This window comes from Canis lupus, chromosome 20 (genome assembly GCF_003254725.2).
Source record: "Canis lupus dingo isolate Sandy chromosome 20, ASM325472v2, whole genome shotgun sequence".
NCBI classification, from domain to species: Eukaryota; Metazoa; Chordata; class Mammalia; order Carnivora; family Canidae; genus Canis; species Canis lupus.
In genome coordinates this window covers 9,629,222-9,700,178 of record NC_064262.1, presented here as the reverse complement: position 1 = coordinate 9,700,178, position 70,957 = coordinate 9,629,222, and the positions used below count along the sequence as shown (strand labels likewise).

Sequence of the window (70,957 nt, the reverse complement as noted above, 5' to 3'; positions counted from 1 at the left end):
GAAATCTGCTGACTTAACTTAATGAGGAATGGCATGGGCTGGCTCTATCATAGAATTCAGAGTTGGGAAATCCTAGTGACAATGTGCAACACTGGGACTCGGGAGGAAGGGGAAAGGGAGACAAATTCCAGGAGAGAAACGATCAACAGAGGAGGTTCAGTTTGACCTGCGGCGAGCTGGCTGCCGGGCTAGGCTGAGCCCTGTGAGCAGGTAACTGAGGACAGTAGGTGGCACGGAGAACATGGAATGCAGAGTTTGGACTTAAAAATGGGAGAGAGGAAGTGAAGGCCAGAAGAGCAGGAGGGATCTTCCCCACTTTGATGCTCCTGCACCCCATTCCCTAACCAGGACCCCAGGAGTAGTGAGTGGTAAAGCCTTGCGACGTCTCTCCTGGATGACCCCCTGCACACCACTGCTCTGTCCTGTTGTCCTAGCCGCACAAAGGTGCTTCCAATTCAGCAGCCTGAGGGCTCCCCAATTTACATCCCACCTCACTGCACAGATCAGGGCCTGCCTGGGCCCACCTGTCATTGTTCATCAGGACAGACCCTCCCTTGCTCTGTAGGGCCCAGCTGTCCCAAAGGCAAGCCCCGCATCTTTCTTTTGAAATGCAGCTGCATTTTTCCCTCTCAAAAAACTTTCTAACAAAACTTAACAGTGAAGAAAGACAAACTTACACAAAGTGACGTGTATGAGAGACATATATTAGAAATCATTCTGAAACCGTAATTCAAGCCGCCTATGGAATCTACATTATTCATAGTCTCCACTAGTTTGTTTTCCTTTTTAAAAGAGGGACAGATTTTTTAAAAAGAACTCAGCGCTGTTAGAGATGTAACAATGTCTGCTATTACCAAGTGTTGCACTAATTCAATGAATCTTCACAACTAACACTGCAAAGCGCTACCCCCATTTTACAGATGTGGAAAACTGAGGCTCAGAGGGTTAAGAGGCTCAACATCACTCATACAGTGAGAGGAAGAGCTACAATGCAAACCCAAGACCGATGTGAGAATCTATGCTCTTCCCAGAAAGTTCTAAAGAGCTCCTGGTTCCCCCCCACCCACCCACCCACCCACCCCCGGCTTCCAGCCCACAGGTGATCCCGGTTCCAGTAGATCACACTGACCGATGGTTAGCTGCTCCCTCTCAGGCTTTGTTCCCAAATTCAGAAGCGTCCTGAATCCCAAAATGACCTGGGCTAACTTGAAGATCACCTACTATAGGGAAACATTTTTCAAACCAAAAATAAGCCCAGTGTCCAACAGAGAAATTTTGCTCTCCTTCAGGTGTGAAAGTTAATCTGGAAGTCGTCATTTGGACCCCAAAGTGTCATGATTCCAGGCAGAGCTCAAGGGCTTATGAAGACCAGGGACCTCAAACATTGGGCTCACAAAGAAACCCAGCATCCATTAGGGCCCTGGAAAGGTTCCACAGGTGACACAGGCCAGGCGGAGGTGGAAGGCTGTCCTTGCCCTGCACCTGTCACCCAGGAGCCAGCCCTTCTTAATTGACCTCAGCCAAGATCCTAAAGCCTTCACCCCCTGCTGATCCGTCCCCAGGACCCCACACTGGTGGCTGCCACCCCCATGCTTGCTTCCCTCTGGCTCCCAGGGCAGCAAGAAGGGTTCCTCCAGGGTCCTCCAGATAGCAAAGAACACCAGGCGAGCGTGGGTTCACTGTGCACGAGACCCCGCTGGCCCACCCCATTGCCTTCAGCAGCACAAGCCAGACACAGCCTACCTGGACCGCACCCCGTCCTCCCCAGCCTGGGAATGGGAGGACCAACAGGAGCTGTTGGACCACACCCCCTGTAATGTGTTGACCGCCTGCCCCCGGGGGGCGCTGAAAAATGGCTTCGCAGGAGCCTGAAAGGGACACGCGTGCCTGTCCCCACAGGTCGCGCTTCCCAGTGACCCGGCGAGCACAAGCAGCACCCCAGTCAACTAAGGGGGCCCTACAGAGCTGAGAGGCGCTGCCAGTGGTGAATGTGGCTCGTAGGAGCCCGAGATACCCAGCCAGCCTGGAGCAGCAGCACGAACTCAACAAGGCGAAACTCTAATGAGGACAGGTGGTTGGAAGCCCCGTGCTTGGGCCTGGAGTCGCAGGGGCCCAAGTCCCAGGATGGGTGGCAGGGCTTGATGGCAGCCCGTGTGACAGAGACCTGGGGGGGTCTGTTGCGTGTAAAGAGGGTGGGTGCCTGCCAAGCAGAGCTGTGACAATAGATGTGCGAGGGTCGGAACAAAGTCACTGTCCGGCTCCTCGCTGCTAAAGGACAGTGAGAAGCTGGTGCCCGTCCAGCTGAGGGCAGTGGCATAGCGTGAAGCCATGTCATGTGAGCAATGGCTGGAAGAGCTATGTTTAGCTTGGAGAAGAAACCCAGGGAGGACGTGAGAGCTGATTTCAAACACCCGAAGGGTTGCCATACTTAAAGAGGAATTGACACGCGTGTTAGGTGGCTCCGCGGGCTGAAACCAGGGCAGCGGAGGGGGCCCCGAGGCGTGCTGGGCCCGGAGGAGTCAGGCTGGCACTGTCCGGCAGTGAGGGTTGTCCAAGAATGAAACGGGCTGTCTCCAGAGAAACTAAGCTCCCCATCATCGAAGTAATCAAGCCCAGGCAGAATGAGCACCCCTTAGAGGGGTTGGGAAGGGTGTTCTGGGGCCAAGAAGGTCTCTGGGGGCCCTTTCATCTCTCAGAACCGAGGGGCCTTGGGAGGGAAGACCTGTCTCGGGCTAGGGGTCCCAAACGGCCTTCTTCTTAAATTCTCTGGCTGAAGGCGTGAGTGAGCCAAGCACTTTCGACAGCTGCCATCCCCCTGATTCCTTTTCCTAAATTAGGCTCCCTGGAGCCTCCCACCGGCTGAGCCCAGAGACAAGGCCCTTCATGGTCCTGAAAGTAATTAGTCCGTGACATCATCACTCAGCTTGTCCCAAAGAACACCGAAGCCCCAGGGGCAGGGAGCCAAGGTTCCTCAAATTACCATTCTTGTAGCAGATTTTGGCCTTTTGTCCCTGAGGGCCCAGGCCTCTGTAAGGTGACACACGTCAAATGGCGACCAAAATAGAGCTGAGCGCTGGGACCCAGGCTGTCACCCAGGAGGGCGACGTTCAGTCAAGGACACCAAGGAAGCGGCCTCCAGATCCCTGACCACTTCTCCCCCACTGCTGTCGGCAGTGGTTTTCCTTCCAAGCCAAGCTGAGCGGGGACGGGAGATCACCCCACTGGCATGAGGACGGGAGACACCTCCACATGGGCAGGACCGGCCGGTCCGGGTGTCGTGGAACTGCGGGGCTGCAGAGGGGAAGGGTCCCCGAGAGCCCATCATCCACTCGCCCGGCAGACGAGTGAGCGCTCACGATGCACTAGGTATTTTGCTACAGCAACGAACAAGGCAGACTCAATCCCAATGATGGGGAGGGAAAGGCCTAACAACTGAACAAACATTCTCCCTAGTGGGGTACGAAGAAACTGAAGCCCAGAGAGGTTGAGTGATCGGGCCAGGGTCACAGAGCAGTGGCCAGGCATCCGTCAAATCTTAAACAGACATGCCAGCCCCACCGGACCCAGAAGCACCAAGGAGAGGCCCTTCTACCATCCAATTCACTGGCTCTCTCATCTCTAGAACCTCGGTTTTTAGGGAACCAGAATTTGTGGAGAATTAAAATTCCCAAATAGGTAGAAAATATGCAATCTCTGAGTGCCTGAAGGAGGTGGGTGGGAACCCCGCAAAGCAGACAACCCCCAGAAGAGCTCGGGCGTTCCAACCAACCCACCTCCCTTCCAAAACTCCCCCTTGGGATGACTACACACCTGAGGGACAGAAAAAGGCTGGAGGCTCGGGGAGGGAAGAGAAGCAGGAGCCTGAGGAAGCTGCCAGAATTGGTGGACCCCGCTTGAGTCTTCACTCAAATCCAAGTTCAGATAAATATGTTTGTCTATTAGCAACTGGGAAGGGTTCAACTGGACACGTTCTGAAATACTTGTGGATGGACTAACACAATTCTAGGACTCCTTCCAAATACCCCGGTGGGGTCATGGAGGAGGGAGAGGTGGTCTTAGGTGAAACAAGACCGGCCGTGAGTTGATAGGGCTGCAGCCCGGGGCTGGTACAGGGGGCTCGTTATCCATCTACTGTTATCCTCTACTGTCGTGGAGGTTTGAAATCTTCTGTAATTATAGATTTGAAAAGGAGATGTGGCCAATATTCTGAGCATCACTGCTAATGTTACAGCCAGGAAAGGGTATTTCAAAACGACGCAAATAGTTTGCAAAGGCCAACGTTGGTGTCCAGGCTGATGGGAGTGCTCATTACTCCTTCCGGAAGTCATTTGAGCAAATTGCTATTGAGCAGGGCAGGGAGTAAAGCGCACTCATTAACAGGGCAGAGTTGTTCATGCTCACTTTTCTTTTCTGGAAGACCAACTGCTGGCTTCAGCCTCCTTCCCGGGAAGGGGATACCTCTGGGGAAGTTTCTAGAAGATTTCTTGTCCCTTTATTTGATTCATGTCGGTCTCCGAGCTGGACTGTCGTGCCATGTCTCCAGTGATGTCACCAGGAAGCTTGCTTTGGAGATTTGAACGACCCCTCTGCAGAGCCTGGCCCATCCCAAACCCAGTTGCTCAGATGCCTTCTCTAAATAGCAGCCTTCTGTGATGGTGCCTTTTCTTTTGCCTGCTTGAGGAAGCCAGCCTGAAAGGCCAAGCTGATTAATCCTGAGCTAATTTTTACCTGTGTCCACCTGTCGATGTCAGTTTCTACAGGTCCTGGATAGCGCAGCCGTAGGACATGGTGATACGACAGCCTGTCTTTGGGGCAGACTGTCCGTGGGGTAGGGTGAGTTCCACTGGCAGCTCAGGAATGGCTTCAGTGGTTCACAGCCCAGGGCCCAGGCACTAATAAACGCTGACCCACACACCGAGAAACTGACCATGCTCTGCCATCAATTCTCTTCAAATCTTGCTGGTGTCCACAGGGAGAAAGGCTCACTTTTGGTGCCAGTATCTTTAATACCTTTCTAATGTGAGCTGATCCCCTTTTTAACAAACAGAGAGCAAGCCTCAGGTTTGGAGTCCTTGCCTGCAACAGTATCTAGCCAAGATGAACTAACTTTGATTTTCATCCTACTGAATCCTGTAGCCACTTTCTATTTATGGAAACGATGCTGGCTTCCCATGTACAACCAGAAGACAAGGTAAAGAAATGTTAAGTAAATATAATTCAGCTGTTCTGCAAATGGTGATAAAGCAGAGATTTAATGAAGCTTGCATAGGCTTCCTGAAGCTGCCCCAGCATTACGCAACACAAGAGCTAGTGTGCAGGAGGGCAAGTCGGAGTGGGCAGAGAAAGTAGTCACAGTTAAGATATCCAGTATCCAACTTTTCAAATTCTATAAAAGCATATAACCATATTAATATATTCTGGGTGGCTTTTTTTTTTCTTAAAAAGTGCTCAGTCACCTGGCCTAGAACTCCTGCAGCCATCCCTGACTTTTTCTTCCAATCCCATTTGTCATCTCCATCCCTGATAGTTGTCACCATAAAGTCATCATCGTCATTATCTTCACTATCACCATCATCACCACCACCACCATCAGCACCATCCTCCTCCTCACAATCACTATCATCTCTATCATCATCATCCTCATCACCACTATGCTCATCATCAATGGTTAGCAGCATTTATTGAATGCTTCCTATGAGCCAGGCAATGTACAGGCTCCACTTGAATTATTTCAGTGAATCCTCCCAACCCTCCACAAGCAGAGATACTCCAGCCTATCTGGATCGTGAAACAGACCTGGAGAGGTTGTGTGACTAGCCCATGTTTACACTTACAAGTAGGTGGCATAGTTAGGATTCAAACTCAGATTTTTTTTAAGACTTACTTACTTACTTACTTATTTATTTATTTATTTATTCATTTATTTATTTATGATAGACAGAGAGAGAGAGAGAGGGAGAGAGAGAGAGAGAAAGAGAGGCAGAGACACAGGAGGAGGGAGAAGCAGGCTCCATGCTGGGAGCCCAACACAGGACTCGATCCCGGGACTCCAGGATCATGCCCCAGGCCAAAGGCAGGTGCTAAACCACTGAGCCACCCAGGGATCCCCTCAAACTCAGATCTATCATTAGAGTCCAAGCTCTTAATCACTACATTTTTCTGCCTTTGGTGCAAGCACTCACCTAACTCACACCTTTAGTATTTCTTCCCTCTTCTTCATCACTACTTAACCAATCCTCTTACCTCTATCACCCCCCAGGCCCCACAAGAACCAAGCCATACATTGTTCAGTCACCAGCATTAAAATCTGTCCCAGAGATTCCCCTAGTTAAAATCCCTAGTTAAAATCTTCCAAAGCAGCTCCACCACCTAGATAATATAACCTCCTTGTATCTATTAGAGCTCATTAATGAAAAGCAACATAAACAACTCTGAATAATTTATGAAGGAAAAAAGGCAAGAGCAGAGAGTGTATTGGAAGGAAAAGAGGTAGCTCACTTAAGCACAGAGCCTAAGATATTAAGTACTCATCACGAGTTTGTTAGATGGACAGATGAATGAGAGACTAAATAAATGAATGGGGGAGGTTGCTTGGCTTCTAAGTAGAGCTGTAAGGATCCATGGAATTATTTCAAACACCCCTGGTGGTTGAGGCTCTGGGCCACACATAGCCCCCTTCCCACTACTTCTATGTATCTAAAGTTGAGAAGACTCACATAAGACATCTTTGAGGGGTTCTATTTTTACAAAACCACAAGTAAAATAAGTAAAGCACCAGCCTGGAATCTGGAGATTGATCTTCTAACCCGGGCTCCAGCATTCAGTGGGTGGGCATTCTTGCTAGATGTGACCCCTCTCTCAGCTTTGATTCCTATAGCTACAAGACCAGCAAATCCAGCAACTTTAAGTTACCTGCACTCAGGAAGAAAGAGATGCAGCGTGACTGCATACACTTGGATAAGACCACGCACAAGCTCTGCAGATGAACTTTCTTAATCACATTTCTTTTTTGCATTAATAGTATAATGAAAACTACCCAGCCACAGGGCATGTTGGGGGCACAAGGGTAGTGACAGGAAGAGGGCCTTATCAGGGTAAGGCAGCCCGGAGTTTTAATAGCCACTACTAGTAATCTACTAAATGCATTTCCAGCATTAGGGTAAGTTGGAGGAAACTGAAATTAAAGATGGATGATTTGTGATTTTCCTATCCACCAGGCAGATTATGCAATTAAATGTAAATTTTGGATGTGTGTGTGTGTGCGCACACGTGAGTGTGTATGAGCATATGTGAACTCATTGGGAAGACCCTAGAAATCTACTCAACACTAACCCACATGATGAAGAAGCTGAAATCCAGAGAAGCTAAATACCTGCTTCTTGTACAACCATTGATTTTGTTCCGATGGTCTCTCAAGTCCCATGTCTCCTCATTCCACACCTAGGGCATGCCTACCCCTCCACCAACTCCTCATACATAAATCCTTTCTAAAATGCCTCCTGCCTGCTTCCCTCCAGGGGATCCAGCTGCTCAGGCAGTGTCCCAGAGGAGCCTGGGGTGGCCCCTGAGTCCACAGGAGCCCAACACACAGTGTTTTTGTTCTAAGTGGGTTGGCACCAAACCACCATCAACCTGCCAAAAATTTCCTGTACTCTTTGGGTTTAAGCCCAAGGTCATCATATCACCTTCCAGGGAGCTCTGGAATTGGTCCCAGAGAGAAAAAACATCTGGAAAGCAGAATGTAGATATGTATTACTCTTGGAACCACTACATGTGCTCCCTACCAGCGGGCTCACCTTTGATACTAATGGAGGTGGAGGTGGGAACTGGGGCAGGCAGGGCCTTGAAATGAGGTTCTACCCAACTCCATAAGGCAGAGCTGTGTTGACACCTGCACTCTCATAGGTGACTAGTTGGACAAATGGGACTTTTCAGCTTCTCTGGAAAGCAAATAATCCGCATAGAACAGGAGTCTTAAAAATATGTGTGTGTGTGTGTGTGTGTGTGTGTGTGTGTATATTTAAAGATTTTATTTATTATTCATGAGAGACACAGAGAGAGAGGCAAAGACACTGGCAGAGGGAGAAGCAGGCTCCATGCAGGGAGCTAGACGTGGGACTTGATCCTGGGTCTCCAGGATCATGCCCTGGGCCGAAGGCGGCACTAAACCGCTGAGCCACCAGGGCTGCCCCCCTTCATTCAGAATTTTAAAAGTGGATCATGGCCTGAAAGGAAACATTTATATGTATGTATGAACTACACATATTATATATTGAATATACATTATATATGTATCTGTACAATAGCAAAAAAAATACAAAAGAAAAATATTAAATGCCCACTATCATAAGAATAGTTACAAAAACAAATGGCAATCTCTATGATATAAAAAAACAAAGTTTTATTATATATATATATTTTTTTTTTTTTTTTTAATTCATGAGAGACACACAGAGAGAGGCAGAGACACGGGCAGAGGGAGAAGCAGGCTCCATGCAGGGAGCCCAATGTGGGACTCGATCCCGGGTCTCCAGGATCACGCCTGGGCTGAAGGCGGCACTAAACTGCTGAGCCACCCAGGGATCCCCTATTTTTTATATTTTTGAAGATTTTATTTATTCATGAGAGATACAGAGAGAGGCAGAGACACAGGCAGAGGGAGAAGCAGGCTCCATGCAGGGAACCTGAAGCAGGACTCAATCCCAGACTGTGGGACCACGACCTGAGCCAAAGGCAGATGCTCAACCACTGAGCCACCCAGGCACCCCAAAAAAACAAAGTTTTAAAAATCATGTTTATCTGCTATGTTTTTTTAAAATATTTTATTTATTTATTAATGAGAGACACAGAGAGAGAGAGGCAGAGACACAGGCAGAGGGAGAAGCAGGCTCCATGCAGGGAGCCCGGTGTGGGACTTGATCCCAGGATTCCAGGAGGTACCAAACCGCCAGGGACATCCTGGGTGGAAACATCCTGGAAGGAAACATACTTAAATAACAACTGAGTTCTAAGTGGCAAGATCCTGGGTATTTCTAGTTTATGCCATGGCTTTCAAATGTCCCATAGGAAACCTGAATTGCAGCAAAACGGAGGAGCATCTTTTCTATCTCCATACCGCAGAACTGGCCTGGCTGCCTTGCTTGAACCATTGTGTAAATGCTCCAGCTCTGCACCCTCCTCAGTCTGGCCAGCTCCACTCTGTATTTACTAGTCTGACACCTCCTCTCGTTGACATTGTAAACTGATCTTGAACCAAACCCCATTTTTGCCTCCGTACAGCTCTCATCCCAAGTGGGCTGGTCAGAGTCCTGGCAGGAAACAGCCAGCACCCTCAAATTAGGACAAATTTGGGAGTGTCTCATAGAGAAAAATTTTACAAAGGTGTGGGCAGGGTGTGGTTCCCTGGAACTGACAACAGCCAACTCAAGGCAATCTATAAGTGGGAAACAGGGGAACAAACAGCCCCCCACATCACTCTCCTCATTCTGAGGCCCTAATCAGATGTAAATGGAAGCTCCTCATTGGCCAACCCCAAATGAAGCTTCCATTGGCCCAAACCAAATGAAATTGCTCATTGGCCAACTCCAAATGAAGCCAGAGGGCAAGAGAGCCTCTCCAGCATTGCCTCTCAGAGCTAGAGAAGTGAAGAGATTCAGCCCACAAGCATTTGGGGATTTCTTAATAATTTTCACTGACACTGTGTATGTGCACAGGGAAGGCCCATAAAACCCAGCACCCTGGATGTCTCTTGAAAAGCTCCCCACCTGACACTTCAACCTTTCTCAGGCCCTTCTCAGCAGCACTACTCTCCCTGTCTGCCATCCTCCCTCACACCTTGGTCAGTTTTTAAAACCAATCACTCCCTCCTCAACTGCAAACTTCTCCCTCAATTATGCAGAGCAGTTTAGGAGGCATCCTGCTCTGTGTTCCAAGAGCTCATCACAGCACTTCTTCCTGGCCACACAGTGCCCTCCCCCAGAGGCAGTTTGGCAAACCACTTTCTCAGGTCACATTTCTGTCGTTCGTGTTGCACACGCCTGCTCATTACTAACTGCAAAGCCTTGTTGGAGGAGTATTGCAAAAAAAAAAAAAAAAAAGAATAATTCTCCCTAATTGATCTGGATAAACATGTGCCTGTCAATACAAATCCCCATCCCTTCACGGATCATTTGCTGCATCTCCAGCTCTAGGCTCCAGGGCAAAGCTAAGAAGGCTTTTCTGAAGCTGTACGGGGCAGCCACTGAGTGGATCTTTCTTTGAGAAAACTCTCCCAGAGGCAAGCTGGAGGGATGAGAAAAAATAGGCAGATGCCAGGAGAATTTTCATGTTTTCATAATGGGAGCTGGTCTGTTCCCTTGCAAGAGTCTACACTCCCTCGTGCCTACCAACCGCAGGCCCAAAGCCACCTGCCCAGGCTGCCTGTCACTGCCCAGGGCCAGACCACACTGGCTTCTGCTGCCCAGCCTGTGCCCATTCACTGTCATTCTAGGGAAGAGGCTGTATTCTGCACCACCTGAAGACAGTGTATGTCCCTTAGAAGCAAGTGGCTTCTTGTCTTCCTGGACCATCTCCCCACTATGAGATAGGGTGATCCTCAAAGGGCCGAGCACCACAGGAAGGAAGGAGAATGAGGAATCTGACTTTGCTGCCCAGCTTCAGACTGAACTCAGGCTGGTGTAGACAGAGAGGTTCAGCCCAGCCCCTGCATCCTCAAAGGAAACTGTGCACCTGGGTTCCTATCATGTGTGACACTGAACAGGTTCAAGCTCACCTTTTCGGAATGAAAGAGGTTGGCTGGGGAATGCCCCATGTCTAGAGTGTGTACAAATGCTGTCCCAGTAATTATTTGGCTGCGTGGAGTCTCCTCCCCTCCTGGGAGCAGCACCCAGATTATCCTAAGGGAACCAGCCTCCTCTCCTTCCAAATCCAGGTGGTTTTCATGGGGCTGGTCCCATCCCCAGACCAAGGCTTGGCTAATCAGCTCATTTCATCACCTGGGCCACAGTTATTGGCACAAAGATGGCCCAAACCAGGCCATTTGGCCCAATGAGTCTCAGTACTGGAACCTTTTCTGGAGCAACCAGGAAAGCCATGTGCTCTTGGCTGCAAGAGTTGCTGAGAGAGTCTGCATAAGCCTGGAACCAAGGTGGACAGCATGCCACCCAACTGGATGAGAGATGGAGAGAAACACAGTTCCTAATAGCACCGTTTGAACCTCTGGGTACACCCGGCCCCAGGCCAGAAAACCCCTGAAGCTTTCCGGTTCTGCAAGCCAACAGACTACATCAGCCAGGGTGAGCCAGGCTTCCGGTACCCACAACTCAGGGTCCCGGTGCCCATGTATACATCCATATTTTCTTTTGCTATACCTGAGTCACTCCGCTGGTGGTGTCAGCAACATCTACCTTCTGCACACCTTTCTCTGTCTTTGAGTGTCCCACCTTGGTCTGGAGGAGGCAGCATGTGGTGGGTCAGAGTCCTAGCTCAGCTGCGTGGTGGACAGGTGGTAATGTGTTGGCAGATCTGGGGTAAGACCTTGGAAGCTGAACCTAGGGATGGCCAGGGATCGGATGCTGGGAGAGGAGGCCCAGGATATCCAAACATGCTCTGTGCAGTGAGAAGTGGGGCGGGTTTGGACTCTAGGACGCTGCTCAACAGGAGTCATCAGTTACAAGCCAGAATCGGGGGCGGGGGTGGGGCCTCACAGACGGTTGGAGCCACAAGGGTGATCAGGAAAGACAGGACAGGGAAGGAAGAACCATGCTCTGTGTTAGTATGTGCTTCCTGGGACGCCCGAGCCTCTTCTGGGCTTAAAGGAACTCTCTTCAATCCCATGCTGGAGATTGAGGAGCCAGGAGGTCCTGAGTCTGGTCCAACCTACCAATGTGACTTTGGGCAGGAAGCGCAACCTCTCTGAGCTTCAGTTTTCTCATCTTTGAAGTGGGTCTTAAAATAAATAGGCCTCAAAGGACAAGAAGTGCATCAGATTGAGACAGTAGGTGATGGATGGGTGTTTTGTAAGTAAGTAATTAGGAGCTGGTGTGGTTTGCAACGTGGTTTCCTATATAACCAGAGGACAGTTTAAAGGAGTCTTTGATGCCTAAGAACGTAGGGTTTTGAGCCCAAATATGTTGAATTTTAGGCACAACTTTGAACTCCTACTCTTTAGGAAACCTGGAACCAGACATTTTGCTTTTTTACTCATCTGTTGGAATATTGTTCAAATGAGAAAAGGAATTCCAGCTTTCCCTCCGAACCAGAGTGAGGACCAAAGGAGGGTACAAGAACTTAGTAAAATAAATAATCATCATCATCATCATCATCATCATCATCATCATCATGAGAACCCTTTAATGAGAACTTACTGTGTGCCACACATGAATTCATTTAAGTCCCCAATGACCTCCAAGGCAGAAGTAACAGGAATAACAATCATCGTCACCAACATCAGATTAATAATAGTAAACGTTTCGGAGGGCTTAGCGTGTGCCAGGCCCCATTCTCAGGGCTTTCCAGACCTGAGCACTCAAACAGCTCCCAGAGGAGGAGCTACTATTAAGATCCCATTTTGCAGATGGGCGGACGGAGCTCACAGAGGTTGATGAGCCAGGGTCTCAAGGCCAGAAAGAGCATAGTTGGGATTTATGCAAACGCAGGGGTGATTTTACAATTCCTCATCTATCCGTCGTGTGTGTGCTCTACATATACCACATATCGTATGATGCATGAGTAACTCTAGCCCGGTGGATTATTGGCTGGGAGAAGGACCACAAAGGGGTCGATTAGTCCCCTTCCCCAGGACAGTGGCACAAATAGGAAGCTGTGGACAGGACTGTCACTTGCACTCCAAAATGAAGCTCCTGCTCTTGGGTACGGCTAAAGGGGTGACCTGGGACAAACCCACCTTGAGAAGAGGCCAAGTCAGCCCGGGCCACAGAGAAAGCTGGGCCCCAAATATCTATCCAAGAAGAACAACGCATTTCCTTTCAGCAGCTGCCAGGCTGGGGCCTCCCCAAAGCTGCAGCTGTTCCAGCTGCCCACAGGCAGGCACGCTGCTCAGCTCACCCGGCCTCCGCCTGCGGGGGGGGGGGGGGGGGGCCTGCTGTTGCTGGCTGCTCAGAGGCACACATCTCCCCTGCAGACCTGGGGGGTCGCCTCTTCTTACACGCATAGAAGCACACCATCTGAACTGGCGCACCGCATTCACAGCCGAGATTGAAGGCCAGACAGGATGGCTCTGCACTTCTCTGCTCTGTGACTTTGCACAAGTGATTTAAACTCTCTGGGCCTCAATCTGCTTATCTGTAAAATGGGGATAAGACCCATCCTTCCTTCACGAGATTGTTAAGAAGATTTAGGGCCAAACACCCGTAAAGTGGTAAAAGACAGTGCCTGGCACTTAGTAAAAGCTTAATAAATGTTCCCCATGATGATTATGTATTTCAATCAGTGGAAACGGGAAACAGGAATTGGGAGGAATCACAATGCCTTCCCCAGGCCAGGTTAGATGAATCCCACAGAGCTCTGTCTGGTACGAGGGTGGGAGGCGGCGAGGGTTCTATTAGCATAATAAGGTCCAGATGTTGGGCTGGGTCTCCTGGATGGAGTCAAGAGGACTGCTTCTTTGGCCATGTGCCCCTAATGTGAGATGCTTGGATTTCTACCGAGTGCGGGGGGCGTCCAAAAGAAACAAGCAAGAAATAGAGCATCTCTCCTTTTGGTTTCTTCCAGGAACCCAGAACATCATGAAAGAGGGCAAAGACCAGACTGAAAGATTGCCTGACACCCAGGGAGGGAGGCAAAGATAAGCAGCTAGTGACTGAGCTACCTTCATTCACAAGATTACAGCGCGTGCGGGGTCTTCCCAGGGGAGCTCTTGAGCTGAGAGCCTGTTCCCACCTTATTACACTGAGACTCATAAGTGCCTGGTGAGGGAGCATTACCATCCCCATTTTACAGATATGGCAACTGAGGCCCCAACAGGTGATCTGTGGCTTGAGATGGCTAAAGAGAGCTAAGCAGAAGCAATTAATTGGTTAACGGTGCTGATACATTCGTGGGAAGAAAATCCTTTGAGGGTGTGAGTGCAGGGCTCAGCAGGCACTGGAGAATCCTGGGTGTCTGGAGTATGACTCTCTGAGACCTCAGGGAAGCTTGTGGGTGCCAGAGGCCAGGAGGAAATCAATGAGGGAGAATGCACCTTAACAGCAAGGTCAGGCAGGGACGGGGATCCAGATTCAGCAGCTCAAATGCCATCTCTTCCGAGCGGCCTTCGCTGCTCCCCATGGGGCCAAATCAATGCCCCCCCAAACCTCTGCAGCCTCCAGCTCCACTCCATTCAGCCCTGGCATGTTCTGGGCTAGGCTATAGCTCTGAACTGGATGCAGCTCTTTGCTCCTTAAAGGATACACACTTCAGAGAGATGGGCGTCCCAGGCAGGGCTCCCCCCAGAGCAGGTCCTGAACCAAGGGCTGCAACGGAAATAGTTTAGTTGGAAGGCTCCACTGGGGAGCACCAGACAACGATACCTCAGAGTCATCCGCCCCAGGGGGCTGGGGCATTTATCCTCCAGGGGCACCATCGCCCCAGCAGTGCCCCACTGCCCAGCTCGGTAAGACATCATCAGCGCGCCTGGGAACATGGAGTGACTAAGGCACGCGTCTCGTACGGCTCTTCCTGCTAAGTCATTATCACGCCTGCTCCCCACTAACGCAGCTGGATCATGGGCTCTGGAGTCAGCCGGCCCACCTTCAGATCCTCGCTTCTCCCTTCCAAGTGGGACCTTGATTTAACTTCTCCGGACCCGAGTTCCCTCCTCTGTCAGTTACAGGTAATAATAATACCCACCTGGCAGGGCTCACATGAGTTAACGCATATGAAGAACCAAGAACAGCACCTGACACACGGGGGATGCTCTGAAAACGTTCACCATCGTCTTGAGAACAGTCCTCAAGGCTAGCTCAGCGCCTGATTCACCTTCGTTTTCCCCATGCCTGGCTGAGTCAGTGCCCACCCCAGCGAAGGTGTCAGCTCCCGTCTGCTGAGTGAGTGAACAAATGAGTTGGATTCAAGAGCCAATGTGTTGACCTGGACCGTTAACTTCCAGTTTGGCATCTCAAGCCTGGCTTTCTAAATGTCAGTCATATGTCCTTCTGGAAGGATAAAACATTTCAAGTGGGGCCCCTGGATGGCTCAGCAGTTGAGCATCTGCCTTTGGCTCAGGTCATGATCCCGGTTCGGGGATCAAGTCCCACATCGGGCTCCCCACAAGGAGCCTGTTTCTCCCTTTGCCTGTGTCTCTGCCTCTCCCTGTGTGTCTCATGAATAAATAAACAAAATCTTTAAAAACAGTAACAACAAAAATCACACAAAAAAATTTTAACTGGAGCCTCTGAATAATATCTACTATAAATATACTACAGGCATCTCTGAAGAACTTTCTGGAGACACCTCAATTATTTATTTCCCTGAGGCCTGAACCTTGCAAGGGTCTTCATGGCCCAGGAACAGCCGAGAACAGTCTTGCAGAAGTTCTGATTTCACCAGGCAGGGAACCAGCCCGTGGGAGGAGCTGCTCCAAGGTTTCGTCCACGTGCCCCTGCTGCCCCCGGGTGGACAGGATCAAAGCGGCAGGAAGCCCTGGAAAGCCTCGAGCTGGTCTTTCCAGCTGGTAACAAGGAAGATAAAAACGTGGGGTGCCAGTCCACAAAGTGCCGTCACATTCCGTGTCTTATGTGAGCCCTCAAGCAACCCTGGAAGGTCGGTAGCGCAAGGACTGTCCCCCTGTCACAGCGGAAACTGAGGTTTAGAGAAGGTAAGTCCACGGTGAGCTAACAGCTGAAATTTAAGGTGGAGAAATTTGATTCCAGAGCCCAAACATTTTGACTCCAAATGTCCATTTCCTGTTCTGACTAGGCACAAGAATCATCTCGGGGCATGGGTGAAGGCTGCAGAATCTCAGCCTCCAACAGCCCAAATATCCAGGGGTGAGACTGGGATCCTGGATCTTTGGCAAGCTTTCTAGGGGAGGCAGGTGCCATCAGGCCCCGACACTCAGCCCGGCTTTTGGAAACCACTGCCTGGTACCGCAAAGCCTCAGATTCTGTACTCAGACACCCTCTGCCTTAGTCTGGGACGCTATCACAGAGCACCATAGATGGGGTGGCTAAATGCTAATGTCTCGCATTTCTGGAGGCTGGAATCCAAGATCAAGGGGCCAGAAGACCAGTGGGTGGTGAAGGCCTGCTCCTCTGTTCACACACAGCTGTCTTCTCACTATACGCTCACATGGCAAAGGAGCTCCCTGCCTCTTCTAGAAGGGCACTAATCCATCACTGATGAGGGCTCTACCCTGATGACCTAATTACCTCCCAAAGGCCACATCTCCAAATACCATCACATTCAGGGGTTAGGATGTCAACATATGAATTTTGAGGAGTCAAAAATGCCCAGTCTCTAGCACCCTCCTTCTGCCCTACCCCCAATGCTAAGGATCTGATCTCTTCCTCCCAATAGTTGCCTCTTCCTGTATACGCTCATACTACTAACCTCTCACACCGTTAAGGACCTGTGCCATGCAAACCATATACACTATTCATTTTGTCTCCCACTATCCTAGTGTCAGTGCACAGTGTGTCTGTCTTAAGATAGGCCCTCTGGGCAAGCAAAGGAACACTCGTCCACATGGGTGCATTGCAGCTGAGATTCCCAGGATCGGAATCCCAGGCTGTGACCACAGAGGCCAGGCCATGTGGCTTTGTCCATGCTGTGCTATCTCCCCTACAGAAAGCCTGACTCTCTGACCATGGGACAGAAACTAATTATTACTAAAATGACAGTGACTAATTTTGGCCTAAAATATTAGCTCCCTCTGTCTGGGTCACATCTTTCTTTGAACTGGAAATCTCAATTGGCTGATGGACAGAGCATAGAATGCCCCAGACTTGGAAGACATAAAGACAGATAGCAACATTTGCTTCCAGCTTGGGGACCGAAGTAGAAAGAGGGGATCCCAAATCTGGATGTCCTAGGGCCCTTCTGCTCCAGACACAATACAGGAGAATTATCAACCGGCGAGAGCACCAGTAGACAGACCTTTAGGGTGCTTCTTCTCTATATACATCTTTCACTCTGAGAAAGAATCAGAAAATAAGCTCACATCAAGGGTTTAACTCTCTTTAAAAAAAAAAATGACAAAGTTTTCAAGAGTGTCCTGTGGTCCATTAGAGATGCAGACTATCACCCAGAGAGACTCTGGGCTGGCCACGTTCAAGTGGGTGTCATGAGGTGAGAAGGGGGCAGACATCAGGGGACGGCTCTGGACCCCACCCATACCTCAGCCACAGCGGCACCACTTGGTCTATGAGCCGTGTTTAAATATCTGGGCCCCACATGAGATCTTATTTGAGGAGAAGGAAAGGGTACCATTAGAAAGAAAAGGAAAAAGTGATCCAACCAACTATTCATGGTACAAAAAGCAAATGGAAGCCCAAGAGGTAAAAGGGCTTATAGAGCATCACGCAGCTGGTGGAGACTGGGGTTAAAATGCAATGTTGGTTGTGTTACACCAGTATCCTGCTCCTTCATTCAGTCGATGAGTCACACTTGGTAGTATTTACTAAGGGCACCTAGATAACCCTGCAATGAGCAAGGATACAAGTCAAATCACGGGAAAAATACACCTGTAATTTCTGCTGAGATCCTAGCTCTGAGCAGGGGCAGCAGGGCTGGCCTGACCTGAAGGTGAGGAGAAACACTCTTGGGAAGGGGTGGTTGAGCTGAAGGATGAAGAAAGGGAGAGCTGGCAGGGAAGGGAGCTGCAGCCGTCACTGGGGTGCATGAGGCATGGCTCATCGTCACCAGGGGAGACCCTGTGACAACCTTCAAGTGCTGCTCATCCGCCCCGTCCCCAAGGGGAGTTTCCTTCAGGGAGGACACAGTCTTTCCCTGTAATGAACACCCACTGCCACCGAGCTCTGCACACCTCATCCCTTGCCAAGCCACCCTGCAGAGCAAGTCATCCCCGTCACACAGCGAAGGTAGAGGGCTCGGCAAGGCTAAGTTGAATTGCCATGTCACACGGCAAGAGGCAGGGCCAGAGTTTCAACCAGAATGTATATGACCCCAGACCCCTGCCCTCTCCACGATCCCTGACCACTTGATGTGCGCAGAGGGAGACCAGACCTCCGATGTACCCACTGGAGCCAGAGGGTCTCTCCTGCTGAAAAACATTAACTCCACTTGGGTCGTTTGTCCTGACTGTGAAGAAAGCAGTTCTCTCATCATTCTCCGTACCAATGGCTGCACATGTCCTAGAAACTGAAGTTGGCCGTGGGCTCAACAAGCTAACCAAGTGACGAAGGCCGGGAACTACAGAGAAATGACAGGGGCCTGGAGCAAAGGGACGAAAAATAGGTCAGAGGAGGAAGCCCCTCCTGCCTTCTAAGCAGTATCCTCATCTGGCAAATACACACACACACACACACACACACACACACACACGCATGGGCACACATCCCCCATGCATACCCCATGCACACATAAGCACAAATACACACACATGCATGCACACCCCATGTGCATACACACAATATACACACATACATATGCACACATATACATACATATACATACATATATGTATGCAGGCATGCACACACACATAAACACAGATAAACCCTCTCTTACCAGGACCACATGCCTCCCCTGAGACCAAGATCAGTCCAAATTCTTATTTTAATAGCCAACCTGCGGAGGCGTAGCAACCCTACGACCCCAGCAAATACAGGGAAAGGACCGAGCCTTAATCTTACCCATCTGGCTCAGGATGTCATTTGGGGCAAAGTACACAGAAAACTCCTGAACACCATCCCTGGATAAACTCGGCACTTTCTGTGTGTGCCTCTAGTGGACCGATGCCCAGCTTCCGGTGCCCTTTCTGAGAGCCCCAGGCTGAGCCCAGCTTAAGGGGAGGGGTACATGTGACCAACTGAGTCGTTGCATTCACTGGTCAGTGATCGGTTCAAGAATGGGCATGTGACTCAATACAAGCCACTGAGAACCTTCCCAGGGATGTCTGTGGGAGTTTCTTTGGCAAAGCAGCTTGTAGCCCCCACTTTCCAGGGGTCACTGAGCTCTTATGATGAAATTACAGAGCTGCTGTCTTACGGCCAAAGTAGGGGAAATCTGCCTGAGAACAAAAGCAAAAGTGAGAAAAGCAGACAGGAGAGGCAGAAGGCAGGAGGGCCAGGGAGATCACATTCAAATGAAACCCTTCAAATCCCTGGATCCAGCTGTACCTGAAGCTGGAGAGCTCTATTAAGGGATAAGAACTAATCAATCACCTTTTCTGCTTAGGTCAATTTGAGTCTCTGTCCCCAGTAATCACTACCACTGACTTAGGGATCCTCAGCCTATAAAGCCACCTCTCACGTCCATGCTTTCACTTCCCTCTGCGTACATTCCCTCCTACTATCCTACAGCCTTAGGGCAGAGACTACCGATCCCCCTGAAACCTTCCCCAAGCCCAGCATCGTTCTGGCCACCCAGCGGATGGACCGTCAGTGACTAGTGAAGAGAAAGCAAAGCACTGGAGTCCAGCGTTCTTTTAAAGCTAAACAGAACTGAGACCAGAGTCACAGTCTGCGGTGGCCAGTGCTGGGGTCAGGCTGTCCTTGCGCTCTACTCTCTACCCCCTGGTGACTTCAGTTAGGTTTAGGGCTACACACAACCAGCCAATTCAGCCCTGGGATGATAGAAAGAGGCAGAAATAGAAAATGAAGTCATACCCTGGCTGCAGCGGGGGCCATAAAAATAGGTAACGCTACGAGGCAAAACATGCAAGAGTTATGAAACGGCTGGGCGACCCAGGATTTATTTGGGATTTCTGCCAGAACCAAGGGGACTCATGGCCCTGGAGCTAGTGACCCCTGGTGCCCAATGGGAACGGTGTCCCCTTGGCCCCGCTTTATTCCCACTGGATTTTTCTCCTCGGGTTCACACATCAACAGCACGTGCAGGTCACTGGGCCCCAACCTCTAACATACTTAAGGCTCCTTTTTTATCCCAAAATGACACTCACGTATAGTCCACTGACATCCCACGTTTTTAAACACACACACACACACACACACACACACACACACACACACAAAGCGACTTAATGCCCAAACTGAAATATAACAGAGAAATGAGAAGAAAGTAACATCGCAGTGCACGTGGGGCGCTTCGTGAAGGCGCGGCCAGGACCGCGGGGGGGGCTGTACCCAAGTCGTCCGGGATTTACTGGTTTGGGCTCTCCGGGAAGTGAGAGGACCGGAGCCATCTCAAGCCACGCTTGCGCGGCAATCAAAGAACAGAGCTGAGCACACGAGGGAGCACTGCGGCCGTAGCCACCGATGAGGTGTCGTGCCACGAAGCTCCCCGTGAATGCGGGCGGCAGGGCGGGGGCAGGATCGGGGGTCTGCGAGTCACGGAAGATGTGAAACAGGCTGCGCTGCACAGATTGCTAGACATCCAGGTCGCAAATGCCGGTGGCGTCACTTCCAATCACGGCGACAACCAGAAACCGAGCCCTCCGCTTGTCCAACGCGCCCAGGGGCAGAAGCACCCCAGTGGAAGGCCACGGAGGCAGGCTGTCGGGACACCAGGGAGGTGCCACCACCCCCCCCCCCAGGCTTGCACACGACAGACAGAGCTTCAGGAGGCAGAGGAGGAAGGGGTCTCGTCGTCCAGGCGCCGCCCCGGGGCCAAGGACCGACCTCACCTGCCCTCAGCCTCCCCACATGCAGAGCGCGTGGCACTGGCCAGGGTCAGCTGGCGCGGGAGGCAGAGTCTGAACATGGAAGCCTGGCCGGGTCACGTCCCCTTGATTCTCAGTTCCCCCTCGTCTTCCATGCAATGGCAAGGGGGCTGGACACCCCTCCAAATGCTGCTGCTCCTGTGAGCAAGACGCCAGCAGAAGTTTGGCCAGACTCAGGTGGGGGTGGGGGCAGCAGTAACTGAACAGGATACGGGCATCCCGAGGCTGGGGCGCAACAGGTGAGGGTGCAAGTGCTCATCGGCCTATCATTTGTCACCAGTGCCCCAGGGATGGCCTCCCATTTCCCAAGCTTCCTTCAACGAGGCCCCCTGTGTCCACATCCTCCCATACCCAGGGAACAAGGGCTGTGGGCAAGAACTGGGGGGCCACGGGGGCCCAGGCTGGCCCCATCAGTGTGTGGCAGTCCCCATCCGGGTGGGGTGCGGATGGACTAAGATGACAGGGGCCTCAGGTTACCCCCAACTTGGTGCACAGTGGCCCACTTGGCCCCCAGAGCAGGGCATTCAGTCTGCAGAGAAGAGAACCCCCTGCACCCACCCAGCCTCGCTGCACAAAGTGGGAGCTCCCATGAACACATGACTGGGCGCACAGGACACCCAGTTCACGTCCCACTGATGTGCAGGTTCTAAGGTTGGCACGTGAAGAACCAATGTGTATCCAGAATCGCTCTCCAGAACCTCCCCTTGCAGAGGCAACATGTTAGATGCCAGCGCGCAGACCTTCAGCCCATCCAACTCAGCAGCGCTCTTCTCCAGCTGGGAAACACATCTGTTTCTTCAGTTGGCTGTGCATGACGGCCACTGCCCCTCAGAACCGCCCCAGGGGGTGGAGCCCAGGCTGCATGGAGAGGTGGCTTGCAGGTGTCCCAGCCAGCAGCCACTATCCACGGCCAGACCTCAGGGTGAACCAGCCTCCCACCAATAACCTCAGCTGCCCCCACCTGCTCCAGAGCCCACCCAGCCTTCACATCTTCCAGGTGAGATCCCAGATATCACAGAGCCCGACATAAATGATCTCCACTGTGTATCTGAAATCCTAACCCACAGAGCGGGGGCGGGGGGGTGGGAGGCTTTGTTCTTGGTGCCTTAGAGCACCCTTCGGGACACATTAAGAGGCAGCCGGTTTGTAGGATATCTTTCAACATCTGAATAACGCTCAGCTTGGCAAAAGGCTCACCCTAGCATTGGCCCAGCAGAACTGAGACAAGCTAAAGGGAGAGGCAAAATCAAACCACACGCTCCATCGGGGCGAAAGCTTGGGAGACCAGGGGCCACTTAAATTATCTGTTCTAAAGAAATGTGTGTAGCTGGATTCTCGTAGGTTAAACACATGATGTGGATTCCTCTAGATGAGCTCTGGAAAGCTTGACAGGTGATTCGTTGAACTGTCTAGAAGGACATACTGGGATTTGTATATGATCGTCCAGTGTAGCCAGTCACTCAGGGACCTCATTTGTCCTCCTTGGGGAACAAGAGTGCAGGCTCTGGAGATAGCTGAGCCATGTCAGATGATGGTGCAGCCACAGCAGTACCGCTCAGGGTAGTCCACCACATACACCCTGTGGTCAGTGCCATAGATGTAGTAGACATAAGTCTGTCCTTGGTACCAGTAATGAACTTCTGTGAGGGGGATCAGCTCGATGGTCTGGCGCTGGGGAGACAATTGGGCAAGAAAAACCTCAGAGTTCTATTCAAGTCACTTGCCTGCTCAAGAACCTCCAGTAGCTCCCTACTACCTGTGGGATGAAGTTCACACTCTGGAGTTGGCCTTTTGGCTCCCATGTGCCCTTCTAGGTGTCTCTCCTATTACACTTCTTCACACACGCTAAGCTCTGGTCCAGACTAACTTCTCAGCTTTCACCACCATCTGATTCCATGTGTCACAAAGGGAGGGTACAGCCATCCCCGGGGGAGTCCCAGGATGTATGGAAAGCCACCAGCCAAACGGGACATCTTACAGAAACATTAGTTTTTAGATGGGGAGGAAGGGCAGGGAAAGGTGGAAAATAAAGTCATTTTAGGGCAGCCCCAGTGGTGCAGCGGTTTGGTGCTGCCTGCAGCCTGGGGTGTGATCCTGGAGTCCCGGGATCAAGTCCCGCGTCGGGCTCCCTGCATGGAGCCTGCTTCTCCCTCTGCCTGTGTCTCTGCCTCTCTCTCTCTCTGTGTCTCTCATGAATAAATAAATAAAATCTTTAAAAAATAAAATAAAATAAAATAAAATAAAGTCATTTTAAGCGTTTCTATATTAAAACAGCCATGGAATGAATGAATGAATGAATGAATGAATGAATGAATGAATAAATAAATAAATAAATAAATAAATAAATAAATAAATATCAGCCATGGAGATATTAGGGAGTAGATTATACAATTTGAATGAAATTTTAAGGTAAAACACTGACACTAAAGAAATTCCAAAGTCTAGTGGTCTGCCTCAGGCTTTTTTCTCGGGACCCTCCCTCACCACACTCTTGCACTGACCTTACTTTAAGAGAGGCCTTTCTCAAATCCTCCCTTTCTTTTAGAAACAGGGAAACTGAGGCCTGCAGGCTCATGGAATTTCAGGTTTGGAAGATGATCCAGGTCAAGCCCCAGGGGTTTAATGCTCAAATCCCCTCCCAGCACCACCCTGTACCTAAGAGCCTGGGCGCTCACTCCGCCAGCAGAGTGGTCCTAAAGCCCCTCATGCCCCCACCCCTGCTCTGAGCACTTGCTCTACTACCTCCCAAAATTGTGGGGCCGTGAGTGGAATGGAGGTGACACTACTAAGACACCCACCTCCATCAGCTTTGGATGCTGCTTGGTTAAGGGCAGCTGCACACAGCTAACGTAGGAAAGTTATTCCTAGTCGCTGAAGCTAAGCTTCCTTGGGGATGTACTGTGGTCCAGGCTCTGCGTCAAAGCCCCAAAGTTCTTCCGCACAAGATGCTTCTTTGTCCCAGACTCACATTTAAGGGTTCCCAAACCCAGAGGGAGGTGGTGTGGACAGCCCAGGGCTGGGTCCTTTTTGGGAATTTCAGGAAGTTCCACTCCTTGGGGACCGTTCCAAGTCCCCTCACTCTGTAGGTGACGGTCCAGGGGCCGCCGGAGAAGGGGAAACAGGCCAGGGAGCGGATTTTGAGAAGCGGGGTTCCTCACTCCACTGGAGGGACAGCCAAAGGGCAATGCGACATTGTGGCCAGAAGAGGGGACTCAGAGTCTTCCATGAAGTTCCCTGAGTGATCTCGTACTTGCTTTTTCTAGGAAATCTAGATCAAAGCTTCTATGCCACAGAGCTGCTGAGATAACCAGAGAAGACCCGGAGACTTCCTGTATGCCAGAAAGTGGTCTCTAAGTGATAATTTTGGAAATCACAGATAGAAGATCCCTCTGCGACATTTTGTTATAGAGGACATGAAATGGGGACCAGGAGACAAGAGAAGGTGGGAGCCCACGTCCCTGCTCCAAACGCCTGGGCAGACGGGTCAGGATCACTCTCGTTTCCAGGCTTTTCTACCAGGATCAAACAGGAAGCAATAGCCATACCACTGCCTTCCTGCCTCCATTTGCTTCTGATCCAAAAGGCCTCCAGGAAAAAAAAAAAAAAAAAATCTTAATTTAATTTAATTTTTAGAAAGGCCTCCGGGTCTGAGGCTACAGATTGGTTGGGACATCAGCTGCCATCGAGTGGCTGCCTTGTGATCAGCCACGGATCTGTGTGCATGCACACCTTGGCCATGACCAGGACCAGCAGTTTCCAGGTCTGAGAGCCATGGCGGGGGCACCGTGTCGTGACAGGCAGGTCTCCAGCTGACTCCACTCGCTGACTTCTCACTCCTGAACAGAGTGATCTTTGCCTGCAGAGGCAGGACCAAAAAGGTTCACCAAAGAGCCCTTCGCTCCCGCTGCTCTGAGATGTCCACCTGCCCCGGGTTTACCCTTCCCGCCTCCGGGACTGGTTCCCAGGGGCCTGTGTTGCCCAAGTCAGGACTGCGCTATAGGGGATGTACTCCCCAGGGGGAAGCCTGGGGACATCCGGGCCTGCCACCGACACGGCGTGATCTCGGGCAGCTCACTCCCCCTCTGCAGGCCTCAGTTTTCCCAGCTCCCACATCAAGGACCCAAAAAGGACTCAACTTGTCAGTCTTCGAAGTCAAAGAGGCTCAGAATAACCGCGAGTGTCTGCGAGCTGCTGAACTTGGGCCCTTATCTTCTTCCCCTTCCCAGTGACGTACCTCAATACTGGGGGCTCTTCGTGTGACCCACACCATTAATACTAGTGAGGCAAGACCAAAGTCCCCCAGGGACGATGCTCTGGGGGCTTCCATGGACAATGTTCTCGTCTCCCCCGTGTTCCCACAAATCTGCTGCTTCTCTGCTACTCACAGCCCATTGCTCTTCCTCGGGGTCCTGTCCTTGGATACAGACCCTCGCACACAGGAGCACAAAGTGCCTTGGAAGTTGTGCCCGATGATTGGATGGTGCCAAACAACAAAAGGCCAGCTCCCTCATCTGCAGGCACACGGTTGCTGAGGTGTAACCGGCGCTCAGAGCTCCGACGGGATGGGGCAGTCACTGATCCCTTGCCACACTGTGCCCTTGTGTGACCCCTGCCCCTCCAGCTCTGGCTCCCCTACTCCTTTACAGGCTTTTTCTCCTGGGAGCCCTTTCTTGATAAATGTCCTGCACACAAGCTCTCATCTTGAAGCTGCTTCTGCAGACCCCAATCTAAGGCAATGTCCAATCCAGCTCATTTTAAAGATGAGGACATTGAGGCCCTTAGAGGGCAAGAGCGTGGCTTGGGGCCATGAGTCATGCGCCAGAGCTGGCAAGCAGGTGCTACCCTGGTAAATGAGCTGTCCCTGCAGTTTCTGGCCCTAAATCCCTGTCAGCTGACATATCCCAATAAACCTGCACTGGCTTTGAAGGAGTTACGTATCTTGAATGCAGTGAGTAATCACCTTAGGCTTGGCACTAGGGAAGTGGGTTCTGCTCCTGGGCTCTTCCACCAAGAAGCTGTGTCACTTTAAGTGAATTACTTCCACTCTCTGAGCTTCCTCTGATTTACTGGGAGACTCATGGGTTTGGGCTAGGCAGGGGTAGCCGACAATAGCCCACAGGCCAGAGCCAACCCATCAGCACATACAGTATTCCTAGCATTTTTTTTTCAGCTAGCTTTTTTTTTAATTTATGATAGGCACACAGTGAGAGAGAGAGAGGCAGAGACACAGGAGGAGGGAGAAGCAGGCTCCACGCACCGGGAGCCCGACGTGGGACTCGATCCCAGGTCTCCAGGATCGCGCCCTGGGCCAAAGGCAGGCGCTAAACCGCTGCACCACCCAGGGATCCCATTCCTAGCATTTTTAAACGTTTGTTCTCAATATGGAAAAATTAGAAGGTTTCATATAAAAATCCGGTTTTTTAGAAGATCTGAAATCTCTGCCCCTGTGCCGATGCAGAAGATGAGTGGTGGCCCACCCCTCTGGATAGGGAGGCTCTCCCACCCATGATTTCTGAGGCCCACTACAGCTCCAAGAGGGGCATCATTACTTTTTAATTAAATGTATCTTTTTCTAGCCTGCAAACAGGGGAGATGTGCAGAGAGAGAAGGGGAAGTACTCGTTGCAAAGGGACCAGAAGGAAAAGGGGCATTTTGAACACCAGGTTCCAAAGCAAATTATTGCATCTCTAGCAAACCCTGAGGTGGTGCCAGCGTCTCCTTTTCACTCATGAGAAATCGGACTTCAGGGAAGAAGTAGCTGGGCTACGACCACATTGAGACACAGGAGAACCAGGATATAAGCCCAGGCTATAAGACTCAGGGAGCCCGGGCGCTGGCCATTCCCTGGCCAACCCCTCTCCCCCGTCCCGGGTCCCCCCAGACACCTGCAGCCGTGACCACTCAAAGCCGCAAAGCAACACCGCCACCTCGTGGGCCTCCCAACACAGCACCGGAGCAACCCTGCCCTGGAAGCCATCCCAGCCTGGAGACGCCTGGGATTTGCAAAGTGCTCCCAGGGGCAGGACTTGGGGCTCCAGACTTGCCTACCACCCCGAGGCTTGCACTTTTCTTCCCCCTCTCTGAAGATGCTAACCCACGGGGTTAGAGTCAAACTCATGCTGAGCCACGGTCCTGCCTGAAACCCTACGATAGCTTCCAGTTGCTCAGGATAAGAATCCTGCTCTCTATGTCCAGGGGTCCCACCTGCCCCTGAGGCCCCACACTGCTCTGCTCTCTGCCCTCCGGCCACATGGCTCTGGTCAGTGTCAGGTACTCCCTCCGCTTCCTAAACCGGGGCTCCTTTCCGCCACCCTTCCCCTAGCCGACGCCTCCCTCCCTCCTCTGGAAGGGGCCCCCCAGCAGAGGGAACAGCCCATGCCCTCCTTCATGGGACCAGAGGGCCGGCCCCAGAAGTCTCCCAACGGGCCCCAGCCCCCACCCCACTCACCTGCTGCAGGACTCGGGCCCGGGAGGCCAGGGCAGCGCTGTGCTCCGCAATGCCCCTCTGGGAAGCCAGAGAGATCTCCCGCAGCGGGAAATCCACAATGGGGTACACCTGCCGGAGAGATGCAGTCGCCTCGCTGCCCTGACCCAAGGTGTCAGCACCTGAAGCCTTGCAGCTCTGATTCACAGGGGGCAGGAACACGAGCCCAGGTAGGAAAGGGCCTGAGGCCACTCAGTGTTTAACCTCCAGGGGACTTTGATTCCAACCAAGAAAGGGGGGCTGTGGGTAGAGATGACTCCTCTACCTGCACCCCCCTGCTGCCGTCTGACTCAGGCTTGGGGCGGGCAGGGGTGCTTCCTGAGGGGCCGATGCCTGAGCTGGGCCTTTAGGAAGCCACACTGATTTGGGGCAAAGGAAGGAGTCTGAGAATTACTATTCCACCATAAAAAAGAAGGAAACCCTGTCCTTTGTGACAACATGGATGGACACTGAGGCCATTGTGCTAAAGGACATAAATCAGTCAGAGAAAGACGAATACTGTAGGATCTCTATGCTGAATCTAAAAAACAAACTCACGGATACAAAGACAGATTGGTGGTCGGAGGGGAGAAGGTGGTGGAAAGGTACAAACTTAGTTATAAAGTCGGTCAGAAAAAAAAGAAAGAAAGAAAGAAAGAAAGAAAGAAAGAAAGAAAGAAAGAAAGAAAGAAAGAAAGAAAGAAAGAAGAAAGAAAGAAAGAAAGAAAGAAGAAAGAAAGAAAGAAAGAAAGAAAGAGAAAGAAAGAAAGAAAGAAAGAAAGAAAGAAAGAAAGAAAGAAAGAAAGAAAGAAAGAAAGAAAGAAAGAAAGAAAGAAAGAAAGAAAGAAAGTCGGTCAGTCCCGGGGATGTGCCGTACATCTTGGTGACTATACTTAACAATACTGTGTTGCATATTTGAAAGCTGCTAAGGGACCAGATCCTAAAAGTCCTCATCAGAGAAACTAAAAACCGTAAGTATGTGGTGAGAGATGTTAACTAGACATTGTGGGGATCATTTCACAACACATACAAATATCGAATCACTGTGTTGTACACCTGAAACTAATACGGTGTATGTCAATTATGCCTCGATTTTTAAATATACATGCTATAAAGTGAGGGGAAAAAAGCCAATCTGAAAAGGCTACTTACTGTAAAAAAGAGAGAGAGAGAGAGACAGAGAGACAGAGAGAGAGAAAAGGAGGCTGAGCACCTGCCCTCTCAGAGAAAACAAGCCCTCTCAGATGTCCCATAAAAGCCAAGTTTCCTGCCAAGGCCTACAGCAGAGGTTGGCAAATCTCTTCTGTATAAGGCCACATAGTAACTATTTCAGGCTTCGTAGGCCATCGGGTCTCTGTCTCAACTACTTGACTCTGCCCTTGCAGCAGGAAAGCAGTCACAGACATATGTCAACAAACAGGCATGGCTGTGTTTCAATAACACTTTATTTATAAAAGCAGGCCAAGGGCCAGAGTTTGCCAACCTCTGCCCTGCAGGACCCCCCCCCCCCCCCCCGCCGCCCCCATCTGGCCGCTGGCACCTCTCATGGCTTAGCTCCTTACTCTGCACAACCCACATCCCTCCTGTCCCACTGCCTTGTGCTGCTCCCTCTGCTGGACACCTTGGCTCCAGAGTCCACACTGTCCACACCCCCACTATACACTGTTCCAGTCTTTGCCCAGGGTCACCTCCCAGCACCCCCCCAAAACCCCACCCCACCCACTCCTGTCTCTTTACCCTGCTGGCATGTTTTCGGTGACCCTAACCACTCTCTGACACGAGGGCAAGACGTGATTACCTTCTCCCTTCACCAGACTATGAGATCGACCTGGGCGAGGGTTTTGTTTTACGGTATCCCCAGGGCACTATCCCCAGAATAGCGCCTGCTAGGAGAGGAGGGTCTCAAGCTTTGTGTCAGGGTGTGGAGGGAGGAAGGAAGGGGGTGAGCAGAGAACTGGCCCTGCGGGGTCCCAGCAGGCTCTCCCCTGCTCAGCCCCTCTGTTCCCACCCAGCCGGTCTTCCCATGAGGATGCAGCCCTCCAGGAGGCGGGAGGAGGAGGGGAGGAGGAACCCAGCTTCCTTCGTGATGGTTCAAAGCCCCCCTTACCATGGTGTTTTCATCCTTAAAGAGGCTTTCTCCTTTGGCTTTAGCAAGGAGCTCCCCAGGGCAATTCAGGCGGTGCTCAGACACAAACTCAAACAGGCTGTTCTTCCTGGAGGTGACGAGCAAGAGGAGCAGGGCACATGGCACGTTGGGTTAAGAACAGAGGTTTGGAATCAGTGCCGGGCTGGAGGGCTTGCATTACTACTGCTGGGGCCTCGGGAAAGCTCTTTAGCACCCTCATCTGTAAAATGGCAAACCGCTAGAGTCCTGACAGTTCTGTTCTAGAGCCTCATTTTGTCCTCAGCTGCGAGGCGCTTAGCACGGTGCTCACAGGACAAACCCATCACGCACGGGAGCCTTCCCTGATGGGGGCATTTACGACACAGGGACTCTGTTCCAGAAGAGACGGCCCAGGCCTCGAGTGGCTGCTGCACTAGAAAGTGGCGATGTCAGAATTTGAACCCAGGTCTGTCTGTTGTAAAGCACGCCAGCATCCAGCCACCCGACCCCCTTTCCCAGGGACCTCTCCTCTTCCCAAGGTGCCTGAAGCCCTCTTCTCCTGGCACGAGTCCCTGGACCAGGAAAACCCCAACCACCTGGAGTTCTCCGCAGAAACCAGTCCAGGCCATGTCCCCCGGGGACCCTCATCAGGCCACAGTGCTGAGACGCTGCCACATACCACATGATGACCAGCTGGATGAAGTGCAGCAGTTTCTTCTCCCCCTTGCAGGTGGCGCAGGTCTTGTTTCCCCTCCCTGAGCATGTGCTGCACCTGAGGGGGGCACGTGGTCAGCACCACTCAAACAGCTGCGGCGTCCTGGTGGCTTCTCGAGGGCTCACCCCAAATCCTCCCTCATAGAGGTGGACTGAGGTCAGCATCAGTTGCTTCCACCTGCCCACCATCTCGACCTCCTGCTTCTGGTGGCAATGCCCCTGGTCCCTTCAAAGACCACCCTTTTCCCACCCTGACCACACAGATTGTGGGCTCTGTGACCACCCCTTCTGTGACCGGCCTGGGACCTGGGTTTGGCCAATCAGCTTATTCCATCTGTCTGGCCACAGTGGCTGACGCAAAGATGAGCAAACATGAGTGCACCCGGGTGAGTGCAATGAGATCTGCCCTAGAACTTTGTTAGAAACTATCAGGAAAGGGACATCCTCATCTACTGAGGTAATGAAGCTTGGAGTTATTGGTTGTCCCCTCTGTCACCACAAGAGACAGCATGCCTAAGAATGAAGCCAACACAAAGAAAAGCAGGATGAGCGATGGAGACAGAGTCCTGGTGACTTTGTTTAAGCACCTGGATCCAGCTGTACCTGAAGCCATCCCAGAAATATAATCCTGGACTTTTCTGTTCCAAGGGCAGAATTTTTTGTTAAGCTCATTTGAAATAGGATTCTTTGACTTGTAAACAAAAAAAAAAGCTAAGCTTCTCTCCAAATCAAAGACCTTCTTTACCAACCACAGGTGGTAGGTCTGCCAAAGCTTTGCTCTCTGGCTTCTTAGAAGGATGGCCTGGGTCAAAATGAATCAAAGGTATCATCAACCAACACAACTTTGAATAGTCTCACTCCTCATGGTTTCCTGTTTCCCTCTAACGATTTATAAATAAATACATTAAGGACACGATTTACAAAATGCAATAACCCACTATTTGCAAAGCCCTGTGAAGAGAGATGGAACTTTGTTGATTGTTTAGTCAATCAACCAACCTTCCTTGATGTCTCCACTCAGGCTCCACAATGAGTTATAAATAAGGGTTTGCCTCGGTCCTGATCCTCAGAGCTTTACAGGTCTCACCTTTGGGTGGTTTTCTGTGGTTATTTCCCACCACATGTGCAGTCTCTCCTCCTTAAAGCACCCCTTCCCTTCCTCTCAGCAGTGCCTCATTCCTTACATCTGGCCCCTAGACTGCTGGACGAGGTCTAGTCTCGTCTCGAAATAGCAAGCCTGGAGGAAAGCTCACCCACTCCACAAATATTTACTGAGCACCTACCAGGCACAGCACCCTGGGGCATAAGAGCGACAAGACAGGGCACCTGACTTCCCTCCAGAGGAGCAGACAATGAAAAGCAAGAAGGCCCAGAAGTGAGAGCTCGTCAGCTCAGCGCTAGGGAGACCCACTCCTACCTCCGCCTGCCAGACCCTGAGCACATCTGACACCTCCGGGACTGCTTGGCTTTGCGCTTGGCTCCGCTGCAGGAGGAGCATCTCACCTGTGGACACAGCACAGCCTCAGCCCTGCCGGCCTCCCAGGGAAGAGGGGCAAAGGGCATCTGGAGACTCGGTTCAAATCCCAACCTGGTGACCCTGAACAAGCCACTTCCTCTCCCTGGGCCTCAGTTCCTTCATCTGTAAGATGGGAAAGGTGGACGTTGTACATCTCTGGGCCCCTCCAGCTGTAGCCTTCAAAGATGCTACATCCTCACATCTGTGTTTCTCCTGAGACACCATCTTCCCCTGCTCCTCTCTGATTCCCCATGACCCCTGAGAGTGCACCCTGACCAAACAGCCACGGCCAGACAGACTCAGAAGGGGGGCAGGCTGGCTGAGTTGGGGATGGGGAGTTCTGTCTTGGAAAGGCCTCCAGGCTTTCCAAGAGTGGACTCTGGAGACATTGCAGGGAAAGCCTGAGGGAGGAGGGAGAGGAGGAAGAGGAGCAGGGGTGGAGGGAGAAAGTATAAAGACCGCAGGGAGGGGCTCCAGGAAGGCCGAGAGGAGGCATGTGGCAGGAGTGAGGGTACAGGAGACAGAGGGGGCGGGACGAGCCATAGGTGGGCCCCATAGGTGGCATGTGAGTAGGCAAGGAATGCACGCAGCAGATGGAAGGTGGGCAGAGAGAAGGATGGGGAGGGCATGGCTTAGGGTGGCAACTGGTCAACATGTGTCCAAAAGATCAGAGCGAAAGGAGAGAGCTGAGGACACCTGAGGAGCATGGTCTCACTCCCGGGAGCATCAGCAGCCTTGAAGTTTTCTGAAGAGAAGCCTGATGGCGCCAGAGCTTGGCTGTGCACGTAGGGACCTGTACTAGGTTGAAGACCGGCTCCCTCCACCCCCAACCACGACATTTACACCCACCAGAACCTCAGAATTGCCCTTGTTTGGAATTCGTCCTGGCAGATGTCATTAGTTAAGATGAGGTCATGCTGGACGAGGGTGAGCCCTAGATCCGGAGCCTGGTGCCCTCAGCAGAAGGCCTGAGGAGACCTGGGACACACGTCGGGAGAAGGCCCAGGACAAGAGAGGCAGAGGACGGAGTGGGGAGCCGAGGGTCAGGAGCGGCTGCCAGGCACTAGGAATGTGGCTCGAGGTCTCCCAAGAGAACCAACCCTGCTGACCTCTTGATTTTAGCCTTCCAGCCTCCAGAATGTGAGAGAAGAAATATCGATCGTTTTAAGCCCCCTGGTAGCCATAGGGCTCTAACACAAGGTCCCCATCCATTCTGCCCCCCGAAGCCCCCTGAACTTCACCTCAGGCTCATCACCGCTTACTACATGTGCTGGTCACTTGTCGGTCTTCCCCAGGACAGAGGGTCCCTGCTGGGAAGGCCCTCAGCTCTGAGTCCTCTTATAGGGCCCAGCACTGAGCGAGTGCTCAGTCTCAGGGAGTGTTTGCAGACAAATGAGAAAAAGAGAGAAGAATTAAAATCATGAACCATAAACCATCCAAGGGAACAAAGGCCAGTAGCAAACAGCCGATCCAACTTGCCCGTTTTACAGGTGAGCAAATGGAGGCCCAGAAAGGGAGGATGACTCGCCTCAGGTCACACTGTTAGTGGGGGAGCCCCAGGCCCCCAGCCCAGCCCTCCATCCCCACAGGGCCCCTCCTCCTACACAATCATTAATTCACCAGCAGCCACACAGGACTCACCATGCCGGCCCCATGGCAGCCGCTGCACTTGTAGCGCCCACGCCCATGGCATTTGTGACATTCCTGAAAGTGAGAAGCCCTCCTTGGCTCCAGTCTCCCAAGCACCAAGGCCTCCTGATGTCAGCAGCCCCACACCCACCCCATGGCGTCACCAATCCAAACATAGGTACAGCCGTTCAGGCCCAGCATGGGATGATGGCCATTCTCACTTGACTAGGATTCCAAAGGGCCTTGAATGCCAAGCCAAGGAGATCATGTTACCATTTCCTGAGGGCCCCAGCCCAGTCTGTTCTCCAAGCTCCACGTCCTAACTCATGCTCCCAGGCTAAACCACAAAGGCTGGTGTCCTCGGCCCATTGGGCAGCTAAGAGGTCTTTGGGAATAGAAATCACAAAAAATGCACAGCATTTCTGTGAAAGGCAAAGAATGGGCTATTGCAATCTAATCCCTGAATCAAAACAGCTTTTCCACTCCTGAGAAAAGAATAGAACCCTCTCTTGACCTCTCAAAGTTCTCGTCATCACATGATGCTATGAAAACTCATAGGGGAAAGTTACATACTTGATCAAGTTCTACAGTGAAGATGAGAACATAATAGGGAGTTCCTCATCTGAGGTTTTGTGATACACTAGACCAGCCTCACTTCGTGTCGGGATTATACTTCCATAAGACGGGATAGAAGTCAAACTCTGTCCCTTTACTGAAAATCCAAATAATGTTTGAGATTTGCTTTATATCCATTTCATTCAGCACTTCAGCTGTTTACTGTCAGGCAAAAATAAAAAACAAAAATAAATCTAAAACACTCAGATGGTCTCAGGAATGTGAACACTTACTGTTTAAAGCTGGTGACAGTTTGGTAAATGGAATCATCCCTTCGCTATGTGACTACTCCCTAATTTGCATGGAATTTTGTATGGGTCTATATTCCATGCTCTGGGGTTCCTTAGAATTCGCCTTATGGATAGCCACAGCATGAACCAGCGGTCTGCATTCTGGCTTTCCTTTCTAAAAAGAAAAGGTTTGAGGAAATATGTAGTGTCTGGGAAACCGGCTCAGAGAGAAGGGCAAAGACGCCAACAATCATGTTACCTTGACCACTGACGAGTGAGGGACTTGGAACTTCCTCGTGTCTTCATGAAACATCGGGGGGACCTGGACCCTGATGTCCCAAAGTCTGGGGGAGGTCCCTCTTTGTGGCCCATCCACTGACTGGTCTGACACAGAAAGGGATCATTGTAAGGCCAGTGAACAGCTGCAAGGACAAGCTTTCATTTATCTACCAAATAGTATAGAGCCTTCACTTGATGCCAGGCACTAGGCAAGATGCTGGGCCAAGGGACGGGTAGACAAGGCGCCCCTCGGAGTCCATGGTTAAGCACCCAGGTGTTGGAACTGAGCAGACCTAGTCTGACTCCTGACTCTTCCTCTTCCTAGCTGCGTGACTCCAGACAAGTTATTTTACCTCTCCGACCTTAAACTCTCTCACCTCCAAAATGAGAAAATAGATGGCACCTGCCTACCAGATAGGATGGTAGTGAAAATTAAATAGAAGGCATAGAAATGCTTAGCACAGGGCTGGCCCGTGAGACAGATCAATAACAAGAACCACCATCACAACTGTGACCATCCCCACCTCCTTCCCCTTCCTTGTCCCCACTCCTCCGTTCAAGGAGGTGCGGCACAGCTACAACCACGATACAACGTCATGGGATATGTGGAGTACTTTGGATAAGAGCTGCATGAATGCTCGGAAAGCCCAGAAGACTGACTCCTTCTATTGAGGATGGGGTCAGCAGGTAAAGAAATCCTGAAGGGCTTCATAAAAGAGGTGACACAGGGGGCACCTGGGTGGCTCAGTGGCTGAGCATCTGCCTTGGGCTCAGGTCCTGATCCCAGGATTCTGGGATCGAGTCCCCCATCTGGCTTCCTGCAGGAAGCCTGCTTCTCCCTCTGCCTATGTCTCTGCCCCTCTCTCAGTGTCTCTCATGGATAAATAAATCTTAAAAAAAAAAAAAAAGAGGTGGCACAGCTGCTGAGTCTTGAAGGATGAACCAGAGATGTCAGCAGAAGAGGAAGGGCTTAGGGCTTCCCAGAGGGAACCCTCAGCCTCCAGTGGGGTTCAGCAGCAGGTGGGATGGCACGGCGAACAGGGTCCTAGGGACTCTGGGAGACACTGGGGGCGGCCTCCAAGGCAGGCAGATGCCCAGGCACACACACTGCCTTTGTCTGTGGCCAGGCGGCACCAGTCTGTGGCCAAAGGCAAACACTAGACTTTTTTAGGTCCTCCTGCAAACCGCTTTCCGGACAGGAAGGATTTGCTGAGACCAGCACTGGAAAGCCCGAGATGAAAGCCCACCCGCTCATTTCACAGGGAACGGGGAGACCGAGGCTGCACGCAGAAGAGCACCTCATTCAGGGTTAGTGGCTAAGACGTGTCCTGATATTTTCCACCAGCCCCTGTCAGATTTGCTCCCAGTTAAACTGAATTCACTTACTAGTAAAGGGTTGAAATGTCCATTCACTTATCCTTGATTCGCTAAAAGTCTCTAGTCGATACTACAGAGGAAAAAACAAACCAGCATGTTCACACTCATGCCCTTTAGGAAGACAGCATGCCACAGAAAGAGGACGCTTCCCCCCTGCAGAGGCTCGGAGGGGAAACTGGAAGGCCCCCTGCCAGCGCCACCAGCTGCTGAAACAAGACTGCACCAGGGATCTCTGCTCCAGATGCCCCCAGACAAGCAGGGAGATCAGTCAGCCCCAGGAAATCTCTCCTGGCGGGCTCACAGCTGGGGCGATCTCAGCCCCCCATTTCTTTTTACCCAGAAGTGTTCTACAAAGCAAGCTGTGGAGCAGCAATTGCTCTTTGACAGATGGAGACCGATGGAATCTGCTTCTCCAAACATCCTCTTTGCAGGAATTTTTCCACCTGATGTCAAGAGCCTCCTTCTTGATCACATCCACAAAAATCCCAAAACAGTGAGGGATCTTGGACATCAGCTGGCTCCTCCTTTGACACTGGAGGAAACAGAGGCTCAGAGAGGCCAGGGGACTCGCCCCCGGTCACACAGCGACACAGGAGCCTCCTCCCCCAGCCTCCCACTCTGACCTCTCACCAGAGGGTGGCTGGGCCAGTGAGACTAGAAAATAGGAGTTTTAAATCTGTCCCCTCGGCCCTGTCAATGCAAAAGGTGACATAGGTACCTGCGTGGTCTCAGTACCAGACAGAGGATTTCCCTGGAGCTGCAGGCCCAGGGGGATGATGAAATGATTCGTTGGCACAGATGTCACTTGGGGGATCAAGGGAGTGGATGGAGCTTTCTCGGCCCACCCCTCCTGGAGGCGGGTTAGTCATGTGTTTCAGGACATGGACTTTGGTACCAGCAAGAGAGTCCCAGCCCTGTCACTTCTAGCTGTGTGTTTGGGGCAAGTGACCTTACCCCTCTAAACTTGCAGCTCCTGCCCTTGAACTGGTGACCGTAATATCCACCACGTGGGGTCGCCCCTGAGGACTTCGTAAGACATACATGTAACGTGCTCCCCACGATGGCCAGCACATTCCAGCTTTTCAGCAGCTACAGACCAACAAGGGCTTTCAGCGTCACCACTATTCATAGACACCGCCCCCCAAGACTCCTTGCACCCGTTTGACATCACAGAGGCCGCCCCCAGGGGCCCGCCAGGCCCAGGCCCCCTTACCCTGCAGAGGGTCTGCTGCTTGAGCTCCTGGATGACGAGGTCCCCGGCGGCCGCGCTGCCATAGCAGCATTTGGAGCTCACAAAGCTGAGGAGGGCTTCACGAGCCACTTCCTCTGTCACCGTGGGGACTCTGCTGGGGACAGAGCACAGACGCAGGGTCTCTGGAAAGGGCCAGCCAGCACCTCCGGATGCAGATGAGGCCGGGAGAAAGGGAAGGGCCCGGCCGGGCCCATCACACTCATGAAGCTCCCGGGGCTGCCCCGGGGACGGCAGCTCTGGCCCCGGGGGGCCGTGTGAACCCATGTCCGCGGTGGGAGCACAGTAGCTCCTTCTAGAGGACAGCAAAACTGCATGAGCTCAAGCGCGGGGCTCATGGGAAGGGCTGAATCTTGAACCCAAACACACACACACACACACACACACTCACATTTTGAAGATGAATTATGCCATTTTACAGATGGGGAAAACTGAGGTCTGCAGAAGATGTCACACAGCCAGGAGGAGGCAAAGTTAGGCTAGACCACGCTCCTGCCCTTGGAGACCTTGACCTCGGGCAGGAGCTGTGAGCAGTGCCCACCGGAAGACCCCAGCCAGGAGCTACCTGACTGCGGTGCCGACACAGAGCACGGTGGGCCGCAGCGGCAGTGGCTGTGAAGGCAGCAGCTAAGGCCCCTTCCTTGGCAGTCTCCCTGGATGCCTCCCCCTCCTCCTAGAAAACCCTCCGCCCAGGCCCAGCTGCCATGTCCCCTCCTAGCGAAGTCCCCCCGTGCCAACACCTCCAGGAAGCAGGAATCCTCTCCTCCTTCCTCCTCCCTCACATCTTCATTTACTTCTTTCTCCGCAGCAGCCCCACTCCAAAGGCCCGTCTCAGGCACAGCGATGTCTCCAGCACCCCTGCCTGCGCACAGAGGGGCCTGCGTGCATGCACCCCAGGAGGTGTGGGCCCGGAATGGTCAAGAGTGCTCCACGGAGGAAGTGGGGTCTGCCCCGGGCACGGAAGATGGGTGGCCAGGGAGGAGAAGGGGAGGCGCTGCGGGCAGCAGCGGGGCAGCAGCAGCCAGGAGACCCCTTGAAGGCAGGACACAGCCAGACAAGAGGCCAGACCCAGAATGCGGGCCTGCACCTTCCCTCCACACCAAGCCGGCTGGGAAGCCGGAGCTCCGCCCAGAGTCCTGGGCCCGGGTGTCAGCAAGCTTCTCTAAGGGACTCGACAGTAAATCTTGTAGGCTTCATGGGCCATACAGTCTCGGCCTCAATCACTCACTTCGGCTCGTGTGGTACAAAAGCAGCGACAGACAGTCAATAAACAAATGAGCATGGCTCGATTTACAAAAACGGGCAGTGGGTTGGATTAGGACAGCCCCTGGTCGACACCGTGGTTCTCAACCCCAGCCTGGTAGCCAAACAGCCTGAAGAGCTTGGTAGAATCCACCTTCCTGGGCCCCGTCCCTGGAGAATCTGGTCCAGTAGGTGTGGCATCCCGATGCACTGTCAGGATTGACATCCGTAGACCCTAAAATCCCCAAGGAGGGGCTCTGGGGAGGGGGGGCAACGGTGACGCGAGGGTCACCACATACGATCCTCTGTGACGGCGCTCGCTGCAGCTCACCTGAGGTCCATGAATGAGGACCAGCACCTTTGGTCCAGGGGTCTCCCGGGAGCCTCCAAAGGTGGAAAGAATATCTGCCGACCTGGAGGAGAGAGGAGTCCGGGGCTCAACGGCCTAGCTCAAAGGCACAGGCATTCGTGCGGTGAAGGGAGGAAAGACTGAATGTGCGGCCGGACGGGACGAAGGGAACGAGTCCCACATCCTAAGGCACCTAATGCGAGAAGAATGGTTCTCACACCTGCATGATCCCAGTCTTAAAGGACATGGATATGGTCACGGAATGTTCGTGGACACAGAGTCGTCCCACTCCCCCCACCCCGATGGTGACAAGAGGTTTCCCAGGACCCCCCCAGGGGAGGGGCGAGCTGTCCCGGCCTGGCCCGTTCCAGAGAGGTCTCCCCAACCAGCCCAGGCCCCGGGAAGAGGCTGCAGAGGCAGGCGCTCGCGGACTTACCACCTCCTTGAAGAAGCCAGTCATAGCTGGGCAGTCTGTCCAGGAGCTCAGCGGGCGGCGCCGGAGGACTGTCGGCCTCGAAGCTGAGGTCGGCCACACCTGCGGAGGGAAGGCAGTCCCCAGCCTCTGGGAGGGACGGGCGTCGCCGTGACAGCCGGCAGCTGTGCTCACCGGTTAACTAAGCCAGTCTCGCTCTGGCCCCCGTGGCACACACATTTGCAGGGCAGGCAGGGATGGGGCGGGGTGTGCTAGTGGCAGCACGAATAATCACGCTGAGAGAAGCGTTCAGAATGGCAGCTCCTGTGTGCTGGGCACCTATTCTGGGCCGGCCACCATGGCAGGTGCTTTATTTAGTTCTTTTTGTATATTTTTTTATTGCAGTTCGATTTGCCAACACATAGTATAACACCCAGGGCTCATCCCCTCAGTGCCCGTCACCCTGTCACCCCAACCCCCCTGCCCACCTCCCCTTCCAGTACCCCTTGTTCATTTCCCAGAGGTAGGAGTCTCTCATGGTTTGTCTCCCTCTCTATTTTTTCCCACTCCGTTCCCCTCCTTTCCTCTATAATCCCTTTCACTATTTTTTATATTCCCCAAATGAGTGAACCCATATAATGATTGACCTTCTCCGGTTGACTTTCTTCACTCAGCATCATACCCTCCAGTTCCATCCACATCAAAGCAAATGGTGGGTAGTGGTCGTTTCTAATGGCAGGTGCTTTAGAAACATGACCGTATTTCAGGACCCCAGGAGACATACTGATTTAGAGATGCTCACATTTCTTCGATGCTTCTCTCATCAAGAGATGCATCTGTATCTCCTCGCCTTGACCCTGGGCAGGCTTGCGACTGCTTCAAGCAAGGGAACACAGTGGAAGCAATGAAGAGACCACAGCTTCTACTTCTTCCCTCCTGGAGCACTGCCCCCTGAGCCGAGCTGCCGGGTCAGAAATCAGGCTAGCTTCCTGGGAGACCACGTGGACTACATGTAGACCCATGGACAGAAGCCCAGCAGAGCCCGGACTTCCAGCCGCCCGTCCATCCTGCCAAGCCACCAGGCCCACGAGCAAAGCCATCAGGCCCGCCAGGCCAGCTGCCTGCTGAATACCACTGATTGACCCTGTTATGGACCACATGTCGGTGTCCCCCGGACATTCATATGTTGGAGCCCTGACCCCTGATGGATGGCATTACAAGCTGGAGCCCTCGGGAGGTGATTAGGTTTAGATGAGGTGGTGAGGACACAGCCCCTGTGGTGGGATTAGTGCCCGGGCAGGGAAAAAGACTAGTAGGGCTCTTTCTTTCACTGCCCTGTGAGCACACAGTGAGAAGGTGGCTGTCTGCAAGCCAGAAGCAGGCTCTCACCGGACCCTGGGTCTACCGGCACCTTGATCTTGGCATTCCCAGCTTCCAGAATTGTGAGAAATACATGTCTGCTGCTTAAGCAAGGCGGTCTATGGTTTGTCGCAGCAAACAACCTAAGACAGACCCTAATCGGTTATACAGGGAGCAGAAGGATCACCCAGCTGAGTCTTGCCCAAATTCCAGACCTGCAGAATCATGAATGATAATGAAATGGTGGTTGTTTTAAGGCACTGGGATGTGGAGTGGGTTTTTTTTATGCAGCTTCCTGCAATGGGCAGTCTTTGCTCTGGGACTCCCCGCAAACCTGGGCAAGACTTTCTTGGAGCTACACCACAGTCTGAGGCTCCTTCCTTCCCGCCCTCCTCTCACAGGTGTCTACCTGCAGCGTGGTCTGCCCACACCGGCTCCCTCTCCTCTTTTCCCTCCACATGTGTTTCCAAGGGACCTCTGACACATCTACTGCCATCTGGGTGTCTACTTGGATGATCCAAACTGACGCATATTGTCCCATTCTCCTAATGAGGAAATGGGCTCAGAAAGGTTGTGGCTCACCCAAGATCACACAGCCAGTGAGTGACGGAGCTGGCTTCAAACCAGGGCTCGTTGTTCTCCAAAAGCCATGTTCTTCCCACGTACTTTTCAGATATATGGAAGAATCATTCACCGTATATCTGCTGTTAAAAACCTCACCTTAGACTCCTGCAACTAATATAACACTATGTTAATTATACTTCTATTTTTAAAATTTAAATTTTAAAAACCCCTCAGCTTGGTCTGTCAGGCTATGACAGAGATACACAGCCCTGAATCTCCAAGGAGGAAAGCATAAGGTAAGAAGAACTGGCTCCCAGGGGGCACCTGGGTGGCTCAGTGGTTGAGTGTGTCTGACTTCAGCTCAGGTCATGATCCCATGGGATCGAGTCCTGCACCAGGCTCCCTGCATGGAGCCTGCTTCTCCCTCTGCCTGTGTCTCTGCCTCTTTGTGTGTCTCTCATGAATATATAAATAAAAATCTTTAATAAAAAAAAAAAGAACTGGCTCCCAGAAACAGACAACTCATAAAGCACCTCCCAATACCTGCTGCTACTCCCCACCCTCCCACCTGGAGATACAGGAGGCAGGACTTCTAACTCCATTTAACATGAGGAGTCTGAGGCTCAAAGAGGTTATCCAGTATTCCTAGGATGCACAGCAGTGAAGTCACAGCAGGCTAGGGGCTCCTTGTTCCAGTTCCAGCACACTGAGCCACCCCCAAACCTATTCCCTACAGCCCCCCTGCTGGGAGACAAGAACTCCTCATCTCTGTCCTTGCAGGAGCCAATTTGATTACAGGAAGTTGACTTTAAAGGGCAAGCTGATAAATATGGCTGGTGGAAAGTAATTCTCTCCGCATGAAGTCACTAAACACACTCTGGTCACCAGCTGATCCCCCTCACCCCTTAGATCCCTTCTTTATTTTTTTCTTTTCTTCTTTTTTTTTCTTTTTAGCTCTTTAAAGCCTACAGCTCTTCCCCTCTACAAAAATAAAAAGTGTCTGCCCTGTCCTTTCAAGTTCAATAGAAACAGAAGCCAGAAGAAGCAGCAGATCTTGTTCTAAGCTGGAGCAGCTGAGTCTATCTGGAAGTGGGACCGCAGGTGGTGAGGAATGCTGGAATGCTGAAACCCACAGCTAAGAACGGTGGAGGGAGAAGAGGAAGGCAGGGTGTCATTAAGACAAATGAACAACCTCATTCTTCCACTCCCCCTAAATTAGAAATGTCTTAGTCCTCTGACTATAAGAAATGCATATGCATCTCTACAGTTTCTCTCTGCAGGAAACTTACAAAAGAATGTTTCTAGATGCAGACAGTGCCTGCCTTAGCAGGAAAGCTTATCTTTGTAAGCAAATGATTCTGCGCAGACACACGGGAGAGATCTGGGATACATATGGGTGTGATGCAAGGGGACAGCATCCCAAGGCTTCACACTGGTGCCTGCCCACGTGTACTGAAGTCCCCAAGATGATAACTCACTAGGAATTATCGCTCATACCTGGCTTCTCAATATCGTTTGCTCCTAATAGGCTTATTAGCATTTTAAGTTCTTTTAGATGCCAGGAATCAGCAAACATTTTCTACGAACAGCCGGGGAGTAAATACTGTGGACTTGTGGGTCATATGGTCTGTTCACTCACTCAACTCGGCCGAGAGCAGCCATAGCTAATGCACGACGCAGTGAGCACGGCTCTGTTCCAATACAACCTTGCAAAAACGGGCCGTGGGGCAGACTTGAGCCCTCTTTTGCCTTCCCTGCCTTAGACATCCCCTGTGTGCATAGGTCCCCTGTGTGTTTGAGGGGTTCAGAAAGAAGGAGGCTGGAATTTGAACCTTTCTGGGATCAGGGCCCAGGCATGTCATTGCAGTTCCTGTGAGCCCAGGTGTCAGAATTAAGGATAAAGGTCAGGGTTGGACTGTAGCCAAGGGTGTCCCGAGTCAGAATTCCTGAGGCACGGTGGTTAGGGACCTGGGCTCCGACACATCTGAGTCATGGACGCATGATACCGAGCCCCCCACACAAGCCCTCCCTGCTGCTGTGACACACGCAGATGGTACTAGTGCCCCTCGGGTAGGACAGCGTGCGCTCGGCTCTTAGCCACGAGGCTCGCATGCAATAAGTAAATGCTCAGTCAAGGCCTTGGCCCGGAGGAGGGAGGGTCTTCTTCCCCTTCCCTTGTGCTCCTTTAAGCCAGAGGGGAAATGTCAAGTGTAGAGAGAAAGGCAAGACTGTCACAGCCCTCTCCCCGGGCAAGGCCCTCGCCCACCCCCACGTCTGGGGCCCGCTGGGGCATCCCCACTCCGACAGCCAGAAGACAGACACACATGCTGTGGCTGCGACGCCCAGCTGGAAACCAAACAAAGCGGCAGGAAAAGGGGAAGAATAAGAGGTGGGAAGCTCAGGGCTCCATCCATCAACCAGGAGCCGCCCTGACCTCTCGGGGCAGCCCTAATTCGTCAGCACTAAATTAATCTCACCATTATGTTATGTACAAAAATAAAGGGCTCCAGGCTGACCTGCAGGCAGATGCGTCATTTCCTGGGCCGATCAGCGGGCACAACAGGAACGTGGACGTCGCGGGTCATTGTGTGACGCCCAGCGTGGGGCGCCCCGAAGGGCCCCCCAGCCGCATCACTGTTTCCCCGGGGTCGGGGCTGAGCGCCAGCTGGGCCACCCCACCCTCCGACACGCATTGTGTCCCGTGGCTCACAAGGGGATGGCGCGGGCCTGATCTCTTTTGCGCTTGACAATAGCCACCGTTTTCCTTGCTTTGCAGAAGAACGAGGAGACTGAGAGATGCGACGTGGGGCACGAGGCTCACACACTCACGGCAGAGCCAGGAAGAGAACTTAAAACTCAGATGCGGACTCTAAGCCGGTGACCTGTCCACTTAGCCGAACGCCCTATTGCTCCACGCGAAGGGCATCGAGTGGTTGCTGAGAAGGCTTTGCAGAGCGTCTCTACGGTGATGCTCACCAGCCACCAGCTATTTTTCTTTTGTGTAGAAAGGAATTTTTTTTCTTGTGGAGCAAGGTGTAATTAATGGATAATCGCTTTAACTTCCTCTTTTTAGAATGCCATTCCCTTTATTTCAGAGGATAAAAGGAGTCCACATCCTCTGCCTCTGATTCCAGTCCTAATTATCTTAAAAGCACTAAAACCATGCCCCTTTTCTGCTCACATGGCTCCCCACTGCCATCTTGCTTTTGTTTGTTTCCTACCTTGTCTCCTCCAAGAGGGGTGAGAGCCCCCTTCAGAAGGGAAACTCCCCCCTCCTGCACAGTCAGTGCACCAAAGTGCACTGTGGTTAGAATTACACTGAAGATGGGGCAGGAGAGACTCAGGTGGCCAAATCCACACAGACATAAAATAGAATGGTGTTGGCCAGGAGCAAGGAGGAGAGGGCAGTGGGGAACTGTTTAATGGGGCTAGAGATGAAAGGATTCTGGAGATGGATGGTGGTAATAGTCGTACGATAATGGGAAGGTACCTAAGGTCACCGAACAGCACAATTAAAAGTGGTTAGGATGGCAAATTTCACATTACATGTATTCTATCATAATTTAAAGTAATAAAAACGGGAGAGTCGGGTGAAGATAAGAGAAAGAAAAAAGTCCCGCTCTGCCGGGAAGAAGAAACAAATAATTGGCTACATTATTTAAAAGCCTTCGTAGCAAGACCAGAAAGCCTGACCAGGCCGTCCCACGTCTTAACCACGGTGGCGGCTCACCACAGCCCACAGCTAACGTCCAAGCTCCGGCCTCAGCGGAGCAGGCCCTGTATCCACAGGCCCCATATTACCTGCGGGACAGAAAGAAGAGATTCTAGTCTCCTCCCCGGCTGTAGGGAAGAGACCTGCCCATGCTGCCTGGAACCTGAAAGGGTGAGAGAAGAGAAAACAATCACTGTGGCCCATGAGGGAGTGAGGACAAAGAACAGAGCAGAAAGGGGGAGGAGAGAGAAAGGCCTCTGTGGGAGCTTCGGGGTGGGAGCCAGTGAGAACACATTTGGGAGAGCAAACATGGCGCCCGCCATGGGAGTGAGACCAGCATCAAGGGGCATGGGGAGGGGGCCGGGGAGAAGTTCTCCTTGGGGTCCTTCAGGCCCCTGCGGCATGCCAAGAGAGAACCCAGCCAACGTTACAACAGATTTTTCAGTTAGGGTGTGGAGCTCTAGCTTTGTAGGAAGTGTCATCACGCCAAGACAAGGCCACAGGGTGGGGGTGGGAATTCTAAGTGCTGCCTTGTCCTTCGGGACACTGATGTGTGCGTTCACCCTGGCACATGCACCGAGTCATTTCATCCAGGGCTTGTTCTGGGGGTTCCTGCCCATGACACACCCGCTCACCCCCTTCGGCTGGACTCAGCCCAGACTGGATCTCCTACAAAGCCTGCCCCGCTGTGCCCCCGCCTCCCCTCAGGACTCTGTTCCACTCTCTGCTGTTGCTTTTGCCAAACAGCTTTCTAAGAATTATTGTAAAAAGTCTTTCTGGGGTCGGCCTCCCCCACTAGGCTTTGAACACCCAGGAGGTAGGTCAGCGCATTCATCCTTATGCCCCCAGCCATGAGCGCAGCACCAAAGAGCTAGCCTACTGTGTCATCTGGGGGGGACATCACTGTATATTTTAGGGCCCTGGTCTTTTTTCCCGACAACAGGGCTCAGGGAATATAGTCCCTGAGACGAGCTATTGGGAAAACAGAAAGGGACACTCTATCTTTCTGCTAAGAGTTGCCCCAAGAGGTCAGGGCCAAACTGACAGGGAGGGCCTGTGCTTCTGGTGGCCGTGCCCCCATCCCAGGGGGTCCGTGATGCACTAAAGCCCCACAGTCAGTCGCCAAGTCTCTTAGAAGCTGAGCCCCTGCCATGAAGTCCAGCATCTTTCCTACCAAGTTATCCTGAGAGCTTCATCCAATCTCTGGTCTCTAATTCAAAGCTGGGATGGGAGGAAAACTGATGAATAAGTCTTAAGGGAGCAGAGCTGGCCTGGGTACCAAGGGATGAGCCCCATCCCTCAGCAATGGGTCACTGATGGTGACAGTGGTGTGGCTTCCGATCACTGCTCCCCCTCCCCAGCTATCAGTGCTCAGGAGTAAGGAGTTGCCACCTGGGTCATATTGTCCAGAATCACAGCAGCCCTGTCCTTAAATTACGGTTGGAGGGTGGGGGCCCACCTTACTTGAAGAGGCTCTTGCACATCATTTCTGGGAGGGGGGTCAGTCTATAATAAAATAAGTTGTATACAAGGGATATGGTTCTTAGAATAAGGGAGGGGATTTTTCTGCTTCATTTCTGGGCTAAGACATCTCCCTCCCGGACAAGAGTGATTGAAACCACATTATATCTGGGACTATTGAAAAAACAGGACCTGGTCATGCTAGAAAAGAAAAAACTCGGAAGGTTTCTTATTTTAAACAGGGAACAGACCTGTACTGAGTAGCCTTGGGGGATCGGGGTGTAGAACCAAGACCAAAGAGTAGTAGTTCCAGGGAAAGAGATGTCAAGGGAATGCAGAAGAATTCCTGACAGCCTTAGCTAAGGAGAGGGGACCAGCCTATCACTGGAAGTGCCCCTGCCAATAGCGAGAGGTGCCCTCTAGCCGGGATGCTGTGAGAGGCAGCCCGGTGGCTTACGATGGCCGTGCTAAGAGGCCCTCATGGTGACTTCTACGTGGATGCCACATCCAGAATGTCTCTGTCTGTGCCTCCTTTTGGTCCCAAAGTGTGTCACTGGAAGAAGATATGCTGCCTCTGAAGCTGCCCACGTTACAGATTCAAAAACTGAGGAGACAGCATTTTGGGGACTGGGGAAAGTAACTCACCTGGGACAAAGTGGGCAGCGACCTCTCTCACCTAAGGAGGGACATTTCAATTACGTGAGTCCCACCACAGGCTCCCTCTCTGAAACCTGGACAAATATTGACCTAGTTTCAGATTTCATCAGAAATGAAAGACTTTAAAAAAAAAAGAAAGAAAGAAATGAAAGACTTGCTTCTAGAAACTTTCCTGAACAAGCCCATACCTCGCAGTAAGACCCTATGGTTTGATTATATTGGAAACCAGCATTTAGGTGACCCTTTGGCAGAATCAGAGTTTTTAGAAGTTTAAGGGAACTAAAGAGTTAACCTTGCTCTCACCTGGCTTACCAAAAGGCATGATGCCAAAACAGAAACACTGCAGGTGAAAGTATTTTTCATTAATGGCAGTTTACTTTTAAAGATCTGGGAGACATAGTCTGATCATTTTCTAGAGCTATCATTTATTCCATCCCTGCTCAACTCTAAGTGACGTTACAGGCACTTCACATCCAATTAGTCTTTTACCAATTCTTCCAGATGATATGATCTATATTTTCAATGTGAGAAATGCAGCTCAGAGAGGTTAAGTGACTTGAGCAAAGTCACCCAGCAATTAGGAAGCAGAACTTGTATCTGAATCCAGATCTGACCTAGCCCATTGCTACTAAGAAACTCCAAGTATAAACTGAAAGACTGCTAAGGAGCAGTATTTCAAAGAGGAAAAGTTACATTGGCTTATCAGTAGAAGCTTATAAGATCATGGCTACACAATTCCCAATATGTCAGAGAGCAGATTAGGTCCATCTCAAATACATGATAAAATATCTCTGTACAGTCTCTCATTTCAATATGAAAAAGGATTCCAACAAGATTTTAAATGTGTTGCTGAGATTTGCATGGGTGTATTTCATACCCCGCTTCAGCTCTGAAACCTAAAGCTTTCAGCTACCTACATTAAAGACAATAGTGCTGGATCTGCAAAGGACCTTCAAAGTCCCCAAGTTCGGGAACTGTGAAAATGAACTCGTGTCACAGGTCTCTCCAGGATTCAAATGAAAGCTGAGGACCACCTCCCTTCTCCCCGCCCCCCAAAAAAAGTACATTCATACAACATTTTGCCTTCACCTTCATGGTCTTCAAATTAGGAACTCCTGACCCATCTCCTTTTATATCTGGGGAAACTGAGACTCAGAGAGTTTAAATGACATAACCAATTCAAAGCAGAGCCAGGACCCGAACCCTAGCCTCCCAAGCCCCAATCTTATAGTCTACCACACTGCCCCTTCCAAATGCAAGATCAGAAATTTCTTTTTTTTTTTAACATAGCACATTTCTTCCTAAAATGCCATGTCCATCTTCACCTCTTTAAATAGTCCTTAGATTCCATTGTATTTCTGTTCCAGGAATGACAGCATCGGGGCCACCAGGACTGTGTTTCTGGAGCAGTAATGAACAAGCACCTCTTTGCTGGAGGAAGATCATGAGTAAAGACCTTCCAGGACACTTTTTTAAAATTAACCTCATCTCAGAACTGAGCCCAAGTGCGGTATTCAGGCTCACCTGTGGCTGGGGCAGGAGCAGGGTGGGGAACTGTCAGCCAGAGAAAGGAAGATTGAAGAATATGAGACTTGGACGGTGTGACATGGTCAGGGAGGAAAGTTCTCGACTGGGTTGTTATCCTCTTCCTCCTCCACTGCCCAGAGGCACACTCTGGAAGAACAGCCAGCAGGCTGCAAATGGGCTTTCCACGAGGAGGGAAGGAAGGAAGGAAGGAAGGAAGGAAGGAAGGAAGGAAGGAAGGAAGGAAGGAAGGAAGGAAGGAAGGAAGGAAGGAAGGAAGGAAGGATAGATAGATGCTCTCTGCAACACAGACCCAGAACCCAGGACAGCACGGAAGACAGAGGGAAGATTTTGTTGGGTCAGTGCTAGCCCCAGAAGTGGGCGCCCCACATCTCCCAGCTGTACTTACTGTCCTCGTCACTCAGATCCCTGTCCATGGTGCAGACGTCCAGCCAAGGAGGCGTCTGACTTCCCAGTGGGCTGGGGCTGCCGGGATCTGAGGGACCACCCTCGGCCCCTCCCAGAACCCGGGCCCATTGTTCCCCGATTTGAATACAACAGAGGGAAACCATCTCGGGAAGGCACAGTGTCCATCAGAGCTGCTGCTCTGACCCAATCTCCGGGGGTCCTTGGAGCTCCTTGAATAGGAACTTCTACGTGCCAGGCTCCTACGGGGTGTTTCTAGTCCCCTGTGTTCTCATACAACCCTGTGAGATGGGCACTTTTACGGTGCCCATTTTTTTGAGCTGGGATTCTGACTCTCAAGTCAGAGCCCCTGACCACTGTGCTAACTTGCTCATCTGTCAGAGGCAGGCTTCTAAGTGTTGTGGGGGCAGAGGGAGGGGATACAGAGAAATGCAGTAACACAAGGGTTACCTCCCCCAGGGGGAGAGTAGATATGGGCAGGGTCTCTGAAGTCTTGAGAGTCAACCTCCTCCTCTCACCAGGGAAGCAATGAGGCAATGCTCCAAAGCAATACAGCACATGGTGGGCAGAGCCAGCTCCCAAGCCAGGCTGCGCATGGCCACCGCTCTCATCACACCAGCCTAGCTCCCTAGGAAGCATCTGTGGCTTTTTCAAAGTCTCTTCCTGAGCCTTTTGCATTGGAGTTTGAAAACCCTTCAACCCAACACTTGGAGGATCACTCCTTTCTTCTGGATGAGTCTAAACAATGAACACCTAGACCTGGGTATCCTGGTGGTGGAAGCAGACAGCTGTGAGCCGGAGCCACCTGTCCTGCATCCTTGGCAATGACCTCTCATGTCTCTGGCCAGGGCAGCCTTCCTCCATAGGGAAAGCAAGTACCCCACATCCGTGCTTGCCCAGCCCAGAAACGGCCATGGGGTTGTCCCATGATACTTCTCAGTGAAGACTGGCTATTGCATTCACCCCAGAAAGTCCTGTGACTGACCTGTCAGCAGCCTATCTTGAATGGCCCCAGCACACACAGAGAGATGGCCTCAAGGGGCCCCATGAAGTGCCTTTTGTCTCTCTGCACTGCATTCACCTTTATCATTCACTGCCTACCCTTAACAGGATGCTAGTAGCAATAATAAAAATAAAAAAGCTGTACCAATACTTTGGCAAACACTTCCTAAATACAGGCGGGTGACTCAATGCTCACAAATAGGTTTTTATGGTTGGTAGGAGCACTGAATCCTTAAATTTGAGAGTTATGTAAGTTTCATTACTTCATGTTCATGAGGAAGACCCAGATCCTGAGGAATAAATACAGTCTTTTTTTAATGGAACTGTGTGTGCCCTACTAGGTATAGTCTTTTATATTCTTATACATTAAGCAATTTTTAAGCCCTTGTAGAACTGTCTCCATGGTAACAGAATTACCATGGATGTGTGTATATTTCACTCTAAACATAATGTGTGTGTGTGTGTATGTGTGTGTGTGTGTGTGTGTGTGTATTTAAGCCTAAATACAATAGATGATGGACAGACAGATAAGAGAGAGAGAGAAACTACTTGTGGCTTAACTAAAACAATATACCACTATCATATCCTAAGTCTTTTTAAGCAGGAATATATGCTTGCCTAAAACCCTACTCGGCATTTGAAAGAAACAACCAGAGAAAATTCTTTAAACGGCAAAAAAAGGAACAGCATGTCAAATAGAGCAAAGTATTAAAGAAGCCAGAAATCTGGAGCCTGCACAAATGCAGATAACCCTGAGTGGTATCTTCAAAACCAGGAGGTACAGATCAAAGTGGGTGACAGTCCTTGCTGCATACTAGATGGATCTCACAGCAGTAGGTTAATAGACATCTCTTAAAATACATGAAGATGAATAAACCAACGGCTAGACCTTTCTAATCTTGCTTAGGCATCAAGACAGGAAAGCTGTCTATAATGGTGATTGAAGGCTTGAGTGATTGAAGGCAGGGAATGTACCCATCGCCACCTAGTATTCATGGTGTCAGCAGGAGCAAGCATCATCGATTCCAGGACCCAGGCTAGCACGAAGCTAATACTGGTCCCCACCTCCCACTAGGACCAAAGGGGCTTTGGGTGGGAGAAGAGAAGCACCAACCAGGCTTCTTAGACTCATTCTGTATCACTGCTGTTGATGTCAGGAAGTGGGTTCCTTAGAGCTCTTCTTCCTGAACCAGTCCTCAGTGGTCCATGGATAGGATCCAACATACACGGCCTACACATGGCAAGTACTCATGAAACATTTGCTGAATGAACATTGCTGTCCAAGAGCTCACTCTACCCATTTACTTCTGACTGTACCTTGTTTGTTCTTGGAAATAAAGTCTATATAACCTCAGTGGTTGTCTCTGGATGTTGAGGGTACGTCGTGGTTGCAGGAAACACATCAGGATGGTGGATGCTTTAGAAGAAAGTCAAGAAACCACATTGTGTGGTTGCAGTTGAATATGATGGTAAGAGGAAGGCCTACAGGAAGGGTTCAACAAATGCCTTCGAGTATTTAAGTGGCTGACATGGGGGAAGAGGTGCAGAATCGAATCTCAGGACACTCACTGAGGAGTAGGCATACTGAGGGCCGGTCCCCAGTGGGCGACCATCTTCAACTTACCAAAGAGAACATCTGTCTGGTGAATAGAGCTCCCTTCCATTTGGTTGAGCCTCCTAAAGAAGATTAAAACAGAAGTGTGATGATTACTCAAAGTGGGGAGAAGTACAATGTAACAGTTTAAGGCTTCAGAGTCAGTGTAAACTGTGTTTGAACCCCAAAAGTGGACACGGAAGCATGGCAGTCCCTTTCTGGAGCACCCCTGGTGGATCGGTGAAGGGCCATCCTCGCAGGGGCAGACCCATTGTACGCAGCGCACCCAGTTGTACATTTTGCCTGCAAGAAGAAATGGCCACAGGTGAGGGTCTATACCAATTCATGTGCTGTGGTAAATGGTTTAGGTAACTGTGGTATATGGTCAGGAACTTTGGAAGGAACACTACTGGAAAATGTGCCTTGGAGGTCTGAGGTAGAGGTATGCTGACAGGTTTCTCTGGGTGGCTAAAGAAAGAATGTGAAGAGATTTGTATTCCACATTAGTGCTCACCAAACGCTAACTTCAGCAGAGGGGGATTTTAGTAACCAGGTTGATGGCATGACCCATTTGTGGGCACCCGTCAGGCTCTTTCCTCAGCCATTGCTGCCCATGGCCCGGTGGGTCAGAGTGGCAGGGATGGAGGTGTGCACGGGCTTCCACCCACCAGCGCTGGCCTGGCTACCGCTGAATGCTCCGTCTGCCAGCAGCAAAGACCAGACACTGAGTCCCCAGATGGCACTGCCCTCCAAGGTGGTTAGCCAGCACCTGGGCAGGTTGATTACACTTAACCACTTCCACCTTGGAAGGCGTAGCGCTTTGTTCTTCTGACCCCTGCTTGCCAACTCCCTGCTAGTACACTTCAGTTCCCTGGGGGCCACTTTGGAGCCACCCAAGCATCCCAACATCTGGTTGCTTCTACCTTTTTGCCACTGTGAATCACGCTGCTGTGAACATGGGTATACAAACATCTCCTCAAGACCCTACCTTCAGATCTTTTTGGTTATATGCCCAGAAATAGAATTGCTAGATTGTATGGTGGCTCTATTTTTAATTTTTTGAAGAAGCGCTATACTATTTCCACAGCAGCTGTACCATGTTACGTTCCCGTCAATGGGACCTAAGGGTCCCTCTTCTCCACATCTCATCTCCACTTTTCTATTTATACAGCACTTTACAGTTTACAAATTGTTATTCCTATTTCCACGTGATAGATGTTTTTTTTTTAAGATTTTATTTATTTATTCATGAGAGATACACACAGAGAGAGAGAGAGAGGCAGAGACACAGGCAGAGGGAGAAGCAGGCTCCTCACAGGGAGCCCGATGTGGGACTCGATCCTAGATCCCGGGATCACTCCCTGAGCCGAAGGCAGACGCTCAACCACTGAGCCACCCAGGTGTCCCGTGACAGATGTTTTTAAAAGGTTCAAAGAGATAAAGTGAGTTGCCCAGGATGACACAGTGAGAAGCCAGTCTGGAGCCTTCTAACTCCCGGGACTGCCTTGTCCCAGCGCCACACAGGGATACGGGAGCACTGGCTCCAAATGCAGTCTTGCTCTTCTTTCCAGGTGAGGCTCTCGCCCTCTATGTCCTAGAGCTCCCAGTCACTTATTTATCCAGTGAGCACTCGCTGAGCATCTACTAGGAGCCAGGCCCTGCCCCAGGCCCTCTCAGCTCTCCATCTAAACCTGGATCCACCCAGAATCACCCTCCCCGCCCCGCCCCCCCAAGGAGCCAAGACTGCCCAACAAAGGACTTCTGCCCTGAAGGGCCTGGCAGCTGCGATAACATTGTTACCAGCTTATCTGCAGGCTGGGTGGATGGAGCCCGGTGGTGCCCATGGCAGGAATCAAGGATGGAGTGGAAGAGAATGGTCCTGACACAAATAAGAAACTTGCCCAAGTGGGAGGTTCCTGGAACACTGCACCAAGCACCCCCCCTCTCCCTGAGAGCCTTTCAGGTCGGAGGCCTGGGCTCCTAGCCACACAGACCAGAGAGCAAGACTGAGTCCTTCTGATGCCTCCCAACACCAACGATGAGGGGAGATGCCCTCGTGGGTGCTTTCCCGCCTCAACCTTTCCAACAGTGCATATCTACTTTAACTCCTTGTGGATAAAAAAGCAAGGACTCAGAGAGGGTGAGGTGCCTCCACCAAGGTCACACAGCTCATGTGTGGCAAAGCCAGGATTCGAGCAAGATTTGTCCGCACAAAGGCCCTGATGCAGAAACTACACACACTTCTGTGCATTGTTATATGTCACTGAAAGAAGCTGAGGGGAAACAGAGTGACGTGGTTTTCACTGACCCAACGAGAAAACAGCTTGGTCCCTGTAAGTCTGGCTCCCCAATGTTTTTCCTGGCTGGCCAGGAAAACAATGGAGGAGTTAGGAAATTAATGACTGTAATTCCTTGGCCTTCCAGAAGGTCACCCTTCCACCCTTCCCTTTTCTGGCTGAGTGATAATAGTCTGAACCTCTGTTTCCTTGACAACAGGAAAGCCACACTTCAACAAGCATCCCTCCCAGGTCTTTCTGGAAGTTCCTGAGCACTGCTCTCCATTGCACTAATATGCGCCAGCCTGCGTTGTCACTGGCCATCCTGGTCTGGTGCTCTCCCCTTCTCTCCTTCACCTCCTCCAGGCTTCTGCTCCTCCTCCCCATCCCCCTACCCTGCCCCCGGTTCCCAGATGTTAGTGAGGCCCCAACTTTGAGTCTCTAGAACCAGGCCGACTCATGTCACAAAACTAAGCTGAGGAAATAAGGGAACACAAAAGAAACATAACCTGGACCGTGGGCACATCACAGCTGCCAGGTTCCACTGGTCTTGACTCTCCAGGGAACCCCTGAACAGACCCTGGCCTGCTACTATCTTATAAGGGCCTGGTCACCTCCCTGCAGTGGGGCGCTTCAAGGGGCAGGTGCCGGGCTGTACCCCCAGGGCCCCCTGGGCACCCAGGCATGCACTCCCCAGCTCAAGTAGCATCAAGGCCGAGGCCTTTCTCCAGGTCACCCCTGAAGGGCCACCTGGCTCCCGAGCTACTCCTGGCATCGGCTGAGGCCTCTGTTGTGACTGCCCTACAGCTCGATGTTTCCTCACACAACTTGATCCCAAGAGCACCCCAGCTGACTTCCCACATGCAAATCTTCCCCCAAAGCAGCCCAGACAGGATCTCTCACCACATCACCCGGCCAGGGCCTCACAGCCATGAAGATGGCAGCAATGCCTTATCTCATCACATTACAGCAGTTCCTGGGTGGTGACCTCATGCAGCTTCACAAACTCTAGACCCTCTGTCCTCTGGATCCAACCGGATGTGTCACAGACATCTCAAAGCCCACATGTCCAACACTGAACTCCTGATGTCCACCCCCTTGACACCTCCCTGTTCCTCACCCCCTCACCCACAACCCTTCACATCGCTGTCTAGGCCACATCACATTCCCACTCACATGTGAGCTCCCTCTCCTCTCACCTGGGTCACTGCAGGGGCCTCCTCCCTGGTCTTCCTGCTTCTCCCCTCAGTTCCTTGCCCCCAGAACCCGTGTCCACAGAGCCCTCAGACTGATGCTTTTGTAACGGCCAGTCACATAAAGACTCTCCTCCCGCAACACCCTCCTTGGATGCCATCTCACTGGTACTGAAAGCCAAGCCCTTGCCACGGCCTGCGAGAGGCAACCTGCATCTCCCCCCACTGTCACTATCACTGTCGTGCTCCCCCATCACCCCTACTCCAGCCTCACCAGCGTCCTTGTTGCTGGAGCCATAGTAAGCACATTCTCACCTCAGGGCCTCTGCACTGGCTGTTCCCTCTGCCTGGAATTCCCTTCCAGCTCTCCATACAATTCACTCCCTTGCCTCTTCCGGCCTTTGCTCCAATGTCTCCTTCCCAATGAGGCCATCCTTGGCCCTCTCTTTAAAAGTGAACACCCACCAACACACACACACACACACACACACACACACACACACACACTGTCACTGCCAGTAAATCTCCAGCTCCCTATTGCCAGTTCCTGGTTTTTCTTCATAGCACTATTACAACCCCACATCAACCGTCTTATTATTTACTTTGTTTAACATCTCCCTAATGACCCTAAAATCAGGATGTAGGCTCTGTGAGGACAGATTTTTGTCTATTTTGCTCCCTGTTGCCTGCTTATCCCCCTGAATGGAACATGGCAAATAACAAGTATCCCATAAATACATGATCAGGATCATTCACAATCTACATTCTCATGCAGGGACTTTATCCTCCTGTCTCTGGACTTCTGAGCAGATTTCTCCAAAGATGAATTTGTTCCATCTGTAAAGAGAAAGAGATAGGCAAAGACCGAGAAAGATGGAGACAGAGAGAGAGAGAGACCATTAGTAATTTTTAAATATCAGTTTGTTTCTGTTTCCGACTTTCACAATTTCAAGACCTGAGGCACCCAGTCTCTCTGTGTCTCATTACAGGGACAGCAGGGGGGATTCACAGTGACCCTGGGACTCACATACTGAACTAAGGGTGCTTCCCCCAGAAGTGGGGAAACAAGGAGAGCTCTGTCCCCACAGGGTCAGAAAACTGGTGACAGCTCAAGATCCAGCCCACGGGCAAGACTCTGGAAGGCACATCTCACAGAGCTCTTGAGCAGGTCCAAGGTGAGGTCCACCCCCTCGTGCTTCAGATTCGACCAACGAGCACCAGTTTCTGTGGTCTGGCTGCTGTCTCTCTGGGCTAAAACCTGGCTCCTGGCAGGCAAGGAGGACAGAGTGGTCTGTTTCCAGCAAAAGTCCGAGATGCTAATCTCATAAAGAGCGAGGCTGCCCGCCAGCAAGTCCATGCACATGCACGTGGAGCTATCCCTCCATTTCTCCCTCTCTTCCTGCTAATCCAATCCATTTGTCTCCAAACCCAATTTGGAATTCGAAAAGGCCAGTCTATTTGGTCACTTAAAGTCTCAAACGTAAATTCAATTTGTTTTGCGAGGCACCGCCAGCCTTCCCAGGCCTAAGCCCTAGCCCTGGGACACGGGGTGGGGGGGAGGGGCTCTCTCGCCAGCCTGTGCTTCCCTCTGCCACCCAGCAAGGAAGGCCATGCAGCCAGAAGAAGGTCATCATCGCTGGTGGTGAACACGCGCCAGCACCTCAGAAATCCCCGTGTCCTGCCTCTACACCGTACACATGGGGAAACTGAGGCCAAGCTAAGGGAAGGGACTTGCCCACAGCCATATGGCAGTGAGTAGCAAGCCCCAGTGTAGGATTTCTCCTATGACAGATGCGCTCCCCACTTGGCACTCAGATCCCCAGATGTGCAATGACTTCTGAAGGCCGCGCAGGGACGTGGGAGATGGTGGGGAATAGGAATTGGGCCTTTTTACATTCGTCATCATTACCAAGCTGTGACTCCCGCTCAGAGACCTTGATGGGTACTGGTGCCACAAGAAATACTGGACATCGCCCCATCAAGGTGCCTCCCGGGGAAGGCAAAAGTGGCAGAAACAATTCTCTACGCCCTAATGTTGGGCCTCCCATTTGATGTCAACCAGAGACACAGCCTTGAGCAAGGATGAATGTGTTGCAGTGACTCCAATTAGTTTCCTTCTTCTAGGCCAGGCCTCCCCTCTTCCTTGGCCTCTGCTTGCCCCAAGGCACATCCCCCTCCAGCCTCAATCTGGAACCCTCTAGTTATCCTCAACTCCTGCCTCCATGTCTCCTGCCATCTGTCCTCCCTCATCTCCGCGGCGGCTGCCTGGCTCTGGCCCTCCAGCCTCCACGCGGCGCCCCCCTCCTGTCACCTGCCAGCGCGCCCCTGCCACCCATCGCCCCCGCCCCTTCCCAAGCAGGTCTAGGCCTTGCACTTGTGCTATGGGGAGACAGCAACCACCAGGCCACAGGGAGGGATCAGTGACCAGCCGAGCGGGAGCCCACTCAGGGTCCACGGGATGCTACGAGGGACATCCTCCCTTCTCCTGGTGAGTCTTTGCCCCACGGAGCCCACCTGGGCCCCCTCTCTCTGCTCCCCTGTCCTGCCTCTGCTTCACCTGCTCACACTCACCCCCAGAGCCGCACAGGCAAGCTCCGGACCCAGACCGTGCACGGCTTCCTGGGCTCTCCATTCCTCCACTTAAAACCCCCACAAGGCTGGCACACCTGGGTGTCAGCTGCCTCTCACAACATAATCCTGACAATCTACAATGTCTGCCAAGACCGTCTTTCATTCCTACCGGTCAGAGGCTCCCTCTCTGGAAGGGAGAATGAGAGAGAGAAAAGGACAGGAGGATCAAAAGCTCTCTCCTTCGATGTGCATAAATCTCCTGCTTCCAAGCATCCATGGCTCCCTATTATCCCCACAATGAAGCCCAGTCTTCAGTCTGGCTCCAAACAGTTTTTCCAGCCTTGACCCTCATACTTTCCCCTGATCCACCCATGTTGTGAGTTCTCAGTCACCCTTCACTCCTACCAACCCCAACATTCAAGCCGTCAGGACTGCAAACCTTTGTGTGTGTGGTTCCTTCTGTTTAGAACCTTCTCCTCCTCTATTTTCTGCCTGTCAAAGTCCTACTCATCCTCCAAGGACCACTTCAGATGCCCCCTCCTAAGGGAAGTCCTCCCTGATTTCCCTGGGTAGAACCAATTGTTCTCTCCCTCCTGTCTCCACACTACTCTTCACAGGGCCATTATGTATGGATATAAGCATGTGACTGGCATCTCCCTGAGGAGGAAGGGAGGGGGACAGCTGGGAACTGCTCCCTGAACAGCCATCCTGAGGCACATCCATTATACCTTGCTTCCAGATGTCAAACTTGACTTGGAGAAAGAATCCACAACAAAACCTCAAAGCAACAGCCACAGGAATGGACAAAGCTGAAGGCCTTTGTGGATCTATATTAAAAAACCATAAATAGAGATGCAGTGCCATACAATTCAAACCTGACCGTCCATATTGCTGGATATATAGGTGCTCAGTGTTCATCACAGACTCCAGAGTGGGAAGAGGGGACTTCAGATATCATCTGCTCCAAACCTTTCATTTCCTTTCCCCTTTTATTTCTCCCCATTGTCCTTTTTTACATTTAAAAAAGAAATATCTTAATGCTATGGAAAAAATCAAACCCACAAAAGATTAAAAGTGTCCATACACCTAAAATGTCCATACATAAATTTATATAGAGATCTGCATATTCGTGTCCATACACTTAGCATTTTTAAAATCACAAATGGGATTATACTATAAGCATTACTCAGCATCTTTTATTAAACAACAGACATATGGATACCTTTCTGGGTCAGCATACATCTTTTACTCTGTAAATTTTGGTGAATTCTGTAGCAAATTTTGCTTTTAGTGTACACATGTGGGACTTTAGCAGGGACTGAGCTCGAGGGAGCTCTCTGGTCTTATAAGGGCACTCATCCCATCACGGGGCCCCACCTTCAATCCTTCATCTGGCACAATCACCTCCTCAAGGCACCACCTCCAAACACCATCACATCAGTGGGTTAGGACTTCAGGGAATGGATTTGGGGGGACACAGCGTAGTGCGTAGCAGGTCCCTTTTGTAGCTGGCTTCTTTCATTCAACATTACGCTTTTGAGAATTATCCCTCATGTCCCAGTCCCATCCACTTCCCATATGTCACAGTATCCCTCCGTAGGAATGTGCTGTGACGTTTCAATCACGCTCCTCCTGATAGACTTCCAAATTATTTCCTATGTTTTGCAATTACCAGAAGCATTGTGATTTTAAAAAAGAAATTCCTTTCTTACATATGCCTGCATGTTGTGTGCATGACTCCACAGGGGAGATGTGGAGAAAGAGAACTCTGCAACTGCCTCATTTTACAGACAGATGCTGAGGCTCTGGGGGAGATGTGAGCACCTCCACGCTTCAGTGCATGACCTGCCCATGTTCGGAGTGGGTGACACAAAGGAATCGTCTCTCCAAGGCCGCACGCACAGAATGGTCTCTCCAAGTTACAGTGAATGGTCTTTCTGAGGTCACAGTGAGTGAATGGGCTTCCAAAGGTCACACTAAGAGACTGCTCTCCACGAGGGCACGCTGAGAGTCCTCCTCAAGGTCACAGTGAGTGGGGAGCAGAGGCAGCGCCAGCGCCACGCTTCCCTGACTTGCCAGGCCTGCCCCCTTAGGCCGCACTCCCTCTAAATACATCGAAAATAGTCATTTGGAATTAGTTGTGCACAGACTCCTTGGAATCCCGAACATGCCTCAGGCCAGCTTTCTGACTGCCACCTCCAGCTGAGTGTGGAGAGAGAAAACACGCCCATCTCTTTGTTCGAAGCAAATCAGGCGGCCTAATAATAGGGCCCCGGCACCACACAGCCCTTTGTCCACCGTGACACTTGATGGCTTCTGAAGCCCAAGACCTGGAGCACTGGCTGGCAGTGGCAGGGGAGGCAGAGAGACACTAGGGCGATTTTGAAAGCCCCGTCCTCTTCTTCTTCAAGTTCTGGATACCAGGCAGGAAATGTTTCAGATTTTTCCACATTTCTCCTGCCCCTTGCCCCACAGTGGAGCAGGGGAAACTGAATTTCAAAAGAATATTATCTTAACTAAATAGAAGCCTGTGCTGCTATGAAAGCAAGGTTTTGTTTTTGTTTTCAATAACTCTGTCCCACGTCAACAATGGCCAAGGAAACACGATTTTAAGACACAGGGTTAGTGCAAGTCTCCAATCAAACACACCACTCAAAGGCTCAGAATTGAGAAATCCAAATCTCTGGCAACACACCCTCCCTCTTTTTTGTCTCCTACTAAACAGCTAATTTTCCCATCAACAAGTCTGCAGGAAAGGGAACAAAAGGTCTGGCCCAGGACAAACTGTAGTATTTGTATTCTGACAACACATGAGAAAGGGGGAGACCTCTTGTAATGGTGTGTGCAAGCCAGGGGAGGGGCGAGGGTCCTTTGGAAAATGGGAGGGTCAGGGGATGCAAACAGCCAGGCCCCATGCAATGCTTGCCATCATCTTCGTCGGGAGAGCAAAGGCAACCTGTCGAACCAAAGTTTGGATCCAGACTTGACACGTGTCCTGGGGGGCTCTGTTCCCCTTCTCTGGATTCAGTTTCCTTGTTCACGGGATGAGGCTGGGGGCTGGTCCAGGGAAAGGGGATCTTGAGAAACTGCCCCCGCCAGGACGTATTATACAGACCAGAAGCAGGAGGGAAAAGAAAAGGGTCGATTGATTGGAAGTTTGATGCAGAGCATATTTAGGAACAAACTGGCACAAAACCTGATCATTTCAACTCCCAGGCTCTCAGCATCCCATGGCCAGCAACAGGTACCCGGGGACGCAGAAAGGGCCGTCCCGCAGAGTTGACCTGCCCCCTCCCAAGCAGGAGTAATGTGACAAAAGGGGAAAGGGCCAGGGGCCTGGCACACACCATCTCAGCTCGTCCTCACTACGACCTTGTAGGGGGGTATGACCATCTCTATTTTCTAGATGGAGAAGCTAAGGCACACAGGGAGGGATGTAACATGACCAAGCTCCCACAGCTTGGTCAAGCTGGAAGTGGCACAGCCATGACTCGAATATGAGTTTCTCTGACTCCTCAAACCTTTCTACCTCCTCTTTCAAAGGATTTACCACTCTGGTGGCTGTAAGTGCTTCCCTCTGCAGTCAGATGTCTGGTTCTTGTCCACTGGGTCTCCACGCCCCTAACACTGCACTTGATGCATATTTGCTGAATGGGGGGTGGGTGGGTGAGTGGGGACTAGATCCTGTGCACAGGATGGAGTCATTGAAGATCTGAGGCCAGAGCAGTGATACAAAGTGATGTAAAGAAGCACAAGACCCAGCCCCTGCCCTCAAGCAGCTTTCAATCCAGTTGGGAAGATTTGGCATGGACACTTGAAATGTCTCTAACACCAACAAGCCACTTCCACGGAGGGTCCCTATACTTACAGACAGAGTGAGTGAGACAGGAGGTCAGGTGAGAGGCATCCCACACTGCTCTGGACAGCAGACGAAGTCGAAGTCGGAGAAGGCTGCCTGGAGGAGGTGGGCCTAGAGCCAGACACTGAAGGATGGGGAGAGTTGGATGGATGGAGAGGAGGAGGAGGGAACGAAGGCTGACTCCAAAGACCAAGCTCTCTCTGCCACATCCTACCAAGAGGTGAGAACAGAAGGAAGGAAGGGACAGAGAGAGGAGAGACAGAGACAGAGAGAGATGGGGAGAGAAGGGGAGGGAGGGAAGGAGGGAGCACAAGCTTTCTCTAAGGTACTTGTGGAGGATTCGGTGCTGCAGGATCCTGACCCCAGGCTCCCCCTTGCTCAAGGGAGGACTGGCATGGTGACACACTCATTATGGGTGTTGTGGCCTGGCATTAACAGGCTGTTGGGGCTCTCCACATCTCTCTCCATCTCCCAGCTCTCACAGGCCTGCCCGTCCAGGAGCACAGGCATGACTCCCCCTAGGAAGTCACAGGCATGGAGAAGCCACAGATTCGCCGTCCAGTTCAAAGGTAAGACCAGCACTAAAGCAGACCCCCCGATTCCTCCCCTTCTTGGGCCACCCCGCAGCATAGGCAATGAGCCAGGTGAGAAGCGCATCCACTGGGCAACCGGCAAGCCTGAGGCCAAAGCACTTCCCAGCTGGTTAACTCTGAGCAAGTCACTTAACCTCCCCGAGCCTCAGGTTCCACATCTGCAAAATGGGGCTATTCCTCCCAGAGCTATGACAAGAGATGGTGCATGTAAAGAAGTCCGCACAGGGCCTGATAGCCAGCACAGTCTCGGAAAGCAGAAGTCATGACTCTTAGCAGTAGCATTGCTTTTATTCAGATTACATTAAAGGATAAACTAAACCCTGTGGCTTCTTGTCTGACGACTTGGGAAACTCTGAGTGAGAATCCTGAGCTTCTACTTCCCAGCTGAGAGAAGAAGGCGCAGGCGGGGCACTCCAGGACTTTCTGGGACACCTGGCCTGCCTGCCAGGGAGGCTCGTCCCCAGGGCGCCCAGCTGTTTGCTCCTCAGTCCCGCCTCCAGGAGCCAGTCCCTCACTGGCAACTGGCTCAGGCCGCCAGGCCGGGTGGGGCTACATTCTTGGGCCTCCCAAGGTAAAAATAGTTATGCTTTGTTAGGCTGGGTGGTTACACACTCCTTGGCCTGGCAGCCTGCCCGCTGGAAAGGCAAATGCCAGACTATTTCAGGCTGTGAAAACAAGCCCCCACCAGGCCCCAGCGTCAAGCCCCCAGAGAGCGGTATTAATATTCCACTATCTCATTCTTTCAGGCCAAAAAAAGAAGGAGAAAAAAAGCTCCATATCTGCAAGATTCCTCCTTCTGTTACGAACACAGCTGCCAGAACCACTGCAGACAATGCACATGACCCTCAAGGCCGAGTTCTCGCAAACAAAACAAAACCCAAAAGGCTGCAGAAGGAATACTAATTAATAATAGCAATAATAATAGAGGGCTTACCATACACGAAGCTGTATGATAGGCGTGCTGCGTCCATTTGGTCATCTGTTCACAGCAGCCCTAGGAGGTGCCTATTACAAGGCCCGTGTTCTAGAAAAAGAAACTGAAGCTCAAAGAGGTGAAGTAACCTGTCCAGGGTCACACAGCTAGCCCTCATGGAGGTGAGGATCCAAGCCCAGGTCTACCTGACTCTGTATTCAAAGCTCTTTCCTCCACATACTTCTCCTGATGTCTTAGTAAGACAAAGCATGACTCTTTCCTTGGTTTTCCCTGTTTTGCTCTAAGTAAGCAACCCCTCTGGGGCATTTCCAATGGCTTCCCAGTGCCTTTGAGATAAATTCCATGCTCCTTAGCATGGCCTTCAAGGCCTCTTGCAGTCTGGCCCCTCCTATCTTCTTTGTATCCCCCCAAAATTTACAGTGTGAAATCCCAACTCCCAACATGATGGTATTAGGAGGTGGGGCCTTTGGGAGATGATTAGGTCATGGGATTAGTGCCCTTACAGGGGACACCACAACTTCTTCTCTCTGCTCTCTGCCATGTGAGGACACAGCCAAGAGGACAGGAGAAGGCCCTCACCAGACACCAGATATGCCAGGGCCTTGATCTTGGACTGCCCTGCCTTCCAGAACGGTAAGAAGTAACTACTGGTTGTTTAAGCCACCCAGTCTATGTTTTTATTACAGCAGCCTGAGCAGACTGACACACCACTTTTTGGTGCCCAGCTCCACCTCACCTCCTCCAGGCAGCCTTCCCTGCTCTCCTTGCCCAGAGCAGAGTGAGCTCCTTCCTGTCTGCCTATCACACCCACTGTCCGTGTGCCTGGGGTAGCTCTGCAGAAGTGGTCTTTTAGGATTAGAAACATCACATGTCCGTGTTGTGTTTTCCCACTTGGGTTAGAAGCCATTGGAGGGTAGAGGTTACTTCTATGCTTCTTCCTGTGCATATCCCTCCCTGGTCCCCAAATCTTCCATGGCCTGGGATTCTATTTATCCCTCTATCCATGCATCATCCATCCATATATTTATTTGTTCACTCAATGAATATGTACTGGGTGCATTGTAGGAAATACAGAAGTCAGCTCAATAGCCACAGTCAGAGGGTGAGACACGAGGAAAGAGGCCTATGAAACAAGGCAGTCAGTGCTGTGGAGCGGGGGGCTCGGAGGTCCTGAGAGTCTTGCCAGGAAAGGGGACACCCGAGGTGGGCTCACAGGAAGAATGGGGGTTCATTAGGTGACACTAGACCAGTCTTACAGGCTTTGGCACTCCCTCCACAGGCCGACCTGACATGTCGGCTCCTGGCAACCACCGTTATCGGTCAGGATCCTCACTCAAGTCAGGATCACACAAGAAGTGTTGACTTTCATGGGGATAGTTACACATAAAGGGCCAGGTGGGGGAACCACAGTCAGTGTGGTCACCTGGCTAGTGGGAACGGAGCTAGGCCTGAAAGCGTGAGGACAGGGAGAGTCTGTAAAACTCGACAAGCAGAGACTTGGGTAAAGGCCCCAAGAGGAACAGTGACTTTGCTGAACAGTAAGCAGGGAGCCCAGAGGAGCCACCCCCCGACCTCACTCTCCTTCCACCCACTGATCTGCTGGGGCCTCCATGACCAGCCCAGCCAGAGCAGGCAGCAGGGCAGAGAGGGCTGCAGGTGATTCCAGAGGGGCAGGCAAAGCGTCCACCCCGGCCAGCCACGCATCTCTGGCTCCAGCACACTTGGAACAATGGCAGTCCCTTGGCCTTCATACCTCTGTCTTTGCTCATTCTGTTCCCTCTGCCTGGAACACCCCTGCTCAGCTGCTGAACCCATCACAATCCTAGGCCTCCTTCAAGCCACACTCACAGGCTGTGTCCCAGAGAGTCCTGCCCTTACCGACTCAGGAAGGACTCCCCTTCTAGCACCTGTGTCATTCTCTCAGCCCCTTTTTCCTCCACCCCTTTGAGGGCAGGGGCTGTGGCTGATCCACCTTGAAAACCCTACATCGTTGCTTCCTCTGTCCTATGAACCTAGAATCTCTCCAAAACTGTGAAGGGTACCCTATCTGCAAGTTTAAGAGTTAGGCTGCCAGTTTTGTGGCTACTGGCAGAAAGACACAAGATTCCTGGATCAGAGACAAAGGACTTTATTACCTCTCACAGAAATAGGGTAGCCAGACAATCAGCATTTCTGCCCCAGCTCCCTGAGCACCAATTCCCATGGGACCACACAAGGAGAACCAGGTTACCCTCATTCATGCACCGGGTTGTATTACAGGAGAGCAATGATGAGCTTACTAAACCCAAATATCTTAGAGTGGGTGGCAAGTTCTTTGTTCCAGAGGGAGTCACTATCTCTGCCTCCCAAGGATGTCTACTGTGCAAACTTCCTAGAGAAGATAGTCCAGAATAAAGCACAGACAGGGCCTGTGCTGGTAAAGGATTCAGAAACACTGGAGGCCCGTGGAGAATTGGCCCACAACAGACCCTAGTGGGGACCCACTAAATGTGACACACATATCTTTGGTCTCACTCTCCCCTCCTGATAACAATCATCAGGGCTGAGTATCCAGTCAGAGCCCTGACCTGGTCCCTCCTGGGGGCTCCCTCCCAGTGGATGCCAGGCCTCACAGTGATGCTACAATACTGGGGAGGTAGGGGGGGAGGTGATAGGTAATAAAGAACCTGACTGGTTCGCCCCAAACCCAGGGGGCCCTCAGCCATGCACAGGGGTGGAGACAGGATCAAGCAGAGGCAGTAGAGGATAGAGGACCCAGAGAAGCTTGCTCTGGTCCAATCACGCTTCTTACCAGTCAAGGAATTCACTCCTGAGCCCCACATTCCCATCTTAAAAGGGACACAGTAACACTAACTTGCTCATGGGACAGTTGAGAGGATGAAATGAATTCATTCCTGTGAGGTGCTCAAGCGGACACGCAGCAGGGGCTCTAGGTATTAGCAAAAAAGAAAGAAGGAAAGAGGAGCAGCTGTGCAGAAGGAGCAGCAGGCTGAGAGCATGGATCGGAAGGGAAGGGCCGGCCCTGGTCCTGAGCAGGCCCCAGAATCAGGGCCATGAAGGGCGAGAACCTCACCCCCCTTCCCCATTCCCCCAGGCTTGACTGCGCACTCGCACTCGGGCCGATGGGACTTCCTACAACCTTGACTCTGGTCTCCATCCTGCCTCTCCCTGCGCGGACGGGGCTGGATGATATCCACGTGGCTGAGGGTGGCCCCAGGTTCCAGGGCTGCTGGCTTGGGACTGATCATTACCCACTAAAAAAATGGATCTAAACAAATCATTTTGGAATCTTTCCAAATGCAAACCACGTCCTGGGACAACATCCGTGCTATTATTCCGGCTCTCAGTTAGAAACTGATTTGCGCCCTTCAGCGGCCACCCCATGGACCAAACCTTTGGAAGACCACAGTGGCATTAATGAGGATAGCCACGGAGCGTGCTAACGAACGTGCCAGGCCCCGAGCTAGGCCTCTGCAAAGATGCTCCTATTTGAAACTCACCATAAGCCCATGGTGAGTTTAATGGGACCATTAATATGGTCCCATGGTAATGGGACCATTATCATCAGCTCCACTTTCTGGATCAGAGGTGATGGAGATGAAAGAACTTGCCTGAAGTCCCAAGCCCAGCTATAAACCCAGACCGGCCGGACCCCGAAACTCAAGCTTTCACAAAAGGCAGCACAGTGCTACAAGGAGCCTTGGAAATCACGGACACCCCCCCCCCCCACCTCCCCAGTCGGCAGGCAGAGGAACGGAGGCCCTCAGAACAGCAGTGGCACATGCTGAGTCCAAGAAAGTGCCTTCAATAAACACCAATTCCCAGTCCAGACCTCTGTACCCCGATCCTTTGTTCTCTGATAGCATCACCGCGACTTTGTGAGACACCAACACAAAAGGGGAAATAAAAGGGCAGAGAAAATTAAGAAGGTGGGTGTGGAGCAGGAGCCTTGGCAGGGTGGCTGGGGCTGGGAACGCCATCGCTCCAGTTCAGCCAAATCCAAGAATCCCCCCGTCAATTAGAGCAGCGACCTCCAGCAGGGGGCGCAGGAATTTGTTAGAAGCTCAACTAAGCCTCCATACAAAACGGTGCAGAATGCCCTCGCCCCAAGAGGGCTTCCCGGAGAGTGGCTCCCACGGGTACCACTAGGAGCACATGAGGGCAGCTATAAAAGGCGCACAGATGAACTTCTAGGAAAGTTAATAATTATGTATCTTCTAAGATAATTTAGTTTTCTTCTAAAGGCACTTGGCCAAAAAAAGGGATTTGCTTTCTGACTGAGCTGTCAATATTTTCCTTGGTTAGAAAGGGAGGGACTCTTTAACCCCTAAAATATAGCTTCAAAGAGAAGGAACTGAAGAGTCAGATTGTTTCATCAGCTCTTCTGGCCCTTATTGATGTAAAATTTGTGCTTATCCGGCTGCCCCATGGCTGCTGCTAGTCCAAAAAGCATCGTAAGTCTGTGTTTCTGTAATGTGAGAGAGATGAAGAGCCCAGGTGGGTTGTTTTGCAGCTCCTAAGAAAGGAAACTCGTCAGAGGCGCATAAGGGAGGTTCCATCTTCAAGAGCCCCACATTCTTCTTGGCAACTTCAGGTCACTGAATGCTTGTGCACTAGAAGCAGGGCTCCATGTTGCACAACTGCAAGGACTTGATTCTCATCATAGTCTTTATGAGCAGTGTCCCCCTTCCCTTGGAGCTGTGTATAGCACGGCCATATTTGGGGTCCCTGGATGTGAGCATTCATCCATTCAACCGTATTTTCAAGCAATTGCTTTTTGTCAGATCCTATGGTAGGCCTTGCTTTTGAAAAACACATGGCCCAGAGCACCAGTGGAGGAGCAGGGGACACAGCTTTGAATTGAGGAAATGCATCCCATTTTGAGAAACCCAACTTTCCCATTTCAAAGATGAGGAAGCTGAGACCTTCAGAAGCTATTTACACGCTGATGATGACAAAGCAAGACAGCAGCAGAGCTAGGTTTAAAGCCCAAGTGTCCTGGCTCCTGGCACAGTGCTCACCATGCTGCCCTCCAACGAGCCAGGGACCCTCAAAATACCTCTGACAACCACTGCTCCCATTTCACAGAACAGCAGATTCAGGCATCCAGAAGACAACCTAGACAGGTTATCAGATCAACAGCCATTTGCCTCTCTTTTTTTAAAAGATTTTATTTACTTATTTGAGAGACAGAGAGATAGTGAGAGAGCACGAGCAGGACAGAGAGGGAGAAGCAGGCTCTCTGAGACCAGGGAACCCGACCTGGGACTCGATCCTGGCACCCTGAGATCGTGACCTGAGCCAAAGGCAGACACTTAACCAACTGAGCCCTCAGGTGCCCCATCCATTTGTCTCTTTAACATTCCTCAAGAAAGACATCTTCCTATTCCCACAAGTCTTCTCCAGATGCAAATCACAAAAACGCTGAACTTGTACTCTCTCTAGCTTCTAGCACTTACGATGCCACCTTTACCAGCGCCCTCTTTAAGAACAGCCCTCGCACACGGTCCTTGCCTCTACACCCACTGGGCTCCCCACCACTTTTCCACAGATACTCTGCTTCCAGTCCAGCTGGGGGATAGGGTGTCTTTTGCATCAACGTTTCTTGTCAGAAAGGTAAGAAGCCGTAATCACTTTGGTTTGGGTGCATTTCAGTGGCCACCAACAGAAAGAGGGGGGAGAAAAGAGAAAGAAAGAAAAATAAATCATGGAGGAAAAATCATTGGGAAAGAGGGAAAGAGGAAGAGAGGAAGTAAAGGGAGTGGAGGTAGGCTCCTGAAGCCGCCACCTCTGCCGGAGGCCGCAGCGGGACCCGCGCCGGAACCATGTTTCGCAACCAGTATGACAATGACGTCACTGTTTGGAGCCCTCAGGGCAGGATTCATCAAATTGAATATGCAATGGAAGCTGTCAAACAAGGTTCAGCCACAGTTGGTCTGAAATCAAAAACCCATGCGGTGTTGGTCGCATTGAAGAGAGCACAGTCAGAGCTTGCAGCTCATCAGAAGAAAATTCTTCATGTTGATAACCATATTGGTATCTCAATTGCGGGACTTACTGCTGATGCTAGACTGTTATGTAATTTTATGCGCCAGGAGTGTTTGGATTCCAGATTTGTATTTGACAGACCTCTTCCTGTGTCTCGTCTTGTATCTCTAATTGGAAGCAAGACCCAGATACCAACACAGCGGTATGGCCGGAGACCATATGGTGTTGGACTGCTTATTGCTGGTTATGATGATATGGGCCCTCACATTTTCCAAACCTGTCCATCTGCCAACTATTTTGACTGTAGAGCCATGTCCATTGGAGCCCGTTCTCAATCAGCTCGCACTTACTTGGAGAGACATATGTCTGGGTTTATGGAGTGCAATTTGAATGAACTGGTTAAACATGGTCTGCGTGCCTTACGAGAGACACTTCCCGCAGAACAGGACCTAACTACAAAGAATGTTTCCATTGGAATTGTTGGTAAAGACTTGGAGTTTACGATTTATGATGATGATGATGTATCTCCGTTCCTGGAAGGTCTTGAAGAAAGACCACAGAGAAAGGCACAGCCTGCTCAACCTGCTGATGAACCTGCAGAAAAGGCTGATGAACCAATGGAGCATTAAGTCACAAACCAGTCTATATGTGTATTATCAAATATGTAAGAATGCAGGAGCCCTTATTGATGACAGTAATCTATACTTTGAACCAAAAGATGCAGCGTGGTCTTCTGGTATGTTTTAGGAATCGGTCCAGATGTGTTTTTCCCAAGTAACTTGTCTGAACCATATAATGGTGTGCATTTTTCTTTGAGAGGGTCTATATAATCATTTTCTAGAAAGTATAGTTATCTGTACTAATGTTTTTATATGAAGAACATAGTGTCTTTGTGGTTTTAAAGACAACTGTGAAATAAAATTGTTTCACCTGAAAAAAAAAAAAAAAAAATAAAGGGAGTGGAGGTAAAAGAGAGGAGGGAGGACCGTGGGAGGGGCAGGGAGGAAAGAAGACAGGAGAACAGGCTGCTAATGAGGACCATGCTCATCCCAGCCAAAGGATCCAGAAGAGCCAAAGATGACAGTGTATATTGGTAATGTCTACTGAAACAGCAGGGTTTTCACTCTGCAGTCTCTACCCCTCTGTGTTTGGGCCTGAAACCTAGGTGTATGGAATTGCCACAGCATCCCCTGATTAGGGGAAAAGGGATTTTGATTCAGAGCATTTTTTCTTAGAGCATCTTAGGATCAAAGGATGTCAGAGCAGGGCAAGACCACAGAGAGGCCTACAGAAGCACTCACCACCTTCAATGCTCATCTTCTCGCCATTGACCCCAAAACAAACAAACCAAAAATACCAGCTTCCTTTAATGTCACCTGGAATGTACAAACAGATTAAGCATCATCAGCAAAAACAAAGCAAGGCTATGGCCATTGGAGATGAAAACAATTTGATTCCCTCCCCACACACAAGGGAAATTGACTCTTTATTTTACTCACATGGTATCAATCCACTTGCTACCCCAGTTTTTCTCTCCTGGAACACACATGGCAGCTAAAACAAACCCAAGATCATCCGCAACATTGAGGCTATTGCATACCTTTTTTTTTTTTTTTTTATGTTGATGAAAATGGGAAATAATTTACAACCAATGGTTACTTGCTTTTAGGAAGTTAGAGAGATCATTTACTCCTGCAAATCTTTAAAGTCAATTGGATGCAGGTCATCCTGGTCACTAAGTGAAGCTTGACTTCCAAAAACACCTTTGGGAGATCTGGCAAAGACTGAGTCCTGGTGAGGAAAAGGTTCCTTGCAAAGTTTCAAATGTGCTTTCAGCCACAATAAAAAAAAAAAAAAAAAAAAAAAAAAGAATATATATCCTGAATTCACCAGCAGACACATTAGATGAAATATTTTTTTCTTTGAAAGAAAAAATATCACCAAACACACACACACACAAAAGAAAATTTTAAACTAGTATAATGTCTCTATAGATAAATTTTGGTTATAATTTCTTTTTTGGGGCAGCCCAGGTGGCTCAGCAGTTTAGCACTACCTTCAGCCAGGGCCTGATCCTGGAGACCCGGGATTGAGTCCCATGTCAGGCTTCCTGCATGGAGCCTGCTTCTCCCTCTGCCTGTGTCTCTGTCTCTGTCTCTCTCTCTCTCTCTCTCTGTTTCTCTCATGAATAAATAAATAAAATATTTTGTTTTAAAAAATAATTTTTAAGGGGTAGAAAGAGGCCCAGGGAGAGATGGAGAGAGA

The 70,957-nt window shown here is 51.1% G+C and overlaps 2 protein-coding genes across 3 annotated transcripts; one reads left to right on the top strand and one right to left on the bottom strand.

The window, feature by feature from the left end:
- Positions 1–21,827: 21,827 nt before the first annotated feature.
- On the bottom strand, positions 21,828–48,719 carry SSUH2 (ssu-2 homolog). 2 transcript variants are annotated; one of them, XM_035703613.2, is made up of 12 exons: positions 48,666–48,719; positions 39,004–39,102; positions 38,550–38,631; positions 36,941–37,073; positions 35,737–35,797; positions 34,331–34,455; positions 33,239–33,301; positions 31,499–31,584; positions 30,047–30,139; positions 29,371–29,476; positions 27,249–27,356; positions 21,828–22,471 (listed from the first exon to the last, which is right to left on the bottom strand). In XM_035703613.2, the coding sequence occupies exons 1-12, from the start codon at positions 48,691–48,693 to the stop codon at positions 22,325–22,327; spliced, it is 1,131 nt and encodes a 376-aa protein (XP_035559506.1). In that variant the 5' UTR covers positions 48,694–48,719; the 3' UTR covers positions 21,828–22,324. The 2 variants fall into 2 exon arrangements, with proteins under 2 accessions (XP_035559506.1, XP_025306774.1); XM_025450989.3 differs by having other exon boundaries at positions 36,941–37,070.
- Positions 48,720–68,477: 19,758 nt separating this feature from the next.
- On the top strand, positions 68,478–69,643 carry LOC112662342 (proteasome subunit alpha type-1). The gene has a single exon (XM_025450966.3). The coding sequence runs from the start codon at positions 68,530–68,532 to the stop codon at positions 69,319–69,321; it is 792 nt and encodes a 263-aa protein (XP_025306751.1). The 5' UTR covers positions 68,478–68,529; the 3' UTR covers positions 69,322–69,643.
- The last annotated feature ends 1,314 nt before the right edge of the window (positions 69,644–70,957 follow it).

Coding starts and splice junctions, on each gene's coding strand:
- SSUH2 (XM_035703613.2), bottom strand. CDS start 48,693: ATGGACAGGGATCTGAGTGACGAGGACA. Junction 35,798..36,940: donor AGCAGCAGACCCTCTGCAGG/GTAAGGGGGCCT, acceptor TTTCCTCTGTAG/TATCGACTAGAGACTTTTAG. Junction 29,477..30,046: donor ATCCAGCTGGTCATCATGTG/GTATGTGGCAGC, acceptor CGTCACCTCCAG/GAAGAACAGCCTGTTTGAGT.
- LOC112662342 (XM_025450966.3), top strand. CDS start 68,530: ATGTTTCGCAACCAGTATGACAATGACGTCACTGTTTGGAGCCCTCAG.